Genomic DNA, 72,089 nt, shown 5'->3' with positions numbered 1-72,089 from the left:
CATGCTCATGAATTGGCAGGATTAATATAATAACGACCATCTTGCTAAAAACAATCTACAGAATCAATGCAATCCTCATCATAATTACAATTCATTTCTTCATAGAGTTAGAAAGAGCTATTTGCAAATTCATTTGGTAAAGCAAAATAGCCAAGACAGGAAAATCTATTCTGAACAATGAAATAATTTCTGGGGGAATCACCATTTCTGACCTCAAGCTGTATTGCAGAGCAATCATAATTAAAAAAAACTGTATGGTATTGGTACAGACACAGGCAGGTAGACCAGTGGAATAGATTTGAAGACCCAGAAGTGAGCCCACACAACAATGAACACTTGATCTTTGCAAAGAAGCTAAAACTATCCAATGGAAAAATGACAGCCTTTTTCACAAATGGTCCTGGTTCAACTGGTGGTCAGCATATAGAAGAGTACAAATTGACCCATTTTGATTGCCTTTTTCAAAGTTCACATCCAAATGGATCAAAGACCTCCACATAAAACCAGATACTCTGAAACTAATAGAAGAAAAGTGAGGAAGAGCTTCAAAAATATGGGCACTGGGAAAAATTACTTGGACAGATACCAGTGACTTATGCTCTAAGATCAAGAGAAAGAAATGGGAACACATAAAATTGCAAAGCTTCAATAAGACATACGACACTGTCAATAGGACAAAATAGCAACCAACTGATTTGGAAAAGGTCTTTATCAATCCTACATCTGATAGAGGGCTAATGACTAATATATACAAAGAATTCAAGAAGTTAGACTCTTGAGAATCAAACAAAACCTGGGGTATAGAGCTAGACAAAGAATTCTCAACTGAGGAATACCAAATGGCTGAGAACCACCTAAAGAAATTTTCAACATCTTTAGTCGTCAGGGAAATCCAAATCAAAACAACTCTGAGATACTACCTCAACCAAGTCAGAATGGCTAAGATCAAAAACTCAGGTGTCAGTACATCTTGGTGAGGATGTGGAGAAAGAGGAACACCCCTCCATTGTTGGCAGGATTGCAAGCTGGTACAACCACTCTGCAAATCAGTCTCGAGGTTCCTCAGAAAATTGGGTATAGTACTACCAGAAGACCCAGGATACTACTCCTGGAAATACATCTAAACGATGCTCCTACATATAACAAGGCCACATGCTCCATTATGTTCATAGCAACCTCATACCCAGATGTCCTTCAATGGAGAAACGGATACAAAATTTGTGGTACTACTCAACTATTAAAACAAAGACTACATGGAATTCTTAAGTAAACAGATGGAACTATAAAATATCACCCTGAGTGAGGCAACCCAGTCACAAAAGAACACACATTGTATGCACTCACTAATACTGGATATTTGCCCAAAACTTGGAATACTTATGAAAAATTCACAAATCACATGAAGCTCAAGAAGAAGGAAATCAAAATGTGGCTGTTTCATTCCTTCTTAGAATGGAGAACAAAATACTCACAGGAGGAAATACAGGTACAAGAGTAGAGCAGGAGCTGAATAAAAACTCATCTAGAGACTGTCCTTCCTGGGGATTCATCCCATATGCAAACACCAAGTGCTGTCACCATTGCAGATGCCAAGAAGTGGTTACTGACAGGAGCCAGAATTGGGTGTTTCCCAGAATTGAGAGCCCTATTCATACAGTCAAGGATGGTTTCAGCTAACCATTGGACTGAACAAGGGGACTTCAATAGAGGAGTTACAGAAAAGACTGAAGGAGCTGAAGGGATTTGCAAAACCCATAGGAAAAAAAATAGTATCAAGCCATCAGATCCCCACCAGAGTTCCAGGGACTAAAAACCCCCAACCAATGAGTTCACATGGAAGGACCCATGCCTCCAGCCACATATGTAGCAGAGGATGGCATTGTTCAACTTGACCCTGTGAAGGCTTGTTTCCCCAATATAGAGGAATGCCAGTGTGTTGGGGTGGCAGTGGGTGGATGGGAGGGGGAGCATCCTCATAGAAGCAGGGGAGGGGGACTGGGTATGGGAACGGGGATAACATTTGAAATGTAAATACATAAAGTATCCAAGAAAATTAAAATTAAAAAAGGATAAAATGGCAGCTTATAGATTGGTAAAAGATCTTCACTAACCCTACATTCGACAGAGGGCTAATATCCATAATATATAAAGAACTCAAGAAGTCAGATTCCAAAAGAACCAATAACCCAATTAAAAAATGGGGCACAGAGCTAACCAGAAAATTTTTAACAGAGAAATCTCAAATAGCTGAGAAGCATGTAAATAAATGTCCAACATACTTAGTCATCAGGAAAATGGAAATCCAAACACTAAACTTAACCCTAACTCTAACCCTGAAATTTCACCTTATACTAATCAGAATGGCTAAGATAAAAAATAAAATCAAGTAACAGCTCATGCTGGTAAGGAAGCTGAGAAAGGAAAACACTCCTCAATTTAAAAAATGTTGACAAGCACCTAAGCTTCCATATCATTCAAATTTACTAAGTCAATAGCAATTTTTTTCTTTACCCATGCCTGTGATTATCCCCTTCACAGGTTTTCTATAAGGTCCCAATAAGAGCTGTGAATGTCCACCTGTGGAGCTGTCATTAAGGCAACTAAGAATTGTGATTTTAAGTTTTATTTTTTTAGTTTTACATGTCTGAGCTTTGGCTTGCATGTACCACAGATATATCTGTGAACCACATATGTGCTTAGTACCTGTGGAGGTCAGAAGATGGTATTGGATCCTATGGAACTGGAGCTATGGATGTCTGTATGCCACCGTTTTGTTGCTGGGAAAGGATACTGGACCTTTTGCAAGAACAAGTGTACTTTGCCACTGGGCCGTCTCTTATCAATTCCACATTTTCCTTATGTCCCTCTGGCATTTGAGAACTTTGAAAAAGAGGAGGCAGAAACATTGTAGGAACCAATCACAATCGCAGACACCAAGGAGACAGGATTTCAGGACGGAACAGGCCTGATGGCCATATTAATCTATAGAGACTCACATGACATCATTCACAGGTCTAAGCCAAATGGGTCCTCTAGACTCCTAGAACTAAGAGGGGAAGTGGACACAAGACCCTGTCCTTCATCTACGAACTATTTTCAATTGATAATTGCTCAAAAGGAAATTAATCTTCTCCAATGGAGTCTTATTGGAATTACAATAAGACTCATTCAAGCAGGTGACATGTCCAGCAGTAGATGGATAAAACAAATAAATCAAACGATGTCTTTGGAGGATTTCTAATCTCATAAAGCTATGTGTAGGCTTTTTGCTTTTGTTTTCTAGTTAGAGAGAAGGAAATGCTGTGGATTTTTGTGAGTGGGTTTATGAGGAGGATCTGGGAAGACTTATGGAAGGAAAACAGAAATCAGAACACATAAAATCTATAATTAAACTAAAATTGTCTTTTAAAAACTACAAATTTCTTCTCAAATAATTCTAACACATTTTTGTTTGCCACTTTCATTAGGAATCTGGCAGTCCAAAATTAAGTAGGATTTTGAGTGACAATTTTCCTGAACAATAGCATATTCCAGTGTTACAAAAGCTAGATCACAAGGAAGAAACACTTTGTGCATTGTCTTAGAATTATTTCTTCAAGTAGTGTAGCCAACATATGGAACATGTTAATAGGGTCTTAACATCCAATTCTAGAAGACATCTAGCAATAATGGCAATAGATTTTTATTGTTCTCGAGACTCTAGGGCAGTGCTTGTCAACCTGTGGATTGAGATCCTTGTGGGTTGTATATCCTATATATCAGATACGTACATTAAAATTCAAAATAGTACATAACAATTCTGAAGTAGAAACAAAAATAATTTTATAGACAAGGGTGATGACAACAAGAGGGTCATATTAAAGGGTCATAGCATTAGGAAATTTGACAGTCACTGTGATGGAGAGTAAATATTTTATTTTGCAAGGTCTAGTTAAACAAAATAAATTACTCAGTGATAACAGAGGCAGATCTTTATAACTATGGAAATGCATGAATTATGGTATAGTATTCACCCCAAATCTAGAAAAATTGATGCTTAAACTCTCAGTGTTTTGAGAGTATGCATGTTTTATATTACTTTGTATTGAAACAATATCATTTAGGAAGGACAGGAAACAATAGAATAGTAAAGAAGAAAAGAGTTTTGGAAGGTAGAATATTGATTGACTATCCAATGGGAAGAAAAAGTAGGTAGACAGTGTTTGCTTAATTTCTTCTCTTCAATTTCTATCTGGATACCATCTGCAGAAAAATTACACCTACAAAATGCATGAGTAATGTGATCATATATCAATTAATTCAATAAATCACCCCAAGAAATCAAATCTTTTCAATCTGTTCAGGTTTTGGAGTATGCAAACTCTGATAAAGCACCTGTCTATTCTATCTCAGTAAGGTCCTGTGGACAGTCAATATTTGTAAGAAGTACCTGGTTTCTCAATGGAAATGATCAAATAGAATACTGTTAGCTAGAGTTTAGATTGTAGCAGGTTTATTGAAAACAAATCAAGATCAATTTAACATTAACCAGAAATCATTAAGTGTTAATTATTATTATCATTATTTTTAGCAAACTCCAATTCCATGAAAGAAAATTAACATTTTTGTAGTGCACATCATATATCCAACAGACTTTCTATATGCTTAGTAATAACAAATCAATACTAGAGCTCACAACCTTCCTGTGGCCATCACATGTATACAATCCACTAAGTTTTGCTCATTTTAATGAGATGTTTTTCATGATTGTTTATGGAATGACCATGAGTATTTTTCAAGCCTAGGTAGAACCTTGGAAACAGGTGGTGCGTGCACTGTCTGATCTTCAGATGCATTTGATACTATGATGTTAAGAACAAAAGAGTTAAGGAAAGAACTTTATGGTTTGCTGTCGGACTGAAGAACATACACAGCAGGGTAAACTCACTCATTCTTCACATTTTTCTGCCTATTTCCTGGAAAAAAAGGTAATTCATGGATGTGAAATAAAATTTCTTATATACTTGCAGTAGTGCGAATTAAATATTCAATATCATAGCCCTGCCAGGAAGGATCATGCTGTTTGAAAATCCTATCTCCCCCAGCCCGCAGCAGCTCTCTGCTCCCACACCCCGTGGGAAAGAGACCTCATCGCCTGGTCAGGTTGGCACTCCTAAGGCTGCAGAGCGGAAGAGACCACCAACACTGCCCACCCCTGCCCACATCCCTGGCCCAAGAGGAAACTGTATAAGGCCTCTGGGCTCCCGTGGGGGAGGGCCCAGGAGCTGCAGGACCCCTGCCTGAGACACCGCCGGAACCTGAAGGAAACAGACCGGATAAACAGTTCTCTGCACCCAAATCCCGTGGGAGGGAGAGCTAAACCCTCAGAGAGGCAGACACGCCTGGGAAACCAGAAGAGACTGCACTCTGCATACACATCTCGGACGCCACAGGAAAACACCAAAGGCCATCTGGAACCCTGGTGCACTGAAGCTCCCGGAAGGGGCGGCGCATATCTTCCTGGTTGCTGCCGCTGCAGAGAGCCCGTGGGCGGCACCCCACGACCGAACTTGAGCCTCGGGACCACAGGTAAGACCAACTTTTCTGCTGCAAGAAAGCTGCCTGGTGAACTCAAGACACAGGCCCACAGGAACAGCTGAAGACCTGTAGAGAGGAAAACCTACACGCCCGAAAGCAGAACACTCTGTCCCCATAACTGACTGAAAGAGAGGAAAACAGGTCTACAGCACTCCTGACACACAGGATTATAGGACAGTCTAGCCACTGTCAGAAATAGCAGAACAAAGTAACACTAGATATAATCTGATGGTGAGAGGCAAGCGCAGGAACCCAAGCAACAGAAACCAAGACTACATGGCATCATCGGAGCCCAATTCTCCCACCAAAACAAACATGGAATATCCAAACACACCAGAAAAGCAAGATCTAGTTTCAAAATCATATTTGATCATGATGCTGGAGGACTTCAAGAAAGACGTGAAGAACTCCCTTAGGGAAACACAGGAAAACATTAATAAACAAGTAGAAGCCTACAGAGAGGAATTGCAAAAATCCCTGAAAGAATCACAAAAATCCCTGAAAGAATTCCAGGAAAACACAGTCAAACAGTTGAAGGAATTAAAAATGGAAATAGAAGCAATCAAGAAAGAACACATGGAAACAACCCTGGATATAGAAAACCAAAAGAAGAGACAAGGAGCTGTAGATACAAGCCTCACCAACAGAATACAAGAGATGGAAGAGAGAATCTCAGGAGCAGAAGATTCCATAGAAATCATTGACTCAACTGTCAAAGATAATGTAAAGCGGAAAAAGCTACTGGTCCAAAACATACAGGAAATCCAGGACTCAATGAGAAGATCAAACCTAAGGATAATAGGTATAGAAGAGAGTGAAGACTCCCAGCTCAAAGGACCAGTAAATATCTTCCACAAAATCATAGACGAAAACTTCCCTAACCTAAAAAAAGAGATACCCATAGGCATACAAGAAGTCTACAGAACTCCAAATAGATTGGATCAGAAAAGAAACCCCACCCGTCACATAATAGTCAAAACACCAAACGCACAAAATAAAGAAAGAATATTAAAAGCAGTAAGGGAAATGGGTCAAGTAACATATAAAGGCAGACCTATCAGAAGCACACCAGAATTCTCTCCAGAAACTATGAAGGCCAGAAGATCCTGGACAGATGTCATACAGACCCTAAGAGAACACAAATGCCAGCCCAGGTTACTGTATCCTGCAAAACTCTCAATTAACATAGATGGAGAAAACAAGATATTTCATGACAAAACCAAATTTACACAATATCTTTCTACAAATCCAGCACTACAAAGGATAATAAATGGTAAAGCCCAACATAAGGAGGCAAGCTATACCCTAGAAGAAGCAAGAAACTAATCGTCTTGGCAACAAAACAAAGACAATGAAAGCACACAAACATAACCTCACATCCAAAGATGAATATAACGGGAAGCAATAATCACTATTCCTTAATATCTCTCAACATCAATGGCCTCAACTCCCCAATAAAAAGACATAGATTAACAAACTGGATATGCAACGAGGACTCTGCATTCTGCTGCCTACAGGAAACACACCTCAGAGAAAAAGACAGACATTACCTCAGAGTGAAAGGCTGGAAAACAATTTTCCAAGCAAATGGTCAGAAGAAGCAAGCTGGAGTAGCCATTCTAATATCAAATAAAATCAATTTTCAACTAAAAGTCATCAAAAAATATAAGGAAGGACAGTTCATATTCATCAAAAGAAAAATCCACGAAGATGAACTCTCAATCCTAAATATCTATGCCCCAAATACAAGGGCACCTACATATGAAAAAGAAACCTTACTAAAGCTCAAAACACACATTGCACCTCACACAATAATAGTGGGAGATTTCAACACCCCACTCTCATCAATGGACAGATCATGGAAACAGAAATTAAACAGTGATGTCGACAGACTAAGAGAAGTCATGAGCCAAATGGACTTAACGGATATTTATAGAACATTCTATCCCAAAGCAAAAGGATATACCTTCTTCTCAGCTCCTCATGGTACTTTCTCCAAAATTGTCCATATAATTGGTCAAAAAACGGGCCTCAACAGGTACAGAAAGATAGAAATAATCCCATGCGTGCTATTGGACCACCACGGCCTAAAACTGGTCTTCAATAACAATCAAGGAAAAATGCCCACATATACGTGGAAATTGAACAATGCTCTACTCAATGATAACCTGGTCAAGGAAGAAATAAAGAAAGAAATTAAAAACTTTTTAGAATTTAATGAAAATGAAGATACAACATACCCAAACTTATGGGACACAATGAAAGCTGTGCTAAGAGGAAAACTCATAGCGCTGAGTGCCTGCAGAAAGAAACAGGAAAGAGCATATGTCAGCAGCTTGACAGCACACATAAAAGCTCTAGAACAAAAAGAAGCAAGTACACCCAGGAGGTGTAGAAGGCAGGAAATAATCAAACTAAGAGCAGAAATCAACCAAGTAGAAACAAAAAGGACCATAGAAAGAATCAACAGAACCAAAAGTTGGTTTTTTGAGAAAATTAACAAGATAGATAAACCCTTAGCCAGACTAAAGAGAGGACACAGAGAGTGCATCCAAATTAACAAAATCAGAAATGAAAAGGGAGACATAACAACAGATTCAGAGGAAATTCAAAAAATCATCAGATCTTACTATAAAAACCTATATTCAACAAAACTTGAAAATCTTCAGGAAATGGACAATTTCCTAGACAGATACCAGGTACTGAAGTTAAATCAGGAACAGATAAACCAGTTAAACAACCCCATAACTCCTAAGGAAATAGAAGCAGTCATTAAAGGTCTCCCAACCAAAAAGAGCCCAGGTCCAGACAGGTTTAGTGCAGAATTCTATCAAACCTTCATAGAAGACCTCATACCAATATTATCCAAACTATTCCACAAAATTGAAACAGATGGATCACTACCGAATACCTTCTACGAAGCCACAATTACTCTTATACCTAAACCACACAAAGACACAACAAAGAAAGAGAACTTCAGACCAATTTCCCTTATGAATATCGATGCAAAAATACTCAACAAAATTCTGGCAAACCGAATCCAAGAGCACATCAAAACAATCATCCACCATGACCAAGTAGGCTTCATCCCAGGCATGCAGGGATGGTTTAATATACGGAAAACCATCAACGTGATCCATTATATAAACAAACTGAAAGAACAAAACCACATGATCATTTCATTAGACGCTGAGAAAGCATTTGACAAAATTCAACACACCTTCATGATAAAAGTCCTGGAAAGAATAGGAATTCAAGGCCCATACCTGAACATAGTAAAAGCCATATACAGCAAACCAGTTGCTAACATTAAACTAAATGGAGAGAAACTTGAAGCAATCTCACTAAAATCAGGGACTAGACAAGGCTGCCCACTCTCTCCCTACTTATTCAATATAGTTCTTGAAGTTCTAGCCAGAGCAATCAGACAACAAAAGGAGGTCAAGGGGATACAGATAGGAAAAGAAGAAGTCAAAATATCACTATTTGCAGATGATATGATAGTATATTTAAGTGATTCCAAAAGTTCCACCAGAGAACTACTAAAGCTGATAAACAACTTCAGCAAAGTGGCTGGGTATAAAATTAACTCAAATATATCAGTTGCCTTCCTCTATACAAAAGAGAAACAAGCCGAGAAAAAAATTAGGGAAACGACACCCTTCATAATAGACCCAAATAATATAAAGTACCTCGGTGTGACTTTAACAAAGCAAGTAAAAGATCTGTACAATAAGAACTTCAAGACACTGAAGAAGGAAATTGAAGAAGACCTCAGAAGATGGAAAGATCTCCCATGCTCATGGATTGGCAGGATTAATATAGTAAAAATGGCCATTTTACCAAAAGCGATCTACAGATTCAATGCAATCCCCATCAAAATACCAATCCAATTCTTCAAAGAGTTAGACAGAACAATTTGCAATTTCATCTGCAATAACAAAAAACCCAGGATAGCTAAAGCTATCCTCAACACTAAAAGGACTTCAGGGGGAATCACTATCCCTGAACTCAAGCAGTATTACAGAGCAATAGTGATAAAAACTGCATGGTATTGGTACAGAGACAGACAGATAGACCAATGGAATAGAATTGAAGACTCAGAAATGAACCCACACACCTATGGTCACTTGATGTTTGACAAAGGAGCCAAAACCATCAAATGGAAAAAAGATAGCATTTTCAGCAAATGGTGCTGGTTCAACTGGAGGTCAACATGTAGAAGAATGCAGATCAATCCATGCTTATCACCCTGTACAAAGCTTAAGTCCAAGTGTATCAAGGACCTCCACATCAAACCAGACACACTCACACTAATAGAAGAAAAAGTGGGGAAGCATCTCGAACACTTGGTCACTGGAGAAAATTACCTGAACAAAACACCAATGGCTTATGCTTTAAGATCAAGAATCGACAAATGGGATCTCATAAAACTGCAAAGCTTCTGTAAGGCAATGGACACTGTGGTTAGGACAAAACGGCAACCAACAGATTGGGAAAAGATCTTTACCAATCCTACAACAGATAGAGGCCTTATATCCAAAATATACAAAGAACTCAAGAAGTTAGACCGCAGGGAAACAAATAACCCTATTAAAAAATGGGGCTCAGAGCTAAACAAAGAATTCACAGCTGAGGAATGCCGAATGGCTGAGAAACACCTAAAGAAATGTTCAACGTCTTTAGTCATAAGTGAAATGCAAATCAAAACAACCCTGAGATTTCACCTCACACCAGTGAGAATGGCTAAGATCAAAAACTCAGGTGACAGCAGATGCTGGCGAGGATGTGGAGAAAGAGGAACACTCCTCCATTTTTGGTGGGATTGCAAACTGATACAACCATTCTGGAAATCAGTCTGGAGGTTCCTCAGAAAACTGGACATTGAACTGCCTGAGGATCCAGCTATACCTCTCTTGGGCATATACCCAAAAGATGCCCCAACATATAAAAAAGACACGTGCTCCACTATGTTCATTGCAGCCTTATTTATAATAGCCAGAAGCTGGAAAGAACCCAGATGTCCTTCATCAGAGGAATGGATACAGAAAATGTGGTACATCTACACAATGGAATATTACTCAGCTATCAAAAACAACGACTTTATGAAATTCGTAGGCAAATGGTTGTAACTGGAAAACATCATCCTGAGTGAGCTAACCCAATCACAGAAAGACATACATGGTATGCACTCATTGATAAGTGGCTATTAGCCCAAATGCTTGAATTACCCTAGATGCCTAGAACAAATGAAACTCAAGACGGATGATCAAAATGTGAATGCTTCACTCCTTCTTTAAAAGGGGAACAAGAATACCCTTGGCAGGGAAGAGAGAGGCAAAGATTAAAACAGAGACTAAAGGAACACCCATTCAGAACCTGCCCCACATGTGGCCCATACATATACAGCCACCCAATTAGACAAGATGGATGAAGCAAAGAAGTGCAGACAGACAGGAGCCGGATGTAGATCTCTCCCGAGAGACACAGCCAGAATACAGCAAATACAGAGGCGAATACCAGCAGCAAACCACTGAACTGAGAATAGAACCCCCGTTGAAGGAATCAGAGAAAGAACTGAAAGAGCTTGAAGGGGCTTGAGACCCCATATGTACAACAATGCCAAGCAACCAGAGCTTCCAGGGACTAAGCCACTAACTAAAGACTATACATGGACTGACCCTGGACTCTGACCTCATAGGTAGCAATGAATATCCTAGTAAGAGCACCAGTGGAAGGGGAAGCCCTGGGTCCTGCTAAGACTGAACCCCCAGTGAACTAGACTGGTGGGGGGAGGGCGGCAATGGGGGGAGGGTTGGGAGGGGAACACCCATAAGGAAGGGGACGGGGGAGGGGGATGTTTGCCTGGAAACCGGGAAAGGGAATAACACTCGAAATGTATATAAGAAATACTCAAGTTAATAAAAAAAAAAGAAGAAAAAAGAAAATCCTATCTCCAAAGATCTTAACTGAGAACCACACCCACCAGTAATCTCAGTAGGAAATAGGTGCTCCTTGTAGTAACGCAGAAAGTATGTTTCATATGTACAAATTATATTCATACCAAATTCAGTTGTGCCTTGATATTTTAAACCTAAACAAAGCTATGGGAATGCTCATAATGGCTAAGGAGTAGGAAAAATACATCATTCAGAGATTTTAAAGATAGAAGAATGTAAGAATTTTATCACTAAACACATAAATATGAATGATGTGCCATGGAATGAGATGAGAGTACACTAGCTTCTTTATTGCTCTTTGGTCTTCCAATTTCTCAATAATTCAGTTAAATCCTTATGGATATAACTTTCTAAATCTGAAGTACAAAAGAAAAATATGTATTTCCTGTCTCAAGTTCAATTTTAGACTGTTAATCTCTTAATGATTCCATGACTGATATACATGACAAACCCATGATTTCCAATCAAGCTCTTACATTTCCAAGTATGTAATATTATTTAACTTTTACAAGTTCTACAGAATGAGCCTAAGAAAATAGATTAGTGTGTAAATGCCTTCTTTGCCAGCACAAGGATCAAACTTGATCCCAGAACCCACATAAAATAAAGGTATAGTGACTTCTTTTTATTATTTAAATATTAGGAAGGTTGGCACTCAAAGATACTTGATGAGTCTTAGTTATAATAAGAGGTGACTCAAGAGAAAAAATGCAGGGAAAGTTAGAAGCTACATATTGAGGTTTAAACACTATAGTTCTCTGACTTTGAAAAATGTGGGTCAAATAATCCAAATAGTATAAATAACCTGGGTCCTTTCTACATTCATGTTCATTCCTGAGTTGTTGAAAATAAATTACTATATATTCTCATCTGGATGGTCGTTTTTGTAGTTATCAGATGAAAACACTTGTTAATTTATTGTTTTTAGTCTTGTCCAAAGTCTGAGAAAAAAGGGATCCACATAAAGTTGACAATAACTTCAGGTCAAAATGCTAAGATGTTCTTCACAACAGTTCCTAAGCACACATCTATGTCCTTTGCTTCTTAAAAGGTTTGGAATTATATAAACTTTCAAATCTCCATTTAATTTTTCTTTTTGTGCATTTCTTGGCTTGATCGAATTCTTGTTAAAAGTTAAATTCATTAACTCCTTTAAAAATTTTGTACCTGTAAGTGCAGATGACTAAACTTATTAGAACCAAAGCACAAGATTTCTAGTGTCAGTAGATCCGGTCTAACAAGAAGATATAAGTCTGTGGATTCATAATGTATACAAACATCCACCTATCTTCACTTCTTCACATCTAATGGCAGGAAGTAGAAGTTCTCTTCTAGGGTGCTATACCATAAATGTAGTGTGCTTTCTACAGTTTGGAACCAGTTAGGATACATACAATATTTACCTTTATATTTACTATAAAATTAACTTCAACCTCTGTCTTCATATTGATATCTTGGAGCAATCCTACATATCTGAAGACTCCATAAACTACATGTCTGTAAATACTTCCTCTAATATTCAAATATTGAGTTTCCTTTACCTATCTTCCAGCTTTTAAATTCAAAACACATAAAACAGCTGTCATCTCTTCTTAAAATATTTCTTCCATATTCTTCTTCTATTTATTTGTGTCTTATTGTTTTTTAGAATTCAGTAGATAAGGACAAATAACAAATGGTTACCGTGCTAATTTTAATAAGACTACCCACCACAGACAGAGATATGAAGTATTCTCTCTCTGGCTGTTAGGACTGCTTGGTAAGGACTATATGTGACATGGTCAGAAATGGTGTGTGTCCTTGGAAGTTCACTTTAAGATTTCACAATTCCAGGCTGGTTTTCATTTTCTGTCTCATCTTTGCAGAGAAAGATGTATATTTTCATGTCTGCATGCCTGTTGCTGGATCACAACCATGAAAGTCATAGACTTTCTTCTATAACTTGCCTCAATCATGATTTTATTTCACAGAAATAAAACAGTAACTAAGATATTGATATCACACAGGTTATAAAGTGAGTAACTAGGAGCCAAGTTAAATTTCTCTGAAAATCAGATGCTTCTCTTGTATGTCCTCTAATGTGGTCCAAACACATGCAATGTCTGTACATGTGGATCTTGTATCCCACCCACAATGTGTCTGTAGTAGACAAGAAGCACAGTCTGTAACCCAGCGCCTCTAACCTTCAGGAAGGGAACAGTTAGCTTGACTCATAAGCACACTGAAATGATGTAGACTGTGTCTAATCAATGTTTATATATTGAAAGGTGGCCCCAGGCAGGAATGAAAAAATACTTTTCTCCCTACCACAGTTTAGTAGGAAGGTAAAGACAGAGAAAAAAAACTCACATTTTTTTTTCAACTTCACAGACAGGATTATCTGAGCTCTGATTCTGAGCTTAGGAAAAAGGGAAGGCATGGTAAATATGCTTGTAAAAGAAAAACTTGGTATGTGTTAAGTCTGATCATAGTGACTGAGCTGTACAGCTAACCTAATGGAAACAACCACCTCTGGGTTCACTAAGATACCTGCTTAAAGAAGGTGGAAATTGGCACTTGAGCAGAAGGTCCCCTGTGCTCCAGACACCACCTGGACCTGAAGGGACATGGTCAACAGCTCTCTGCACCCAAATCCCATGGGAGGGAGAGCTAAACCTTCAGAGGGGCAGACATGCCTGGAAAGCCAAAAGAGACTACACTCTGCCCACATTTCTGACTCCAGAAGAAAACAATTAATGCCATCTGGGACCCTGGTGCATAGGGACTCAGGAAAAGGCGAGGCAGGCCCTCCTGGTTGCTGCCCTCACAGAGAGCTCAAAAGCAGCCCCCGGGAGCAACTTCAGCCACGGGACCACAGGTAAGACCAACTTACCTTACCAGGTCTGCTCCAAGCGACCTGTCTGGTGGACTCAGGACACAGGCCCACAGGAACAGCTGAAGACAAGTAGATAGGAAAGACTACATGCCCGAAAGCAGAACACTCTGTTCCCATGACAGGCTGAAAAAAAACAGGAAAACAGGTCTACAGCACTCCTGACACACAAGCCTATAGGACGGTCTAGTCACTGTCAGAAATAGCCGAACAAGGTAACACCAGAGACAACCTGATGGCGAGAGGCAAGCACAGGAAACCAAGCAACAGAAACCAAGACTACATGGCATCATCGGAGCCCAATTCTCCCACCAAAGCAAATGCTGAATATCCAAACACACCAGGAAAGCAGAATCTAGATTTAAAATCACATTTGATCATGATGATGAACTTCAAGAAAGACATAAAGAACACCCTTAGAGAAATGGAGGAAAACATAAACAAACAAGTAGAAGCCTATAGAGAGGAATCACAAAAATCCCTGAAAGAATTCCAGGAAAACACAGTCAAACAGGTGAAGGAATTAAAAATGGAAATAGAAGCAAAAAAGAAAGCACAAAGGGAAACAACCCTGGATATAGAAAACTAAAGGAAGAGACAAGGAGCCATAGATACAAGCATCACCAACAGAATACAAGAGATAGAAGAGAGAATCTCAGGAGAAGAAGATTCCATAGAAATCATCCACACAACTGTCAAAGATAATGTAAAATGGAAAAAACTACTAGTCCAAAACGTACAGGAAATCCAGGACTCATTGAGTAGATCAAACCTAAGGAAAATAGGTATAGAAGAGAGTGAAGACTCCCAGCTCAAAGGACAAGTAAATATCTTCAACAAAATCATAGAAGAAAACTTCTCTAACTTAAAGAAAGAGATGTCTATAAACATACAAGAAGCCTACAGAACTGCAAGTATCTTGGACCAGAAAAGAAATTCCTCCCGTCACATAATAGTCAAAACAACAAATGCACAAAACAAAGAAAGAATATTATAAGCAGTAAGGGATATAGGTCAAGTAACATATAAAGGCAGACCTATCAGACTCATTCCAGACATCTCACCAGAGACTATGAAAGCCAGAAGATCCTGGACAGATGTCGTACAGACCCTAAGAGAACACAAATGCCAGCCCATGTTACTGTATCCAGCAAATCTCTCAATTAACATAGATGGAGAAACCAAGATATTCCATGACAAAACTAAATTTATACAATTTGTTTCTTCAAATCCAGCCCTACAAAGGATAATAAATGGCAAAGCCCAATATAAGGAGGCAAGCTACACCCTCGAAAAAGCAAGAAACTAATCATCTTGGCAACAAAACAAAGAGAAGAAAAGCACACAAACATAATCTCACATCCAAATACGAATATAACAGGAAGCAACAATCACTATTCCTTAATATCTCTTAACATCAATGGACTCAACTCCCCAATTAGAAGACCTAGATTAACAAACTGGATACAAAATGAGGACTTTCGATTCTGTTGCCTACAGGAAACATACCTCAGAGATAGACACTACCTCAGAGTGAAAGGCTTGAAAACAACTTTCCAAGCAAATGGTCTGTAGAAGCAAGCTGGAGTAGCCATTATAATTTCGAATAAAATCAATTTTCAAGTAAAAGTCTTCAAAAAAGAGAAGGAAGGACACTTCATATTTATCAAAGGAAAAGTCCACCAAGGATTAATATAGTAAAAATGGCCATTTTACCAAAAGCGATTTAGAGATTCAATGCAATCCCGTTCAAAATTCTCAATCCTAAATATCTGTGCTCCAAATAAAAGGGCACCTACATACATAAAAGAAACATTACTAAAGCTCAAAGCACACTTTGGACCTCACATGATAATAGTAGGAGATTTCAATACCCCATTCTCATCAATGGACAGAACATGGAAACAGAAATTAAACAGAGACATAGACAGAGTAAGAGAAGTCATAACCAAATGGACATCACAGATATTTATAGAATATTCTATCCTAAAACGAAAGGATATAACTTCTTCTCACCACCTCATGGTACTTTCTCCAAAATCAACCGTATATTTGGTCATAAATCAGGCATCAATAGATATAGAAAGATAGAAATAATCCCATGCATCCTATCAGATCACCACTGGCTAAAGTTGGTCTTCAACAACAATAAGGGAAGAACGCCGACATATACATTGAAATAGAACAATGCTCTACTCAATGATAACCTGGTCAAAGAAGAAATAAAGAAAGAAATTAAAGACTTCTTAGAATTTAATGAAAATGAAGGTACAGCATACTCAAACTTATGGGACAGAATGAGAGCCGTGCTAAGAGGAAAACTCATAGCTCTGAGTGCCTACAGAAAGAAACAGGAGAGAGCATATATCAGCAGCTTTACAGCACACCTAAAAGCTCTAGAAGAAAAAGAAGCAAACACCCAGGAGGAGTGAAGGCAGGAAATAAACTCAGAGCTGAAATTAACCAAGTACAAACAAAAAGGACTATCCAATCAACAGAACCAATATCTGGTTCTTTGAGAAAATAAACAAGATAGAAAAATGCTTAGCCAGAACAATCAGATGACACAGAGTGTGTCCAAATTCACAAAATCAGAAATGAAAAGGGAGGCATAACAACAGAGCCAGAGGAAGTTCAAAAAAATCACCAAATACTACTATGAAAGCCTATATTCAACATAACTTGAAAATCTGCAGGAAATGGACAAAAACCTTGACAGACACCAGGTACTGAAGTTAAATCAGAAACAAGTAAACCATTTAAACAACCTCATAACTCCTAAAGAAATAGAAGCAGTCATTAAAAGTCTCCCAACCAAAAAGAGCCCAGGTCCAGAGGGGTTCAGTGCAGAATTCTATCAGACCATCATAGAAGAACTCATTCCAATACTATCCAAATTATTCCATGAAATTAAAACAGATAGAGCACTACCAAATTCCTTCTATGAAGCCACAACTACTCTTATACCTAAACCACACAAATACCCAACAAAGAAAGAGAACTTCAGACCAATTTCCCTTATGAATATCGACCCAAAGATACTCAATAAAATTCTTGCAAACCGAATCCAAGAGCACATAAAGACAATCATCCACCATGATCAAGTAGGCTTCATTCCAGGGATGCAGGGATGGTTTAATATATGGAAAAGCATCAATGAAATCCACTATAAAAACAAACTGAAAGATAGAAACGACATGATCATTTCATTAGATGCTGAGAAAACATTTGACAAATTTCAACACCCCTTCATTATAAAAGTCCTGGAAAGAACAGTAATTGAAGGCCCATACCTAAATATAGTAAAAGCCATATACAGCAAACCAGTAGCTAATATTAAACTAAATGGAGAGAAACTTGAAGTATTCCTACTAAAATCAGGGACTAGACAAGGCTGTGCACTCCCTCTCTATTATTCAATATAATTCTCGAAGTCATAGCCAGAGCAATCAGACAACGAAAGGAGATCAAAGGGATAAATATTGGAAAAGAAGAAGTCAAAATATCACTATTTGCAGATGATATGATTGTATACTTAAGTGATTCCAAAAGTTCCAACAGACACCTACTAAAACTGATAAACACCTTCTGCAAAGTGGCTGGTATAACATTAATTCAAATAAATCAGTAGCCTTCCTCTACACAAAAGAAAAACAAGCCGAGAAAGTAATTAGGGAAATGACACCCTTCATAATAGTCCCAAATAATATAAAATAGCTCAGTGTGACTTTAACGAAGCAAGTGAAAAATCTGTATGATAAGAACTTCAAGGCTCTAAAGAAAGAAATTTAAGAAGATCTCAGAAGATGGAAAGATCTCCCATCCTCATGGATTACAGGATTAATATAGTAAAAATGGCCATTTTACCAAAAGTGATCTACAGATTCAATGCAATCCCGAACAAAATTCTAACCCAATTCTTCATAGAGTTCGACAAAACAATTTGCAAATTCACCTGGAATAACAAAACAAACAAACAAACAAACAAACAAACAAAAAACAGGATAGCTAAAAACTATCCTCAACAATAAAAGGACTTCTGTGGGAATCAGTATCCCTGAACTCAAGCAGGATTACAGAGCAATAGTGATAAAAGCTGTATGGTATTTGTACAGAGACAGACAGATAGACCAGAGGAATAGAATCGAAGACCCAGAAATGAACCCACACACCTATGGTCACTTGATTTTTGACAAAGGAACCAAAACCATTCAATGGAAAAAGATAGCATTTTCAGCAAATGGTGCTAGTTCAACTGGAGGTCACCACATAGAAGACTGCAGATCAATCCATGCTTATCACCCTGTACAAAGCTTAAGTCCAAGTGGATCAAGGACCTCCACATCAAACCAGATACACTCAAACTAATAGAAGAAAAAGTGGGGAAGCATCTCGAACACATGGTCACTGGAGAAAATTACCTGAACAAAACACCAATGGCTTATGCTCTAAGATCAAGAATCGACAAATGGGTTCTCATAAAGCTACAAAGTTTCTGTAAGGCAAAGGACACTGTTGTTAGGACAAAGTGGCAACCAACCGATTGGGAAAAAATCTTTACCAATCCTACAACTGATAGAGGGCTTATATCCAAAATATACAAAGAACTCACAAAATTAGGCTGCAGGGAGACAAATAACCCTACTAAAAATGGGGTTCAGAGCTTAACAAAGAATTCACAGCTGAGGAATGCCAAATGGCTGATAAGCACCTAAAGAAATGTTCAACATCTGTAGTCACAAGGGAAATGCAAATGAAATAACTCTGAGATTCCACCTCACACCAGTCAGAATGGCTAAGATCAAAACCTCTGGCAATAGCAGATGGTGGCAAGGATGTGGAGAAATAGGAACACTCCTCCATTTTTGGTGGGATTGCAGACTGGTACAGCCATTCTGGAAATTAGTCTGGAGGTTCTTCAGAATATTGAACATTGCACTATCTGAGAACCCTCTCTTGGGCATATACTCAAAAAGATGTTCCAACATATAAACAGAGACACATGCTCCACTATGTTCTTAGCAGGCTTATTTATAAAAGCCAGAAGCTGGAAAGAACCTAGATGCCCTTCAACAGAGGAATGGATACAGAAAATGTGGTACATCTACACAATGGAATATTACTCAGCTATCAAAAACAATGACTTTATGAAATTCATAGGCAAATGGATGGAAATAGAAAATATCTTCCTGAGTGAGGCCACCCAATCACAGAAAAACACAAATGGTATGCACTCATTGATAAGTGGATATTAGCTCAAATGCTTGAATTACCCTAGATGCACAGGACACATGAAACTCAAGAATGATGACAAAATGGGAATGCTTCAGTCCTTCTTTAAAGGGGGAACAAGAATACTTGTGGAGGGAATAGAAAGTCAAAGTTTAGAACAGAGGTTGAAGGAACACCCATTCAGAGCCTGTCTCGCATGTGGCGCATACATGTACAGCCACCAAACTAGAGGAGATGAATGTAGCAAAGGAGTGCAGGCTGACAGGAACCGGATGTAGATCTCTCCTGAGAGACACAGCCAGAATATGTCAAATACATAGGCGAATGCCAGCAGCAAAACACTGAACTGAGAAAGGGACCCCCGTTGAAGGAATCAGAGAAAGGACTGAAAGAGCTTGAAGGGGCTTGAGACCCCATATGAACAACAATGCCAACCAACCAGAGCTTCCAGTGACTAAGCCACTACCCCAAGAGTATACATGGACTGACCCTGCACTCCATGTGCATAGGTAGCAATGAATAGCTTAGTAAGAGCACCAGTGGTAGGGGAAGCCCTTCGTCCTGCCAAGACTGAACCCCAAGTGAACGTGATTATTGGTGGGAGGTTGTTAATGGGGGGAGGATAGGGAGGAGATCACCCATATAGAAGGGGAAGGGAAGGGATTATGGGTATGTTGGCCAGGAAACCGGGAAAAGGAATTACAGTTGAAATGTAAATAAGACATACCCAATTTCATAAAGATGGAAGAAACAGAACTCACATTATACTCCCTAAACACTTAAAGCTATACTTCTCTTAAAAATAAAGTCAAAACAAAAAAAAATGAAATCAGGGTAACTTTCACAGCCCTACACTCTCTTCAGCACCAGGAAAAATTCCCTGTATTCAAACCTTAGAAGCAGTTTGATTATGAATTTTCCTCATTTCTAGACTAAACCCAAATTATTCATAGGCAGGTTGATCTATGAGCTCAAACTTGAATTTCTGTGATTCCCAGTCTAATTAGAAAATGAATTGTTTAAAAAAGTTTTTTTTTCTTTACCTTCTGACTAAACTGTGGTAGGGAGAATAGTATTATTTCATTCCTGCCTGGGGTTACCCCTCAATATGTAAACTTTGATTGGACATGGTCTACATCATCTCAGTGTGCTTATGAGTCAATCAAACTGGCCCCTTCCTGAGGGTAAGAGGCAATGGGTCAGAGACTGTGCTTCTTGTCTACTTCAGACACATTGTGGGTGGGATACAAGATCCACATGCATCTTTAATGTTTCAATATTCTTCCACTTAGAGATAGATAAGGAAACCTTTTTATCGCAATTTCCATCTCAAGTTTAGATTCTCACTGTTACACATCTTTTAAAGACATTCAAATGTTTAAGTTAAAAAATTAATGATGACAATCTGGCCACCAAAGTTTGGGGCATACAGTTTATGTTAAGAATATATCTTCTTCAAATCAGAACGTCACTAAAGGAAGATGCTTATAGTAGGAGAAGCATTACACACACACATACATACATACATACATACATACATACATACATACATACATACATTCAGGAATACTAAAATGGTGAATGTGAGTTGGAAAAAGAAGACTGTCAAAGAGTGATTGCTAGAAGGCAAATGGTACAGGATTTGCTTTGGGATCTATACAGCTCTCAGTATGGATACTTATCTCTATATCCCAAACTGTGCTATGAGCTTTTATTCTTGGAAATAATTATGCTAAAAAATGAATGCTTCAGACATATTCTTAGTACTGCATTTGTAGAGCTTTGCTTGTTGGTGGATACTAAGACAGTCTTCTATAATTGTGACAAATGGGACCTTGGTGAGTTTAAAATTTCTCAATCTTTTCCAGGATTCTTCACATACAGTCTTAGTCAGTAACTAAGTAAACAGATCTAGAACATGTCAAAATTCCATAAAGAAGCTACAACAACACTGAATTTGGGTGAATGTGATGTGGTGTTATCTCTTTTGGCTCCTTATTGGATATGCAGCAACTCTACTGTTTCTACCTAGTCAGACTGGCAGCTCATATAACATAGAGGTATGAAAAAACACAGCTCAGGCAGAATGATGTTAGACTATACAAAAATAAATAAATCAGACAACTAAATATATCTATCCTGAGCTAGGAAACTTGTGCTCCATGGAGGAAACATTTGGTACACTCTTGAGCCCTCTTTTGGTACTGTATTAGAACCTAAGAACATTTTTAATATCCTCACGGATGCTGAATTCTAATGACATTTTGCACTGCCTTGCATCTAGAATCTAGCCATAACTTGTGAAATTGTCATTGTATAACTCCAACTTCTCCATATCTGACTGTTTTGGAAACATATCTGAAGTACAATTAATTAAAGAATATGTAAAAATGTACCTAGCAGACACAGAAAATGCTATATTTCATGACACAGATTATTGTGCAAACTTACTATATCTACAATCAGTTTCTCCCCTGTGATTAGCTATAAGGGGCAGGGCATAAAAGATTTCACAACCAATGCATGGTATTGGTACTCTTCTTGATTGCATACATACCATTAATAAATGGCAATATTTACTGCTTAAGAAACTATATGCCCTGGTTTCATGTCATGAAAAAATATTTAGTCTTAGAGTGATCTAGAACTCATACCATGCTCAATTACATTCATAATGCCAAAAGGCTGTTTGAGGAAGATTGTCACTATAGCAACTAGTGATCCATATGATACAGTTATCAGCAAGCCGGGAAAGTATGTCAAGTTGTTAAACAGTGGAATAATAATTATAGTCACCATGAAACAGCACACAGATGTGATTTAAGGTCAACCAGACAATAGTAAATCTGTGATTTACATTCTAAGAGAATGTAAAAAATATGGGCCTGAAAAAAACAAAGACTCAAACAATACTACTAATACTATAATCAGAGTTTTGATAAATAGACATGACACACCTGTCAGTGTGCCTTGTAAACATTTGTTTTTCATTCTATAGATTAAACTTTCATCGACTTTATGGCAACACTTTAAAATGTTGACGGTTACTGGTGAAAGATTAATACTTAAAATGGCAGAAGTAATTGAGTATGACTTTGACACTGTGGTCTGATGTTGGAAAAGAATGATATGTATTTATAATATCTGAAAATTTAGGGAACATTGCAGAAGACGTGACAGAAAGACCATAAGATAATGAACTAAGGAGATAGTGTTAAGTAATAAGTATGCATCTCCTGCTAGACAAGACTATGAGTCATCTCAGGACAGATAATTTACAAAATAATTTAAATGATGAAAATACTGTGGTCTAAAGCAAAATAGCACTTGGAGACATAGGGTGTGGTAATGCTAAAGTGGGTATAAATATGCATTGAGAAATAAGGAATGACACCCTTACCTAGACATTGATTGCTTCCCTCTGCCTTTCAGTTCTGCTCACCTTTGGGATCTCTCTGTATATGCAGGATATAAAAGATTAGTTAAGGCACAACTCAGGTGAATCAACTTTCCAGAGTTGCTAAGGACACTGAGATTGACTTCTCAGAGATGCAGCCAGTTTTTAGTCAACTATGTTCGTGTGAGTAGCCTTTCATTCATGTTCCTCTAAGTAAGATTTATCAATGCATTTTCTTATGAGGATGGGTTTGGGTAGTACACATGTTTACTGCTGTCATTTGTGTCATTATCTGTTGTGAATTAACATTTGTTCATACCTTACATACAGACACCAAGCATGAGAGAACAGAAATCTTTTTAGAACGTAATTACACAATAGTCTTTGAAGACAATGGATTTCATTGAGATTTTTGCCTCTGATGGAGAAACATAAAAATGTCCAGAGATATTTTATATGGTCTTAATTTATAATAGGGTAGAAGGGGTAATTTTATAGATATTTAATTGAAAAATGCTCTTGAACACCTTTTACAACAAAGTATTATCCAACACAAATGGCTAGATTACTAAATTTAAAAATCATACTTTATTTAGAACACAAGATTCAATGATCCAATTGTCTGAACTCCAGAAGGCAAAAGCTAAGATCTTTTGGATTATGGGTTTCTTATATATATTTGGTCACTTCAGGGAAACCAAAAAACATATCCAGTTATAAAACCTAATGTAAGTAATAATAGAAGACTTGTATCTTTAAGCAATTCCCTGAAGTCAAGTGTCAGAGCAACAAGATAAGCAGGCTTATGTTAACAAATACCTTATCTTTGTATAGATCATATGTTCATAAAAATTGATTGATGACAGCCAGAAATGTATTTTGTTAAATTTAGATGGAGTTCTCTTCTGTTTTACTTTATCTTATACTGTAACCCCACCTGAAATACATGCTATATAAAATTATCTTTTTTACTTTTGAGATTATATTAAACATTCCTTCCTTCTTCTTATTTTCTTTAATTCCTTTTTAACCTCCTCATTGCTCTTTTTGAAATATGTGCCCCACTTTTTTCAAGCATACATATACATGTAAATACATATATATTCCTAAGTATAACCTGCTTAGTCTACATATTGTTACTTGTATTTAAGGTGTGAGGGCTTAGTATTGGATTACTGATCAATGTGGTTAGCTTCCTTGGGTAGACTATTTCTTTTCTTCTCATATTCTTCAGTTTTCTGTGGTTGTTTGTATAGAGATGACTTAAATTCTTATTTGTATCATGCTTTAGGAAAATTAATTGATATAATGAACTGATCTATTATATTCATTCTATAGCTAAAATATTGTTTACTCAAATTGGATACTATGTATATTGTTGGAGTATTTCAAGATTTAAACTATTGGTAGTTAGCTATTTTTTCAGGCGAACATATTAGCACTAAACTAGTTATATGTTAGATAGATGTTTGCTACATTTGTGAGAGGTTGTATAAAAATTCAGTCCCCGTAAAATATACTTTTTGTGTTAGAAATTTTTAGGAGTATCACACATGTTCAAAAGAATAGGAGAAATAGATCACAACAATTGTTTTCAAATACTAAATTTTGAGCTCTGAAAACATACAAACAAATAAGATTATGCAGACTTCGTTGGCTATATTTAGGAATATATATGTGTATACATATGTACATATGCATATAATTATAATTAATCAAAAAAGGCTGTGAAAAAAACTTTACAAGAGCATGGTGGGGAATAATGTCTCAGAATAACAAGAGAGGAAAAATAAGATAATTTTACAATTCAAAAATAAAAGAATTATATTTTTAAAAATAATACTGGATGAAGGTAGCATGCATGATCTGGCCTCTTTTGCTTTTGAGGCCACTGTTTTCTGCAGTAACATTTAGGTAAACCTTAATTTGGACATTCATGCTAATTTTTCTCATGTATTAGTGCTCAAATGAACAGGAATATTTCTGAAACTTCATGAGCACTATGGGTCAACAATCTAAATATTACTTACTGTATTAAAGAAGTGCACATTTTAACATGGACTGCATTAGAATATGCTTAATTCTCTCAATTTAATAGACATTTGAATGACTATATTCTACTTATAACATAATATATATTTTTGAAAGAGATATTAAATGGTACTTACATATTTCAATCTTCTTGCGACTGTACCTATTGATATGCTGGAGTTCTATCTTTGACTTTCCCTGAGCCAACAAATTGACGAAATTGTCACTGATCATTTTCAAATATTTTAAATGGAAGTGTTTTATAGACCAGGAAAACAGATAATGTGAAGTTTACTGGGGTTTCTGTAGTGATGTGGTCAACAATAATCAACGCCAGTGTTGTTCCCGAGAGTTAAAGAGAATGATTCTGGCTGGCAAGACTTGGGTTTATGAAATTCTCTGCCACATAAATGCATAGTGAAAGGCCACATTGTCCACTAAGTGACAAGGTGAAGTGACAAATATGTGGTGTGAGAGTACTGACTCTCTCAGTAGTCATGACAGAAGAGTAGAGATATCATTTGCACATTTCAACCTTACATAGCCAATAGAGTTCATTAAAATTTAAAAGATTCAGTGTACTCACAGATCAAACTTAGTGTAAAAACATCAAATGGTTTGGTAAAATGGCCACAGCACAAGAGAGTTATGGTGAACTGGCAACTTCAGGCTGTGATATCATATTTATGACCAGATTCTCATCTTCATTGCCAGTAATCCAGCAACCATGTGTTTACACTCATTAGGGACAAAAATGGAGAAAATGTATCTGTGCTCTTTGAATCATTGTTATCCAAAATTCTAGCATTAGATATTTAGTTTTAAAAAGTGCGAGTTGCTGGACAATACATTAAAAGGACCACTATGTAACAAATTATTGTAATATGTGAAGGATTAAATATTGTGGATGACTATTAATGTAAGTTCCAAATGTTTATAAAGTTAAACCACACTTCAAGAACAAGGCAAAGATGTGGGAAATCAACCAACACTCAAAATATGTATGGGGAAAATTCAAATACCCCTGCATTTTTATAGTGGTCAAATATTACTCCCCAATTCAGACATACAGAAGCAAATCATGCAGCCCAAGAATTCCAGAACAGCGCTTGCTAGATAGGTTAAACATTGCAACTTCATTAGAATAAATCATCTGGGTGTGATTTTTCTCTTTATCACAGGGGTGCTTCAGCTGCTACTTGTGTCAAATGTTCTCCTATGGGAGAATGTATATCCCATGCCCATGTGTCCTGACATGGAAGGATACAATGAAATGTTCATTGAAGATCTCTTTGACCATGCTATTGTCACGGCTCATTACACCTCAAACCTCACCATGCAAATGTCTGAGGAGTTTGTAAGTACTTCATTTCCATATGCTTTCTTCTTTTTTTTCAAAAATTTATTTAATCATTTTTTACAGTACAGATTACATCCCTCTCCCACTCCACCCTCTTACTATACCAAATCCCATACCTCTCATCCCCATCTGCACGAGGATGTTCCCACCCAAGCCCCAACCTCTACTCCATTAGACCTTGCCACTCCCTGGGTCTCCAGTCTCTTGAGAGTTAGGTTGATTTTCTCTGAGTCTAGACCTGGCAGGCCTCTGCGGTATATGTGTTGGGGGCCTCATATCAGCTGTTGTATGCTGTCTGGTTGATGACCCAGTGTCTGAGAGATCTCGGAGGTCCAGGTTCCTTGAGACTGCTGGTTCTCCTACAGGGTCACCTTGCTCCTCAGCTTCTTCCAGATTTTCCTTAATTCAGCCACAGGGATCAGTATCTTCTGTCCACTGTTTGCCTGTAAATATGTGCACCTTGCTCTTTCAGCTGGGTCTTTTGGAGGGCAGTCACAATAGGCCCGTTTGTGAGCACACAATAGCTTCAGTAATAGTGTCAGACCTTGGGGCCTCCCCTTGAGCTGTATCCCACTTTGGGCCTGTCACTGTACTTCCTTTTTCTCAGACTCTTCTCCATTTTTGTCCCTGCAGGCTTTCAGACATGAACAAATATGGGTCATAGATTTTGACTGTGGGATGGCAACCCCATCCCTCACTGATGCCATGTCCCCTGTTGAAGGTGGGCTTTACAACTTTCCTCTCCCCACTGTAGGGCATTTAATTTAAGGTCCCACCCTTGGAGTCCTGACAGTATCTGACTTCCCAGGTTTCTGGGATATTGTGAAGGATTTCCCCCACATCCTACCTCTCAAGGTTGCCTGTTTCCATTCTTTCTGCTGCTCTTCTTTGCTTTCAGTTCTGTTCCCCTCACCCAATATCTGACCATGTTGCCCTCTTCCCCTCTCTGTTCTCTTTTACACCCAGGTCCTTCCCTAACATCCTTCTCCTGTGATGGCTTTCTTATCCATTCTGAGTGCGAATGAGGCATCCTCACTTGGACTCTTCAGCTTGCTAACCTTTTTGAGTTCTATGGATAGTATACTGCGTGTTCTGTACTTTTTTGGCTAATATGTACTTATTAGTGAGTACATATCATGCATATACTTTTGTGTCTGAATTACCTCACTCAGAATTATATTTTCTAGTTCTATTCATTTTCTTGCAAAACTCGGGGTGTCCTCATTCTTAATAGCTGAGTAGTGTTTCATTGTGTAGATGAATCACATTTTCTGTATCTGTTCTTCTGTTGTGGTACATCTGGATTTTTTCCAGTTTCTGGCTATCAAAAACAAGTCTGCTAGGAACATAGTGGAACACTTGTCCCAATGGCATGGTGGAGCATCTTTTGGATATATGCCCAAAAGTGGTATAGCTGGATCTTCAGGTAGATCAATTTCTAGTGTTCTGAGGAATCGCCAGATTGATTTACAGAATGGTTGTACAAGTTTGCAATTCTATCCACAATGCAGTGTTTCTTTCTTTCTCTACATCTTCACTAACATGTGCAGTCACCTGAGGTTTTGATTTTAGCCATTAGGATTGGTTAAAGGTGGAAATCTCGGGGTTGTTTTGATTTGCATTTCTGTGATCATTAAGGACTTTGAACATTCTTTAAGTACTTCTCAGCCATTTCAGATTCATCTGTTGTGAATTCCGTTTAGTCCTATATCCCATTTTTTTTAATTGGATCGTTTGGGGTTTTTTTTGGTAAGCTCTTTGAGTTCTTTATATATTTTGATATTAACCCTCTGTGAGATATGCTATTAGTGAAGTTTTTTTTCCCCAATCTGTAGCTTGCAAATTTGCGAGCCCTTCAAAAATTCTACAGATTAAAACAGAAGATATAATGGAGTTTTTTCAGAAAATATACCTTCATATGGTTTCTGAAAGCCATCACATATTAAGAAATGATATATTAAGAATAGGGAGACTACAGGGATTTTAGAGTTCTGGTAGGGTGGGTGGATTGGGTCATCTTCGTGGAGATAGGGGATGGGGAGGAGGTATGGGAGGTGGAACAATTGGAGGGTGGACTGAGAGGGGAATAAAAATATGGAGTTTAAAAATAAATAAATAGTTAAATAAATAATAAAAAGGAAAATAAAGAATCATAAATTTGATAAAATCTCAAAGGTTTGTAAACATTACAGTGACTTTAAATAATTACTTAAATACATCTTTTATTTGCTATATTTTGGTAAAAAGTGACTGTGAACAATAATTTATGACTTTAAGTCTTAAGAGTGAGGTCAGAGAAGAAGTCTGATGTCCTGGTCTTGAATGTAGGGTCTGATTTCCAGGATTATCTTTCACTTAGGAGATATGGAATATAAAGGATGTGCATTAGAGTGTGGAGGGAATAGAAACGAACAAATATGACACTGTGTGTGGAAGAAACAACACAAAGCTATTTAGTTAGCCCCAGTTGTTCAGGCTGGCTGACTATAGATTTCCATTGATAAATTTCTTTTTTTTTTTATTAACTTGAGTATTTCTTATATACATTTCAAGTGTTATTCCCTTTCCCGGTGTCCGGGCAAACATCCTCCTCCCCCCTCCCCTTCCTTATGGGTGTTCCCCTCCCAACCCTCCCCCCATTGCCACCCTCCCGCCACCAGTCTAGTTCACTGGGGGTTCAGTCTTAGCAGGACCCAGGGCTTACCCTTCCACTGGTGCTCTTACTAGGATATGCATTGCTAACTATGAGGTCAGAGTCCAGGTTCAGTCCATGTATAGTCTTTGGGTAGGGGCTTAGTCCCTGGAAGCTCTGGTTGCTTGGCATTGTTGTACATATGGAGTCTCGAGCCCCTTCAAGCTCTTCCAGTTCTTTCTCTGATTCCTTCAACGGGGGTCCTATTCTCAGTTCAGTGGTTTGCTGCTGGCATTCGCCTCTGTATTTGCTGTATTCTGGCTGTGTCTCTTAGGAGCGATCTACATCCGGCTCCTGTCTGCCTGAACTTCTTTGCTTCATCCATCTTGTCTAATTGGGTGGCTGTATATGTATGGGCCACATGTGGGGCAGACTCTGAATGGGTGTTCCTTCAGTCTCTGTTTTAATCTTTGCCTCTCTCTTCCCTGCCAAGGGTATTCTTGTTCCCCTTTTAAAGAAGGAGTGAAGCATTCACATTTTGATCATCCGTCTTGAGTTTCATTTGCTCTAGGCATCTAGGGTAATTCAAGCATTTGGGCTAATAGCCACTTATCAATGAGTGCATACCATGTATGTCATTCTGTGATTGGGTTAGCTCACTCAGGATGATGTTTTCCAGTTCCAACCATTTGCCTACGAATTTCATAAAGTCGTTGTTTTTGATAGCTGAGTAATATTCCATTGTGTAGATGTACCACATTTTCTGTATCCATTCTTCTGTTGAAGGGCATCTGGGTTCTTTCCATTTTCTGGCTATTATATATAAGGCTGCGATGAACATAGTGGAGCACGTGTCTTTTTTATATGTTGGGGCATCTTTTGGGTATATGCCCAAGAGAGGTATAGCTGGATCCTCAGGCAGTTCAATGTCCAATTTTCTGAGGAACCTCCAGACTGATTTCCAGAATGGTTTTACCAGTTTGCAATCCCACCAACAATGGAGGAGTGTTCCTCTTTCTCCACATCCTCGCCAGCATCTGCTGTCACCTGAGTTTTTGATCTTAGCCATTCTCACTGGTGTGAGGTGAAATCTCAGGGTTGTTTTGATTTGCATTTCCCTTATGACTAAAGATGTTGAACATTTCTTTAGGTGTTTCTCAGCCATTCGGCATTCCTCAGCTGTGAATTCTTTGTTTAGCTCTGAACCCCATTTTTTAATAGGGTTATTTGATTCCCTGCGGTCTAACTTCTTGAGTTCTTTGTATATTTTGGATATAAGGCCTCTATCTGTTGTAGGATTGGTAAAGATCTTTTCCCAATCTGTTGGTTGCCGTTTTGTCCTAACCACCATGTTCTTTGCCTTACAGAAGCTTTGTAGTTTTATGAGATCCCATTTGTGGATTCTTGATCTTAGAGCGTAAGCCATTGGTGTTCTGTTTAGGAAATTTTTTCCAGTGCCCATGTGTTCCAGATGCTTCCCTAGTTTTTCTTCTATTAGTTTGAGTGTGTCTGGTTTGATGTGGAGGTCCTTGATCCACTTGGACTTAAGCTTTGTACAGGGTGATAAGCATGGATCGATCTGCATTCATCTAATGTTGACCTCTAGTTGAACCAGCACCATTTGCTGAAAATGCTATCTTTTTTCCATTGGATGGTTTTGGCTCCTTTGTCAAAAATCAAGTGACCATAGGTGTGTGGGTTCATTTCTGGGTCTTCAATTCTATTCCATTGGTCTATCTGTCTGTCTCTGTACCACTACCATGCAGTTTTTATCACTATTGCTCTGTAATACTGCTTGAGTTCAGGGATAGTGATTCCCCCTGAAGTCCTTTTATTGTTGAGGATAGCTTTAGCTATCCTGGGTTTTTTGTTATTCCAGATGAATTTGCAAATTGTTCTGTCTAACTCTTTGAAGAATTGGATTGGTATTTTGATGAGGATTGCATTGAATCTGTAGATTGCTTATGGTAAAATGGCCATTTTTACTATATTAATCCTGCCAATCCATGAGCATGGGAGATCTTTCCATCTTCTGAGGTCTTCTTCAATTTCCTTCTTCAGTGTCTTGTAGTTCTTATTGTACAGATCTTTTACTTGCTTGGTTAAAGTCACACCGAGGTACTTTATATTATTTGGGTCTATTATGAAGGGTGTCGTTTCCCTAATTTCTTTCTCGGCTTGTTTCTCTTTTGTGTAGAGGAAGGCTACTGATTTATTTGAGTTAATTTTATACCCAGCCACTTTGCTGAAGTTGTTTATCAGCTTTAGTAGTTCTCTGGTGGAACTTTTGGGATCACTTAGATACACTATCATATCATCTGCAAACAGTGATATTTTGACTTCTTCTTTTCCGATCTGTATCCCCTTTACCTCCTTTTGTTGTCTGATTTCTCTGGCTAGAACTTCAAGAACTATATTGAATAAGTAGGGAGAGAGTGGGCAGCCTTGTCTAGTCCCTGATTTTAGTGGGATTGCTTCAAGTTTCTCTCCATTGTGTTTAATGTTAGCAACTGGTTTGCTGTATATGGCTTTTACTATGTTCACGTATGGGCCTTGAATTCCTGTTCTCTCCAGGACTTTTATCATGAAGGGGTGTTGAATTTTGTCAAATGCTTTCTCAACGTCTAATGAAATGATCATGTGATATTGTTCTTTCACTTTGTTTATATAATGGATCACGTTGATGGTTTTCCGTATATTAAATCATCCCTGCATGCCTGGGATGAAGCCTACTTGGTCATGGTGGATGATTGTTTTGATGTGCTCTTGGATTCGGTTTGCCAGAATTTTGTTGAGTATTTTTGCATCGATATTCATAAGGGAAATTGGTCTGAAGTTCTCTTTCTTTGTTGTGTCTTTGTGTGGTTTAGGTATAAGAGTAATTGTGGCTTCGTAGAAGGTATTCGGTAGTGATCCATCTGTTTCAATTTTGTGGAATAGTTTGGATAATATTGGTATGAGGTCTTCTATGAAGGTTTGGTAGAATTCTGCACTAAACCCGTCTGGACCTGGGCTCTTTTTGGTTGGGAGACCTTTAATGACTGCTTCTATTTCCTTAGGAGTTATGGGGTTGTTTAACTGGTTTATCTGTTCCTGATTTAACTTCGGTACCTGGTATCTGTCTAGGAAATTATCCATTTCCTGAAGATTTTCAAGTTTTGTTGAATATAGGTTTTTATAGTAAGATCTGATGATTTTTTGAATTTCCTCTGAATCTGTTCTTATGTCTCCCTTTTCATTGCTGATTTTGTTAATTTGGACGCACTCTCTGTGTCCTCTCGTTAGTCTGGCTAAGGGTTTATCTATCTTGTTGATTTTCTCAAAGAACCAACTTTTGGTTCTGTTGATTCTTTCTATGGTCCTTTTTGTTTCTACTTCGTTGATTTCCGCTCTGAGTTTGATTATTTTCTGCCTTCTACTCCTCCTGGGTGTATGTGCTTCTTTTTGTTCTAGAGCTTTTAGGTGTGCTGTCAAGCTGCTGACATATGCTCTTTCCTGTTTCTTTCTGCAGGCACTCAGCGCTATGAGTTTTCCTCTTAGCACAGCTTTCATTGTGTCCCATAAGTTTGGGTAAGTTGTACCTTCATTTTCATTAAATTTTAAAAAGTTTTTAATTTCTTTCTTTATTTCTTCCTTGACCAGGTTATCATTAAGTAGAGCATTGTTCAATTTCCAAGTGTATGTGGGCATTCTTCCTTGATTGTTATTGAAGACCAGTTTTAGGCCGTGGTGGTCCGATAGCACGCATGGGATTATTTCTATCTTTCTGTACCTGTTGAGGCCCGTTTTTTGACCAAATATATGGTCAATTTTGGAGAAAGTACCATGAGGAGCTGAGAAGAAGGTATATCCTTTTGCTTTAGGATAGAATGTTCTATAAATATCCGTTAAGTCCATTTGGCTCATGACTTCTCTTAGTCTGTCTACATCTCTGTTCAATTTCTGTTTCCATGATCTGTCCATTGATGAGAGTGGGGTGTTGAAATCTCCCACTATTATTGTGTGAGGTGCAATGTGTGTTTTGAGCTTTAGTAAGGTTTCTTTTATGTATGTAGGTGCCCTTGTATTTGGTTCATAGATATTTAGGATTGAGAGTTCATCTTGGTGGATTTTTCCTTTGATGAATATGAAGTGCCCTTCCTCATCTTTTTTGATGACTTTTAATTGAAAATTGATTTTATTTGATATTAGAATGGCTACTCCAGCTTTCTTCATCTGACCATTTCCTGAAAAATTGTTTTCCAGCCTTTCACTCTGAAGTAATGTCTGTCTTTGTCCCTGAGGTGTGTTTCCTGTAGGCAGCAGAATGCAGGGTCCTAGTTGCATATCCAGTTTGTTAATCTATGTCTTTTTATTGGGGAGTTGAGGCCATTGATGTTGAGAGATTTTAAGGAATAGTGATTATTGCTTCCTGTTATATTCATATTTGGATGTGAGGTTATGTTTGTGTGCTTTCATTCTCTTTGTTTTGTTGCCAAGACGATTAGTTTCTTGCTTCTTCTAGGGTATAGCTTGCCTCCTTATGTTGGGCTTTACCATTTATTATCCTTTGTAGTGCTGGATTTGTAGAAAGATATTGTGTAAATTTGGTTTTGTCATGGAATATCTTGGTTTCTCCATCTATGTTAATTGAGAGTTTTGCAGGATACAGTAACCTGGGCTGGCATTTGTGTTCTCTTAGGGTCTGTATGACATCTGTCCAGGATCTTCTGGCCTTCATAGTTTCTGGCGAGAAGTCTGGTGTGATTCTGATAGGTCTGCCTTTATATGTTACTTGACCTTTTTCCCTTACTGCTTTTAATATTCTTTCTTTATTTTGTGCGTTTGGTGTTTTGACTATTATGTGACGGGAGGTGTTTCTTTTCTGGTCCAATCTATTTGGAGTTCTGTAGGCTTCTTGTATGCCTATGGGTATCTCTTTTTTTAGATTAGGGAAGTTTTCTTCTATGATTTTGTTGAAGATATTTACTGGTCCTTTGAGCTGGGAGTCTTCACTCTCTTCTATACCTATTATCCTTAGATTTGATCTTCTCATTGAGTCCTGGATTTCCTGTATGTTTTGGACCAGTAGCTTTTTCCGCTTTACATTATCTTTGACAGTTGAGTCAATGATTTCTACGGAATCTTCTGCTCCTGAGATTCTCTCTTCCATCTCTTGTATTCCTTTGGTGAAGCTTGTATCTACAGCTCCTTGTCTCTTCTTTTGGTTTTCTATATCCAGGGTTGTTTCCATGTGTTCTTTCTTGATTGCTTCTATTTCCATTTTTAATTCCTTCAACTGTTTGATTGTGTTTTCCTGGAATTCTTTCAGGGATTTTTGCGATTCCTCTCTGTAGGCTTCTACTTGTTTATTAATGTTTTCCTGTGTTTCCCTAAGGGAGTTCTTCACATCTTTCTTGAAGTCCTCCAGCATCATGATCAAATATGATTTTGAAACTAGATCTTGCTTTTCTGGTGTGTTTGGATATTCCATGTTTGTTTTGGTGGGAGAATTGGGCTCCGATGATGCCAAGTAGTCTTGGTTTCTGTTGCTTGGGTTCCTGCGCTTGCCTCTCGCCATCAGATTATCTCTAGTGTTACTTTGTTCTGCTATTTCTGACAGTGGCTAGACTGTCCTATAAGCCTGTGTGTCAGGAGTGCTGTAGACCTGTTTTCCTGTTTTCTTTCAGCCAGTTATGGGAACAGAGTGTTCTGCTTTCGGGCGTGTAGTTTTTCCTCTCTACAGGTCTTCACCTGTTCCTGTGGGCCTGTGTCTTGAGTTCACCGGGCAGCTTTCTTGCAGCAGAAAAGTTGGTCTTACCTGTGGTCCCGAGGCTCAAGTTCGCTCGTGGGGTGCTGCCCACGGGCTCTCTGCGGCGGCAGCAACCAGGAATACCTGTGCCGCCTCTTCCAGGAGCTTCAGTGCACCAGGGTTCCAGATGCTCTTTGGTGTTTTCCTCTGGCGTCCGAGATGTATGTACAGAGATCAGTCTCTTCTGGTTTCCCAGGCTTGTCTGCCTCTCTGAAAGTTTAGCTCTCCCTCCCATGGGATTTGGGTGCAGAGAACTGTTTATCCGGTCTGTTTCCTTCAGGGTCCTGCGGTGTCTCTGGCAGGGGTCCTGCTGCTCCTGGGCCCTCCCCCACGGGAGCCCAGAGGCCTTATACAGTTTCCTCTTGGGCCAGGGATGTGGGCAGGGGTGAGCAGTGTTGGTGGTCTCTTCCGCTCTGCAGCCTCAGGAGTGCCCACCTGACTAGGCGGTTGGGTCTCTCTCTCACAGGGTCTGGGAGCAGAGAGCTGCTGCGGGCCGGGATCCGAGGGTGTGGGCGATAAATTTCTAATGATAGATAGATGGTTTAGAATTGAAATGTGTTCCCTTCCGAGTGGAGACCCAGGGTCTGATCAGAGTACGCTCAATGTGGGGAAAACAGAGATGACATCAAGACAAAATCGGGAGTCTTGAGAATATTTCTAGAGACTTGTAAGGAATACAAATGTCCATTGTTTTCACTCACTGGTCCTTCTTTCAGCTTACATTCATTCACAATGTTTCACCTTCACAGTATCCCTGCTATAAAGAGTGAGTCACACAGATATGGTTCCTTCAAATGAGGTCACAAGAGTTGAATTGTCTGGAATACCCTGTCTGTTCTATTATAGAAATTTGGTTCTGTATAGCTCCAGTGAGGAATAAAATTTGTCCACTGTGAAAATGCAGGTAATGATTACATTGCCTTACACATATTGTGAGAGAAGGGGGACTTCCTGTGTCTTTGGCACTTGCAAATTCAAGGATTGTTAATAATAAGTAATACAAACCTTCAGAGGATTATATATAGATATTAAATAATACTTTTAATAATTTGCTTATTATCCGTTAAGTGTTTTAATTTAGTTAAAATATAATTATTTCATTCCAACTTTTCCTTTACTTCCTCTATCCTCCCAATGCTTGTTCTACTTCATTATCCTCAATCCCAAACTAATGGCTTTTAAAGTTATAATAATGGTTATGTTATATATATTTAAATATACATGAATATATAAATTTAAATATCAATAAAAATAAAACAAGTACATGTGAATATGTATTAATAGATAATGGACCCCCCATACACACACACACACACACAAACACACACACACACACACACATATACATCCTATTGAGTATATTTAATCTAGCTTTGCTGTCCTATAATTAAGTATAGGATTCAGTGTTTCATCCCCAAGGAGGCCTACTTCTTCTATCAGTAGTCAGAAGTTTGTTGTCCAGGGGTGGGGACACCAGAGATTCCAATACTTTAGTTTTAGCATGTCTGTTGTTCTAGTTATTGTTCAGGTGTAAGTAAGACAGCCATTTCGGTATGGTATCATGTGCATAACTACCCTGTTATTTCTAGGAGACATAATCTCACTGCAGACTCCCCATTTCTCTGGCTCTTAAAATCAATCTGTATCATCTTTGTGTTGTTCTCTGAATTTTATAATTAATTTTGATCTCACCAACACAATTACCATATAAGTTTATTATGAATGTGCTATTGTCATATTAAAAACTCAGTGGTAATTGCAAGTTATAATTTCACCAAATATATTTAAAACAAATATATCAACTTAGATCCACAGTAAAATTACATAGATATGAATACATTATTCTGTATCATTTAGTTCAAGTTATAATTAAGACACTGAAAACCCTTAGTGATTTGGACTGATAGTTTTATAAAAGGAATTGCATTCTTTTTTTTTTTTTATTAACTTGAGTATTTCTTATATACATTTCGAGTGTTATTCCCTTTCCCGGTTTCCGGGCAAACATCCCCCTCCCCTTCCTTATGGGTGTTCCCCTCCCAACCCTCCCCCCATTGCCGCCCTCCCCCATAGACTAGTTCACTGGGGGTTCAGTCTTAGCAGGACCCAGGGCTTCCCCTTCCACTGGTGCTCTTACTAGGATATGCATTGCTACCTATGGGGTCAGAGTCCAGGGTCAGTCCATGTATAGTCTTTAGGTAGTGGCTTAGTCCCTGGAAGCTCTGGTTGCTTGGCATTGTTGTACTTTTGGGGTCTCGAGCCCCTTCAAGCTCTTCCAGTTCTTTCTCTGATTCCTTCAATAGGGGACCTATTCTCAGTTCAGTGGTTTGCTGCTGGCATTCGCCTCTGTATTTGCTGTATTCTGGCTGTGTCTCTCAGGAGCGATCTACATCCGGCTCCTGTCGGTCTGCACTTCTTTGCTTCATCCATCTTGTCTAATTGGGTGGCTGTATATGTATGGGCCACATGTGGGGCAGGCTCTGAATGGGTGTTCCTTCAGTCTCTGTTTTAATCTTTGCCTCTCCCTTCCCTGCCAAGGGTATTCTTTTTCCTCATTTAAAGAAGGAGTGAAGCATTCACATTTTGATCATCCGTCTTGAGTTTCGTTTGTTCTAGGGATCTAGGGTAAAAAATGGGGTTTAGAGCTAAACAAAGAATTCACAGCTGAGGAATGCCGAATGGCTGAGAAACACCTAAAGAAATGTTCAACATCTTTAGTCATAAGGGAAATGCAAATCAAAACAACCCTGAGATTTCACCTCACACCAGTGAGAATGGCTAAGATCAAAAACTCAGGTGACAGCACATGCTGGCGAGGATGTGGAGAAAGAGGAACACTCCTCCATTGTTGGTGGGATTGCAGACTGGTAAAACCATTCTGGAAATCAGTCTGGAGGTTCCTCAGAAAATTGGACATTGAACTGCCTGAGGATCCAGCTATACCTCTCTTGGGCATATACCCAAAAGATGCCTCAACATATAAAAGAGACACGTGCTCCACTATGTTCATCGCAGCCTTATTTATAATAGCCAGAAAATGGAAAGAACCCAGATGCCCTTCAACAGAGGAATGGATACAGAAAATGTGGTACATCTACACAATGGAATATTACTCAGCTATCAAAAACAACGAGTTTATGAAATTCGTAGGCAAATGGTTGGAACTGGAAAACATCATCCTGAGTGAGCTAACCCAATCACAGAAAGACATACATGGTATGCACTCATTGATAAGTGGCTATTAGCCCAAATGCTTGAATTACCCTAGGAATTGCATTCTTAAAGGAAAGAAACTATAAGCAGATTTTGCTTGCTTAATTATTCAATTTTTATGTAATGCTAATTTTTATAAACTATACATCTATATAATACATTTATGTAATGATCATAGCTGTGCTTATTTAATTTTGTAATGTCAATAAGTTAAAATGTTTTATTATTTCCAGGGTATGCATTTTGCCCATAGCCTTGGGTACAAATCGAGGAACTCCAGCACCTGTCACACCATTTCACTTACTACTCCTGGAAGCAATGAACAAATCCAACAGACACATGTAAGTCTTCATTCTTAGTTGTCATTAAAACAAATGAATCAACAAATAGGGTCTACTGTATGGTAGGTTATTGCAGGTGCATTATAGGAGTGGTCATTACATATCCAACAACAATATGCAGAAGAATTAACAGTCAAAAACAATAACATGATATTGTCAATATACTATAAGTTAAAATTAGTGCTAGATTGTACTAACTGTAATTTAAGTTGAACATTCATGGGTGAATATGCATTCATCCACACATATGGAAAAGATGCAAATACAGTTTCATTTATTATAACAAAAAGGCTTTTCCACTCACAGCATATTTCTTAAATGACCAGAATGCTATTTCTTTTTTGAGATAAACTACTATTCTACTTCTGTTTGGTTTTTCATTACATGTGCACTACTCCCTGACTGGTCTGGCTTCTTCTCTGATATAATTGAAAATCAGCGAAACAAGAGGCTCTGCTCATACTCTATTCCGTGACTCAGATTAACCTTTACTTTGATGGGGCTACATATCTTAGCAGCTCGAATGTGTAATTGTTATGATCTGTCTACTGTGACTTGCTGTCAGAACAAATCTCTGTATAATTAAAACTAAACTTAATATGTGTACATATATCAGATATATAATTTGTTTTCTATTATTTAATTAGTAGTACCTATCACCGAGACAGAAACTATTCCCATTAATAAAAATGTGATTATAATGAAGGAAGAAGAGGAGGAAAGAGGAAACATTTTCTTAAAGTTAGACACTTCAAAAAGCACTCTATTGGCGTTGATGCACTTAATTCTCACAGAAGTCCTCTAACAAATGTATCATTAGAAAAATTATGAAGAAAACCTTCAAAGTACTACACAGAGTTTATTATATCACTTGCATGGAGGGCAGAAATGTGAATCTGTGCTTCATTCACCTCAGGATATCATTCTTAATCATCATGCCACAGTGAACCCAGCAACCATTCTGCCATCACAATTTAGTCTTGTTCCATCTTTGATGATATATATATATTCTCCTCTCCTCTCTATGGTTCCATTTAATTACCACTAGAGTTGCTAAGAGACAACACAGCAAGTATTTTAAATTGGAGAGGGACATTATATAAGATCTTGGTAATGAGCATATACTCACTGTGAGGAAGGACATTTGTGTTTCTAGAGTCCAAGGTGTTTTTACCTCAATGTTGTTAAAGGGACTGCTGAACTACTGTTCTTTCAGTGGATATGCCCATAAATGTGCTTCTCTAACAAAGGCCAGGGAAAGAAAGAAATGTTAAGCATTAACTCTATGGACGTGTTGGTTTCTTTATTGTATTTTAATATCATAGAATATATAAAATGACATGGGAATATGAGTGACTAATTTGATTTTTTGGTATGAAAGTGATTTGGCTCATTTGACACTGATAATACTAGAATATGGTTATTTGAATCTGATCCTTTGGACACCTACCAAGGGTCATCAAAGCTTTGATTTCTTATGAACAAGATAAATAACCAAATAGAAATGATCACTTGAGGACAGTATGGTAGAATATAGATGGAAAACAAAATATGATCAATTTAGTCTCAGAAAAAAATATGATCTAGTTGGTTTATGTTAGCAAACTGTAGTTCTGTGGATTAAAATGTCATTTTTATAATGTGATATACCGAAACATTTTCCATCCACTCAATAAAACAACTAGATATTGTAATTAGCCATGATTATGCAAAAAGCACATGTATTTACTATGGCTGATTTCACTTATTTTAAATTGATATTTGACAATCATTGATTAGTCAGATGTCCTTCTGAAGATGATGATAAGCATTTTACGAGCCTGGTACCACCCTCTGGAACATCTTGTACATGCAGTGGCTACTCTTGAAGGAATCTGTGAGACCATGCTGTTCAAAGTCAAAGAGGTGGAGGAAAAAAACCAAGAAATTTTAGAAAAAATCAAGGCAATCCTTGTTAGGGTGAGTGATTCTTCTAAGTTTCTTTGATTCCTTTTTTTATGGAAGGGGAGGGGTTGTGGGACAGGGAGATATAAATTTAAAATAATCCAATAAAAAAATATAACAGAAGGCAAAGAATCAAAATAAAAAAAGAAAGAAAAGAGATATTTTGTTTCAATGAAAAAAATGAATACACAGATACTTAATTCATAACAGTTAAATTTATGTTTCCAAAATGTTCACAGCTGTGAATATAAAGATTTGTTGGCAACTCCAACATCCTTTTAGGTTTCCAGTGAGAACTTCATACACTAGAAAAATCTAATCAATTAATTAATTAATTTACTTATTCAGTAAACATCCTGATTGTTTCCCAAAGTGCGGAGTCAGGAATATGTAAATCCCTGGTAAAGGAAGAGAACCTATTCCCAAAAAATAATTTAAAAACAGGAGAGGCACAAGGGGTCTGAAAAACTATCCCAGTTGATCTCTCCCATCAAATTAATGTGCATGCACACGTCCACATATGAGTACTCATGTACATACAATACACACACAAAGACACACAGACATGCACACATGCACACAGACACACACACACACACACACACACACACACAAAGATGGTATAAACACTGACTACTTGACTACTATTAATAATACAAGTTCTTCTGGTGCTTAGGTTTATCCTGGAGCTGAAGAAAATGTCTACCCTGTTTGGATGGGACTGGCAGATGTGAGGTCTGCCAATGAACTAACTCGTCACTTTACTCTTAGTAATCTACTTCACTGCCTGGACAGTAATACTGACAAAGTTGCCACTTACCTTGAGGCCCTAAAGTGCCGTATCATTCATAATAATGACTGCTAGCACATCCATCTACCTACTACTGGTAATCCAGTATCATTAATGCTTTCTTTCTTTAGTTTTTATCTTTTCCATGCACATATGTGTATAGTGAATTGTTCCTTAAAAAATAAAAACAGGTTCTTTAGAAATGAGATCTCTGTAGGACTCCTAAGAGTGAAAGTATGTATGTATGTGTATGTGTGTGAGTGCAGGGTGGTAGTTTTTACTCTTGCCTGCTCTTGGGACCTTTTCCCTCATGCTGGGTTGCTTCATCCATTCTTGGTATAAGAGTTTACGTGCAGAATTATTGCATCTTGCTAAGCTTTTAATATACCTGTGAGGTCTATACTTTTCTAAAGAAAAACAGAGAAGTGGATCTGGGGAAATAGGGAGGTGTTGGGGGAGGGGGAGTTTGAGGAATGGAGAAGGTGGAAGCTGTGGTCAGGATGTATTGAATGAGAGAAGAATAAAAAAGTCATATCTAGAATAAAAAGCATGTCATATATCCTTTGTAGATTTAATATATTATTGATCTATGGTATTATGATATTCCTGTGAAAACTTTCCAAATTTAGTTGTTTGTTTTGATAATAAGACACTTGTTACCTTAGAACAAAAGATCGAGATGGGTGTATTTACATGCAAAGCAAAAGATCATGGTTAATTAGTATATCCGTTTTATGAAGAAGATAGAAATTTGGAGATAGGCTTTGAGAGAAAATGCTTTTCTACAAGCAAATTTTCAGTATCATGATAAGAAAGGCAAAAACTGCACAAGTGCACTCTTCCTAAGTAACATAACTTTTAAATATTCCAGAACCCTATTAGGATACATATATGAACTGTCTCCATATTTCTCTAACAACTTTCTTCAACCAACCTCCTCCTTAGTACCATATTAGACAGATTCCACATGTTCAGGTCACTATGATGCTGAAAATTCCTCTCATGCTCAAGTTATGTCAGATGCTTGCTCTCCTCCAGTTTTAAGGTCACACAGCAGGGAAGGGAAATCTCACCTGTTCTTACTGATGTTTCTGCCCTTCTCCTCTTTCTGCATATCAACACCTGCAGCTTTCTCAGAATTTTAACATAAGGGCAAATGAAAAATAGTGACACAGAATTTTTATAAGTAAACTGTATTACTTACTGTGGCTGAAGTTTTCTTTTGTTTGGAATCAGATACTTCTGTCTGGAGACACCACAAGGACAAAAAGTAAAGAAAATTTTGTGAGTTTCAGTGAACCTGTGAAAAAAGTTTTCATGAATATGCAAATTACCTTATTAAAGTTAATATATCAGATGATGTTACAGAGACAGAAAATGTTTCAACGGCAACAATAAGATAATTTAACTTATCTATATTTATGTACCTGTTATGACTTTTTGATGCAGTTATGAAGGTCTGATTACACTTCAATAAAAATAGGAAAGGTATTAATCTAGAATGCTTTTATATTATATGCAATACAGATAGGATGATGAGGATTTAGAAAATAATCACAAAACTCTTTAACCAAATGTGTGATAACTCATATTTGTATGCATTAATGGTATAATGGGCAAATATAGTAAGAATTAGTTTTCCATTGTAGAGGATGATTTATAGAATTTGGAGAGTTTTAGTTTATTCTATAAAGAAGTTGAAATCATCACAATTTGAAAAAAGAAAACAATGTCATAGGAACTGAAAATGAAAGCATTAGCCTAATTTGAAGATTTGTAGGTTTGGGGGTGGGGACTAATAGGAAATAAAAGGGTAAGGCTTGATAATCTATTTACAAATTCAGTGACATGCATGGGATAAATCAACAAGTATTCTGTGAAGAAAACAATGAATCCAAGGTAACATATACATGAGTGAATCAGCAGGTTAGGACCCCACAAAAAATTGTAAAAGGAGAGGTATCAAACACATGGAGGAAACTGGAACTAGATGAAAAAAAAACAGATATAAAAAAAATCCATGAAAAATATTTATTTTAGATGAACTAAAATTTTTTTCAATACTTACATGATTTTTTTATTCCTATAGTCATTGACTTAGCACCTGAAATCATCAGAATAATCTTATTCAGTCAAATGGCAGAAGTAAGTAAAATCAAGATATTTTATTAAAATATTCATGTGCCATAAGAAACAATATTATACTGGTCAGAGACAGCACATTCTGTCCCCTTTATCACTCACATAAACACACATTTTCAGTGATTCAGCCAACCTATCAAGAAACAGAACATCAGTTTGACTTTATTCTCTCAAATTCTGTCCACTATCTCATCCTGCTTGTCATCATTTGGATCTGGAATATTCCCCCCCAAAGAAGTGCTATTTAGTCCATTTCCTAAGGTGGCCCACTTGGAATCCATTGACTTATGAACATGGTCTAGAGTTATATGACAGGGTTGCAAGTGGGAAATTGCCTAAGTCAGAATGGCCAGTGGTCATGTTTGTGGATGTATGTTCTTGACTTATTGTTTATGGAGGAATGGATATTAACATACTGTTCCACTCCTGGGCAGGTAGGCACAGGTTCTGTGAGAAAGGCAGTATTTCTCAATGGTTATGGCTCTAGTCTCTGCCCAGAGATTACTACCATTTGTGCTTGCCCTGACCTAGCACAGTGATGAGCTGTTACCTGGAAGCATATTCAACTCAACTGTTTCAAGATGATTCTTGGAATCTAATACTAAGAGCCATCATCTTTTTAAATTATCCTAAGTAAAATAGGAGTAATACAGTTTAAAGGAGCAAAAGAGGAAATCTTTCAATACTATCTTACAATAAATAATTCCATTTTCCACAATGGCTTTAAGTTGCTATTTGTCAATATCATTTTTATACATGCCAAGAAAGGGAAGAAAAACTATCATAACCTTCTAAAATTACCCCAAATTATTTTACTGATAATCACTAATATTCACTAAATCACCAAGCTTCTAAGTCACTCTGCATGAGCTCTTATTGACCACTGAACCAATACATCCTACAGTTTTATACAATATTTTAATATCTATACTAATATATAACCATTTTTGAATATATATTGTATACTTCTTATCTTTCGGTTCCTGACCCTTCTCCACTTGATTGTCTTTTAAATTTGTCCTATAATTTCTAGTTTCTGTCACAGAGCATATTATTTCTTTAATTGCTCTTACACACACACACACACACACACACACACACACACACACACACACCACAACCTTCTTAGTCTATATAATGTCACTTGTACTTAACAAGTACTCAATTCATGCTTATGAGCAAAGACAAAGATTACTGACTTTATAAACCTTAGACTATGAGAAGGAAGACACAAATTTGAACACAATAACTTTGTGGTGTTTTCTCCATTTAATTAGATGTTGGCTATCAAATTGCTCTAAGTTGCCTTTGTTACATCTAGGTATGTCCCTTTTATGCCTAATCTCTCCAAAACTTTTATCATGAAGGGGTGTTGGACTTTGTCAAAGTCTTTTTTCAGCATCTAATGAAATAACCCTATGGGGTTTTTGTTTTGATTTGTTTATATGATGGATTATATGGAAATATATTCATATGTTGAACCATCACTGCATCTCTCCGATGAAACCTATTTCATCATGATGGATGACCCCTTTTGATGCGTTCTTGGATTTTCTCTTTGAGTATTTTATTTAGCATCTATGTTTGGGAGGGAAATTGATCTGTAATTCTCTGTTTTGTTCAATCTTTGTGTGGTTTGTGTCCCTGATTAAGTATGGTCTGCTAAAATGAATTTGGTAATGTTCCTCTGTTTCTATTTTGTTAAATAATTCTGAGGAGTATTAATGTCAGCACTTCTTTGAAAGTTTGACAGAATTCTATGCTAAATCTAGTAGGCCCTGGGCTTTATTTTGTTGGGAGACTTATAACGATTGCTTCTATTTCCTTGGAGGTTATAGGTCTATTTAAATTATGTGTGTGATTTTGACTTAACTTTGCTAAGTTGTATCTATTAAGAAAGATATAAATTTCTTTAACATTTTCTAATTTTGTAGAGTACAGGTTTTCAAAACACTTCCTAATGATTCTTTGGATTTCCTTGCTGTCTGTTGCTATGCACTCTATTTCAAAATTTATTAATTGGGATATATTTTCTTTGTCTTTAGTCCAGATAAGAGTTTGTCTGTCTAGTTGATTTTTCTCCAAGAACCAACACCTGCTTAACTGATACCTTGTATATAATATATATTATATATAATATATAATTTCATTGATTTCACTGAAAGTTTGATCATTTTCTGTTGCCCCATATGAGTTTGGGTATGGCGTGCACTCTTCTTCACTGAACTCTAATAAATCTTTCTTTTGCCCATTAAGTGGACAGCAGTTGAGTATCCATGAGTCTGAAGATTTTCTGTTTTTTGTTTGTTTTGTTTTTTTATTTTTGTTTTGTGTGTGTGTGCGTGTGTGTGTGTTTGGTTTGCTTTTTTTGTTGTTGTTATTTGCTTTTTTGTTTTTTTAATTTTGTTTTTGTTGAAATCCAACTTTACTCTATGGTCTGACAGGCTACAGAGGGGTTATTTCAATTTTATTGTATGTATTGACACTTACTTTGTGCCTAAGTATATGGTCAATTTTGCAGAAAACTATTGAGTGAGGTAAAGGAAACCCAGAGACAACCTGACATGTACTCTCTTAAATATGGATATTAGCATATAAGTGAAGGATAATCATGCTACAGTATACAGATGCAGAGAACTTATGGAATGAGGAGGGCTAGGGTAAGGGTAGGGCCATGTGGATCTCTCTGGGAAGGAGAAATAGAATATATTTGAGAGATGGACTGGGGTTGGTGGGGATGGAAACAGGAAGGATCTGAGGTCTTTAGGAAGGAAAGAAGGAGAGAGAAATGGAAAAGACAACTGGAATTGGAGAACATGTGGAGAATGTAGAATTCTAGTGTAGTGGAACCTTCCTGGAATCCACAGGAATGATTTTAGTTAGCAAGGGATTGACCCTAGCTAACAAAGTCTCCTAGTAAAAGGGAGATACAGTGCCTAAACTGGTTATCTTGTTTAACCGGGAAACTCTCCCTGAAGTGGGACTGGTAGTACTCGTGGGACTGTTCATAAACCCTGTCACAAAACCTTTGACCTATAAACTGTCCTCCTGTAAGATGTACTGGGGTCACGGTGTCGTAAAGCTCATGGGAATGGCCAACCAGTTGTCCAAGTTTAGGCCCACAACACTACAGTGAACCCAAGCCTGACCCTGCCTGGAACCAGAGGCAGGACAACCCAAAAACCCAGGATAGTACCCCCCCCAAAAAAAAGTCAAAGATCTGTCATCTAGCAACTAATGCTTGAAGATACAGAGAACTACAGCAAACACTAGGTGAAATCAATAGAACCCGGAAGCCAGAGAGGAAAGGAAAGATTTTTGCAAGAGGCTCACAAAAGCAACTAAGCAGGGATTAGAGGGGCTTACAGAGACCACAGGAAGAAATATGGACTCAGGAGCAGGAGCTGTCCCTGAATTTGTTGCTTGCTTGTGACTTTCCTTCCTGCAACTGGGCTACCTTGTCTGGCCTGAGTGAGAGAGGATGTGTCTATCCCTGCAGTGACTGGCATGTAGGGGATAGGGGGTAGAGTTGAGGAGGATGGAGGAATAGGGTTGGATGGATGGTTGAGAAGGAATGATACTCAGGAAGGATCTACCCACTTCTCAGAGAAGAAGAGGGGGAAATAGGGAAAGGACCTAGGAGGGGACCACTGGGGGAAGTGACTAACATTGGGATGCAAAGTGAATAAATAAATAAATTACTTAATAAAGAAGCAAAATAAATATGGAAACTGTATGGGTTTGTGCTAGGTTCTCTGTATTTAAGTTAGGATTGTGTAGCTTGATGTTCCTGTAGGACTTCCAACAGTGGGAGTTAAGGGATGTGTCTTAGTCAGGGTTTCTATTCCTGCACAAGCATCACGACCAAGAAGCAAGTTGGGTAAGAAAAGGTTTATTCAGCTTACACTTCCACACTGCTGTTCATCACCAAAGGAAGTCAGGACTGGAACTCAAGCAGGTCAGGAAACTGGAGCTGATGCAGAAGCCATGGAAGGTTGTTACTTACTGGCTTGCTTCCCCTGGCTTGCACAGCTTGCTCTCTTGTAGAACCCAAGACCACTAGCACAGGGATGGCACCACCCACAATGGGCTGGGTCCTTCTCCCTTGAACACTAATTGGGAAAATGCCTTACAGCTAGGTCTCATGAAGGAATCTCCTCAACTGAGGCTCCATTTCTGTAATAACTCCAGCTTGTTTCAAGTTAACATACAAAACTAGCCAGTACACAAATGGTTCACCTGATTAGCACAATTGATGTTACTTTTGTTTTCAAGTGGAGTTCATGGTCATGGTGAGAAAGTGAAAAGAAAAGTATTTCAAACCTCTCAGATTAAATGATCAATATTTCATCAATAATCACCAGTAACCTACAGAATCTTCAAATTTAACAAGTCAGGCTCTTAGCTGCCTAGTAACAGGGTATTTCCTTGTACACTTGCTCAGGCACTTCACTTACACAGATTTTAGTACCAAACTGATGAGTAAAAACAATAAACGGGCTGAACTTGTTAGACGTATATTCTTACTGGAAAAGAAACAGAACACAAACAGGACATATGGACACTGAAGCAGATGAGCAGGTGACCTGTGCTCTGAAGAAAAGAATCAACAGATTCGCCTGCTAGAGACTCAGGGAAAGCAGGTGTTGGGAAAGGTGGTTCAGGTAATGTCCAGTCAGAACTCAAGCAAAAGGTGAGCCTCATTTTCTGTGCTAACTCAGACTACAGGGTGTTCCTTTGGATTGCCAATCCAACTTTTATCCTGTCTATCAGGATTTACAGCCCTCCTAAATGATTACCATCATTGTGTCACAGTAGAAGTGGAACGTTAGATGTGTGCTTCATTTCACATTGATCTGAAAAAGAATTTTCTAATTACTCAAACTCTTTTCCTTTGAATGGATACCTGTTATGAATAATTGTTCAGTAAATGCTTAAAAATTCACTACATCCTGAATACAGTGATCTAAGCATATTTCTAGGATTTGAAAAAACATATCTAGTTTTATTCATGAAGTCCTACCAAATATTCACAGTCATAGAACTTGCATCGAAACACAATATTTCTCTACTACTTTCTTAAATTTATGGGGATTTTGAGTAAGAAACATATTTATTGAGAATAGAAATGGCTATTTTAAAGGGCTTCCTCTTAAAGGGGAGAGAAGTGAGATCAAAAGAGGAAAATGGAAGGCAAAGAAATAGGAAGGCTATTCCTTTGAAATCCAAAATGATCTCAAATATATTTTCGTTTTTATTATTACTATCTTTATTGGATATTTTTTATTTACATTTCAAATGTTATTCTGTTTTCTGATTTCTCTTCCATAATTCCCCTATCTAATCCCTCTCTCACTTCTTCTAAAAGGGTGATCCCCCCTCCCAAACCACTCCCCCTTCCCACCTCCCTGTCCTGACATTCCCCTACGCTGGGGTGTTCAGCCTTGGCAGGACCAAGGGCTTCTCCTCCCATTGGTGTCCCAAAAGACTATCCAATATATTTTCATACAAGGTAGGTATGGGTCATCCCTGAAACTCTAGATTTCCAGAGTTTTAAGGAGAAATACCATGATACATTTGAGATAAGACTAGTTATGTTTTGAGTTCCAGACTATCTTAATATCAAAAGGTTCCATTAAACAAACAAACTTAAAAACACAAACCAAAAGAAAAACATAAAAATATTCACATGATTTACACTAGATATGAAAATAAGATTAATTTTATAGTGCAATAAGTCTTTCAAAGAAAAAGTCTCAGGCACCTGAATGTACATTGGTCACCTATTAATAAAGATTCAAGGAACATGTTGATTTTCTGGTTGATATTTAGAGTGAAGTTAATCGTATCACATAAACAAGAATCGCTTCAGTGAAAGTTTTGGTCTGGTAATCTGTGCTGTTTAATGGAGCTTTCTTTCCAAGGTTCCATTTGAAGTAAGGAGGCCTACTTGCAAAAGTGAGAGTGTTTTCAAGTGTGAATATCAGGTGGTGAAAGGAAAAAGTATAAAATTGCCCCATAGACAAAAGTTGAAGCCAAAGCAGGCCCTGGAACTGACTGTTCCAGAAACTAGCTGATCACAGAAAGAGTAATTGCACCAGGTGGTTAAGCCACTTTGTTCCAGAAACTAGTTTACAATAATAGCCCCTGACCATAATAGCAGCTGACCATAATAGCAGGAACTGGTTAACCATAAAGTTAGATTAAAATCTTAAAGAACAATCATGAGAAACAGTAGGTTCTTTCTTGTGATTCGGTATGGTTTTTCCTTTAAATACCCCTTCTTCCAACCATTCGGTGTCGCACTCCTCTACCCCTGTATGGGATACGAGTCTTGACCCCAGTGCACTGGTTTCTGTCATCCCTTTCAATAAACCTCTTGTTGATTGCATCAAGATCAGTCTCTTGTGAGTTCTTGGGAGGTGGTGTCATCCTGAGACTTGAGTGAAGGTCTCCCCACTCCAGGGGTCTTACATTGGGATGTAGCAAAACTTTATTTGTATGTAAAGATGATTTGTGATTATTGTTCCCAACCATGAATCCTAAGGTCTTCTGAACAGTCTCCTATCAGACCACTGCATATTTCAGGAATAGACACCATGACAATTCCATTTAGAACCCAGGTCTCTGGCCTTACACAGTGTTAGTCACTGGGACTACTGGCATTATCTCTTCAGGCTTCGAAGGAAATTAGGTATATGAATCTGTAAGGGAATTGTTTTGGGCATCATTCATTAGTCAGTAGTATAGAAGAAAAACTAGTAAGCAAAGTGACACATGAATATTTATAATGATATATACAGCACTTTAGAATTATCTTAACAGAACCCTTTGTATAATGTAGGTATATTGATTTCTGGGGTCATAAATATCACAGGACAAGTAATAAAATTTGTTCAAATATAAATGTAAGCAGGTAAGTTTTCTAACCTTCTTTGGACCTGAATTACACAATTTGTAAGAGTACTGGATCCCAACTGCCTTTCCAACTCCAGATAGTTGAGATAAATCATCTCATATCATGTGATATGGCAATGCCACCAAAAATGAATTACTATGTCTCTCACAGCCCAGATAACAAAGAGTGAATCAAAATATAAAGAAAGGAATCCAATGGGCTAAATACAAAACTAAGCATGTGAATACTTGCTGCACACAAAATATCTAAACTTTCATATCACCAAAATATCTGTTCAACAGTAGTTTCAAATGTGTCTGAATACAGATGTGCCAAAGTCAATGCTGTGATCCAGCCAGAATACTGGAAGAAAGTAGAGGCAAAGGACTGTATGCTGCCTCTCAGGACAACAACAACAACAACAACAACAACAACAACAACAACAACAACAAAATCAAGATAAAGTTTAGAACAGAGACTGAAGGACACCCATTCAGAACCTGCCCAATGTGTGGCCCATACATATACAGTCACCAAACTAGATAAGATGGATGAAGCAAAGAAGTGCAGACTGACAGGAACCGGATGTAGATCTCTCCTGAGAGATACAGCCAGAATATGACAAACACATAGGTGAATGACAGCAGCAAACCACTGAACTGAGAACGGGACCCCTGTGGAAGGAATCAGAGAAAGAACTGAAAGAGCTTGAAGGCGCTTGAGCCCCCATATGAACAACAGTGCCAACCAACTAGAGCTTACGGGGACTAAGTCACTACCTAAAGACTATACATGGACTGACCCTGGACTCTGACCTCATAGGTAGCAATGAATAGCCTAGTAAGGGCCCCAATGGAAGGGGAAGCCCTTGGTCCTCCCAAGATTGAACCCCCAGTGAGTGTGATTGTTGGGGGTAGGGCAGTCGTGGGGGGAGGATAGGGGGTACACCCATGTAGAAGGGGAGGGGAAGGGGTTATGGGGATGTTGGCCAGGAAACCAGGAAAGGGAATAACAATTGAAATGTAAATAAGAAATACCCAGCTTAATAAAGATGGAGAGAAAAGAATTTACTAGACAGCATAGGATCTCTGGAAACTAGACTTACAGCTCCTTGTAAAATGTCATATGATAATTGGGAATTTAACCTGCACTTTCTGTAAAAGTAATAAAAGCTTTAAACCAAAAATTAAAAAAAAAGCGAGAAGAAGCATCTCTAGGAGTCAAAGATGAACCAGTGATTCCGACTGCACACTCTACTTTGCAGGAAGGAGTTTTCAGGAGTGTGAACTTACAAGGCACACACTTATAGAGAGATGCAAATGTCCAATATGCGAGAGAGCATTTAATGAGACCTGGAAACCCTATTAAAATATTTGGAGAATATATAAATGTAGAATCCCCTAATTTGTTGCAAAACCTTACAGACAAAACATTTTAGACTATACAAACTACAGCAGATGGAGAACTTACCTTAGTAAGATAAATGGAGATGAAGTGGTTGGATTTGACTAAATGTGGACAATGATTTTCTGTGGTTACAGACAACACTAAGAAATCATTCACCTTGTTACATGCGTGCAATGTGTCCAACAAATTGCTGTCTAATTATTTTTCTTTAGGCCTAGTTTGCACAGAGAGAATCTTTACGGTAGTCAGATGTTATAAGACAAAATGAGATGGCCAGTTAAATTGTTGAGAATAAATGACTGCTGCTGTGACACAGTATCCTAATATTTATTAAAATTAATGTACATATCTTACCTTCTTCTGAAGCAGAAAACATGAAAAATGTTACAGAAAAAATGCAAGAATCTGAGGAGATGGGGGGATGTGGTGAAGAACAATTTACATCTGCTCTGGAAGGGTTATCAATCCTCATAATGGAGTCGAGAAGTCTCTGGCTTTATAGATGTAGAAGTAAGTTCATACTTTGAAGTCATACAGTATAAATGGCAGAAGCATTTAGACACAGCAGGTCTACAATAGTGGTGACATTGGTAACATTCCCTGAAGCAAGACAGTAATTGAAACCTATTCCAATAAAGTAATTGGGTTTTATAACTTACTTCCTTCCCGTTCTAGTAGTGTGTGGCCTGGGGGCAATCTGCCAGAGTATATAGATGGTAAACAGCAAACTGAGATGAAGACTCCAGTGCAGCAGCATTCCTGCATGGCCCACAGACGTGGACATTTTTCAAGATGCTGTCTTTGTGACAACCTTGCTTCTGTACGTAAGATCTCACTAATGCTCTTAAATGTAAATATTATACATTTATTGTTTCTCCAATGTTATTTGTTGAGATTCTTTCTTAGAGTTCTATCTTGTGTACCTGGTGTTAATAGATATATTACATTGAGAAGGCTAAGGAAAAAATCATAATCTAGAAAGGACCTGCTCAGGAGCAAAGTAGACCATTTTAGGTCAGTTTTTTTTTTTTTTAATTAACTTGAGTATTTCTTATATACATTTCAAGTGTTATTCCCTTTCCCGGTTTCCGGGCAAACATCCCCCTCCCCCCTCCCCTTCCTTATGGGTGTTCCCCTCCCAACCCTCCCCCCATTGCCGCCCTCCCCCCATAGTCTAGTTCACTGGGGGTTCAGTCTTAGCAGGACCCAGGGCTTCCACTTCCACTGGTGCTCTTACTAGGATATTCATTGCTACCTATGGGGACAGAGTCCAGGGTCAGACCATGTATAGTATTTAGGTAGTGGCTTAGTCCCTGGAAGCTCTGGTTGCTTGACATTGTTGTACTTTTGGGGTCTCGAGCCCCTTCAAGCTCTTCCAGTTCTTTCTCTGATTCCTTCAACGGGGGACCTATTCTCAGTTCAGTGGTTTGTTGCTGGCATTCGCCTCTGTATTTGCTGTATTCTGGCTGTGTCTCTCAGGAGCGATCTACATCCGGCTCCTGTCGGTCTGCACTTCTTTGCTTCATCCATCTTGTCTAATTGGGTGGCTGTATATGTATGGGCCACATGTGGGGCAGGCTCTGAATGGGTGTTCCTTCAGTCTCTGTTTTAATCTTTGCCTCTCCCTTCCCTGCCAAGGGTATTCTTTTTCCTCATTTAAAGAAGGAGTGAAGCATTCACATTTTGATCATCCGTCTTGAGTTTCGTTTGTTCTAGGGATCTAGGGTAATTCAAGCATTTGGGCTAAAAGCCACTTATCAATGAGTGCATACCATGTATGTCTTTCTGTGATTGGGTTAGCTCACTCAGGATGATATTTTCCAGTTCCAACCATTTGCCTACGAATTTCATAAACTCGTTGTTTTTGATAGCTGAGTAATATACCATTGTGTAGATGTACCACATTTTCTGTATCCATTCCTCTGTTGAAGGGCATCTGGGTTCTTTCCATTTTCTGGCTATTATAAATAAGGCTGCGATGAACATAGTGGAGCACGTGTCTCTTTTATATGTTGAGGCATCTTTTGGGTATATGCCCAAGAGAGGTATAGCTGGATCCTCAGGCAGTTCAATGTCCAATTTTCTGAGGAACCTCCAGACTGATTTCCAGAATGGTTTTACCAGTCTGCAATCCCACCAACAATGGAGGAGTGTTCCTCTTTCTCCACATCCTCGCCAGCATGTGCTGTCACCTGAGTTTTTGATCTTAGCCATTCTCACTGGTGTGAGGTGAAATCTCAGGGTTGTTTTGATTTGCATTTTTTAGGTCAGTTTTTAAGGATATTATTTCTTTTGCTCCTCAATGTGAGTCAAAATTATTAAGATGAATCATCATCTTACTTAAACTAAAGGAAGCGAAAGGATGGTGAAAGTCTCCTGAGGTGGTTGAAGCTTGTAATTGCAGTTCTGGATTATAAAAAGAGAGTTTGGCTTTGGCGAACTGGACAGCCCAGTCAACTAATGAATTGTGAAAATTTTGTGGAATTCAGATTTCTGAAAATCACATTTATTTAATTTCAAAAGTTATTTAGGAGTAGTATCAAGTAATATAAAATGTGATTTTAACTTACTTGTAAAATATTAAATGCTTCTTTTGTCGTTAGAGTGAAACTGTTGGTATGCCAGAGGTCTGTCTCTCTGACTGTATGTTGGATTAGTAAATTTGGAAGGAATCCAACATTGATAAATTTCAAAAGTTTAAAAATGATTGTTTGATGGAGTAAAAAATAATGTAGAAAAATGAAGGCTACTAGGGCTTCTGTGGTCATGTGATCAAAGGTATAGTTGGTGCTTTAAAAGCAGCAACATCTGCAATACAGTCTCAGCACCATAGATGGGTGATCTGCTACACAGGTACTTAAGAGAACATAGATGTGTAAGGCACATGTAGGTGGGGTAGAGAGTCTATAGTTCTGGCTTTCATCCTCCCAGAATCTATTAGTACGGGTTAACAAAGTCACATAACTTTGTAAGTCACATGTCCTTTTCACCAGGACAGTTTGATAATATTACATAGACTTACTCTCAAGTTATTGTAAAGCTCGAGTTCACAGAAAACTCGATCTGAATCTTTGGCAAAAGAGCAGACCATGGAATTATAGGGAGTTAGCAAATCCAGCATACAGTACAGTCATCCTTTCATGACTCATTCTCATCATGCTTACTATGAAGCAATAGGAAATCATGTGTTTACTTTTGTAAGGCATGAAGAAATAACACATGAATAAATTGTGTTGTCCCGGTCAAAATGCAAACCCTGTGTGCTGAGTTAGAGACAGTGTCTTAGAGAATCAGAGCAATGAAGATCAGCATATCAAAATGTAAGTGGTGAGTGATTTTAAAAGACTAGAAAGAAGGGCACTCTAGCGGCTTGTCCTCCAGGTTCAGGTTCTCTTCACTGTTTCTGGCCAGCAGTTGTGGTTCTGTTTGAAGACCCATAGCCTCAGCTGCATGAAGGAATCCAACTCCAAAGATATCCCATGTCAGAAGAAGATTAAGACAATGTGTCTCTGAATCGAGAAGCACTGAGAAGATTATGTCCATGAATTAGCGAGGGAAGATAAATGGTGAAGAGCTGGTTGAGAATGTCAAAGAAAATGGAAGGTATGTGCAAAGTATTTCATCCTGGAAGGGAACAAAAAGCAGCCTCTTGTTAGATGACAAAGGGGAGGACGGTGGGAAGAATCTGGAGGTTGTAGCAGTGAGAAGAGAAAGAGGAAAAAAGAGGCCTTAGGTCAGAGAATGCAGGGAAAACGATGAAAGATGGCGTGTGATCAAGTTTCCCTGATGCAGTGGGATGGAAACCAAAATCAGGCCCTACTTCACAAGTTAGGACAATAGAAGAGACCAAAGTATCAAATTAAAGTAAACAAAGGTCAAAAGAAATAATCTAGAGAAAACTTAAAGACAGAGATCAGCATTGTTTGATTTTTGCCAGTGAAGTGGTGACAGTGACAAAGGAAGTGAATGCTGCATCTAATGCCTCCTGCAAGATAGGACAGAAGAAACAGGGGTAGAATGTCACTTCAGCTGCCATCACTCTCTACCTGGTTGGATATGAAGAAGTCAAGTGGTGGGAGCAGCCACATGGAGGGGCAAAAGAGACAAAACAAATGACAACACAGCAAAAACAACATGAAAACCAATGAGAAGTAAAAAATGAACAGAGAGAGATTCAAGGAGGAAGAACAGATTGCTGAAGAAATGGCCATCCATATACAAGGGCCAGAGGCTACACTGCACAAATAGATTCTCAATCATATGACCATGGGCAATTAGGATCTCACCCTGGGCAAAATGAAACTTTGGCATTCTGGTTGGAAGCTCCACCCTGGATGATTGGACTTTTTCTGTTTTCTGGGAAATATAAAGTGGCTCTAGTATTCTTTATCGTTTATCGCAGAAAAAGCTTCTTTGTTTTTCTACATTGCTATTTGGTTTATGTACCTTATGTATCTTAATCTCACATGGTATTCATTTTGCGTTTTGAATTTTGTTTCTGTGAATTAATAAACAAGAAAATAGTACACAGGTAAATAAGAACGTCACTAAGAACTGAATTCAAAATGTTAAAAAAAATCAGTGTTATTTTTGATAGCAATCCAAAAATTTGACCAATACCAACTTTTCTATATAACCATATAATTTAATTAATCGAATCTTTCAGTGGTAGATGTTTATTTACCATGACAGCTGTTCAAAGACACTGGGCAGAGTTTATAATATCCTTGATAACCTCAAAGAATAGAATCTCATCCTAGCTCCTGTTTCTGTATAGCAGGGACACTCCTGATGCTGTTGATGTCAAACATCCTTCTGTGGGAGAATGTGGCCTCTGTGCCCAGGCATGCCAGTGGGGCTGGGCGTGGTGAGATGTCTCTACATGGCCTGCTTGATCATGCCATCATTCTAGCTCATAATGTCACTGAGCTCATTGCAGAAATGAACAGTGTATTTGTAAGTACCTCACTTTGGCTTTCTATCTCCAAGCCAGATATTGTAGAGCTCTGTTGTTTATTAGGAAACATGCTATAGCAGATTTAAATGATATATGTCATCCCTAATAGAAAGCATCCTTAATTGACAAGGATAACAATCAAGGAAGAGGCTCTTGAAATAGTAAGTGGGAATATTCTTAGGGAGGCTAGCTGAGAGTGTAGTGGGGAATGACTACAGAATTAATATAGAAACAATTGATGAAAAGATCAGTTTCTTAATTTTTCTGCTCACACTTTTTTTTGCAGTACTTGTTTTTCAAAAATTATACAGCTAGTGAGTGCTAGAGAGGTAGTAAAGTGTTGCAATGCAGGTTTGAAGACTTCAGGATTCCTGTAATCCATAGAAAATAGAGTTGACAACACACTTATAAAAGGTCAGCTCTCCTACAGTGAGATGGAATGTTGTAACAGGCTAATCTCTGGCATTGCCATTCTTGCTAGCTTGATGTATGCTGTGGCAGACAAAAAGAGACAAGGTGTCATGAAAAAGATAGAGAAAAAGGACCAAAAATCTGAACAAAGCTTTTCATCTCCACATTGGTACTACTACTTGATGACATTCTGATTCACTTACAAAAACCTGCCTGTGTGCACATGTGCCTGCATGTGCACAAGCACACACAGATCAAATAAAAATAACTTTAACAAATGAATCAATTTTCTGCTGTGATTGTTATGTATTAATTTACTCATGTTCTAATTAAGATTTTTTTTAACTAGCTGGAGGATGTGCTATATAAACCAGGCAGGTGGTTCCCTGAAAGAGACCTTACTGCCTGCCACCGATCACCATTTACTATTGCAGTGTCTAAAGAAGGAACCCAACAGAGGCTGGTGAGTCTATAGTATATCCTTTAAGCTGAAAATCCAAGCAGTTCACACTGGCTTTGCTCTGCTCTGCTGGAGGTGATTATATGTGATAAAATAGTTTCAATCACACATGCAGAAGGAAGGGGGATTATTCAGAATGGCAAAATGGTGGACACCATGGATCAATGGAATCCAGCTGAGGATTTGTTTTCATTGCCAAAGGAAAGACTATGATGTAACAGCACTAGAGCATTTTATCAAGAGATTAGTTTCCCATGTGACCTTGGTATTGAGTACACACTTGGAGATAAAATCTCTTCTGCTTTCCATCATTCACTCACTAAAACCAATGCTCTTTCATTGTTCTTCACCTGCATATAGTCACACATTGGCTACTCATCAAGAGGCAAGTGGCTATTTTATAGTAGCCTTGAAAGGCAAATAAATGAAGGCCTGTCTTCCTTGAAGATTTCAGCCAGCTTCTTAAAGCAAATGAAAAATCACAAATGAGTGCATCAATTAATAATATGATATTTTACTATAGTGAATGCTTCTATAAAAGAATACTACTGGAAAAGTCACTTAGGCCACTTGCCATTGAAGAGCAGTGCTGACATCTGATTTATGAGAGTCATAGGACCTGACTATCTGCTTAGAGTTTTCTGTGGAGAAACAATCACACACACACACAAACCAAAAAAAAAAAATCAAACACTACTGATTTCACCAAGAGAACAGATGGTAGGACTTCATAGAGTAACAAACATATTGTCAAACATATTATCATTAGAAAAAGTATTTAGTCAAATCACACATATTTAGTATGACTAACTCAAACTATAGACAAAGAACTACACTTTGAGGTTTTCATAACAAAGAATATCTATATTTTTCAAATAAATGTAATAAGTAGATGCTAAGTTTGGTTTCTTTGAAAATATACCACATGGGCTAACTCTGCTATATTTCATCAATCTTGATACAGTTGTTTAATTATTGGTGTTTAGGGTGTATTCCTGGTGAAAGAGATGATTGGTATGTTGGAAACTTGGACATTCTCTCTATATCATATAGCAAATGAAATGAGTCATATGGAGGAACCCCCTGATGAGATTATATCAAGAGCCAAAAACATTGAAGAAAAAATCAAAGAACTTATGGATGTTCTTAAAGGTATACTCAACAAGGTATGCAGCTTTATATCCCATTGCTTTTTTCATTCATCATAGAGGTGACCAATGTAGTAAGGAATGAATGCAGACCTACCTTATTTTACTTATAAAATATATAGTCATCCATTATGCTCGATGGTCTCTTCAGTAAATCATCCCTGGTAATGTAGTCCATCTCAATGCTGCTTTTCTGAGTATTTTACACCTCAGGAATCTCTCTTTATTTTCTTTTGAACAACTCCCTTCCATTGGCAAGAGAAAGAATCCTGACAACATCACCACATCTACTTGTCCAAACAATCCCTGGACTATTTGTACCTGAAGATATTAGGTGCAGTTCTCATTATGTCTGGGGATTCCATTCAATTATGTGGACAATAGACTTGTTGAAAAGTAGAACAGGGAAGGCTCAGTAAAGTATCATCCAGACCAATACTGAGGGCATGTTTAAATTCCCATGTGAGAGACCTGAGACTAGGTCCTACCTTGTCCCTTTCTAAAACTCATCTATATAAGGCAAGTAGTATGCAACTGACTCTCTATTTGCTTTATATTTTAAAATACTCTTAATCTGGTATCTACTGTATTCAGAAAATATATTCAAGGATCTCTCTTAAAGAATTTTCATTGCTAATGCATTCATACTACTTTGGCATTGATACATTAGAATTTATCACTTTGTCTAAGATCTTATAATTCTAATTTTATCCCAAGAGTTCTCTCAAAATTTAAAAGGAAAAGCAGCAAGTAAATAATGATAAATAATAAATGAATATCTTTTGGTGATTAGATTCAACCTGGATCCCCAGAAAATGAGAGATTCCCTATGTGGAATGAACTGGCATACTTGCGGTCACCTGATGAAGAACGTCGCCATTTTGCTTTTACAAACTTATTCCAGTGCTTGCTCCAGGATTCACGGAAATTTGACTCAAAAGTCAGACTACTGAAGTGTAGACTTATCTATAATAGAGATTGCTAATCTCACAACCATCCAATTTACTTTAGAATGATTGTGTTTAATCTTTCTAGTTTTAACCAATTTTAAATTTTTAACTTTGGATGAATGTTTTTATGTGAAGAATCCTTCATTAGAAATAAAATGGACTCTTTAAACATATTAATGTCTAAAATCCAAGTTTGTCAATATCTCATTTTTTCCTTGTAATACAAATAAACAAATATATCACTAACATAGAGATTCAGGTATCAAAACATCACTATACCAGAGGTCTGATTGCAAATAAAGCAATTTACAATTTAGGAAGAATCACAGCAAATCACTATGGGTCACTTCATTAAACCACTGACAATTAAACAATATCTCTGTACTACGAAGAATAAGGAAGCTCCAGATACTTTCAGAAAGACATGTAGTTTTTGTGGCACAATTTTCATGTGAAATGATAAACAGTAAAATATTATGGAACATTATTATGCTCAAATGCCATTAAACTTACAAACAGTGCAAAAAGTGTTAGCTGTTAAAATATGTGTGTCTCCTGTATCCTTACTTTTCTTCTGAAATTTATTTTAGGCTGTTCCCATGTATGTTTTACTCTGGATCTAGCAAGGCTTATTTGGTTTAGTTTCAATTTCATCTCTGTCAAATTATTTAATACATTCTGCTTGTCTTCTTGTGACTCAAGTCAATTATCAAAGACAACCGAAATAATCAGTCTCTATAACATTTGTTTTCATTTTTCTACCACTAAATATGCATTCATTTAATATTCTTCAGGTAGGATGGTAGATTAGTAGAAATAGAATAGTATCCCACTAATATTTCCTTATTCAACTGGAGCATGAGACTCAAATTGAATTGGGAATTTTTAAGCTTCAAAATACAGGTCACTCAAACACTACTGAAACTTTTCAGTAATCTCAACCACTTCCTTTCCTTTCCTGTTCATAGAGACTTATAATGGATCAGAAAGTAAAATATGATATATACCGTAACTCACTGTAACAAAGACTGGAAGACTGAATACAAATCAACCTTTGTGTATACTAGCCACAATTAAAAATTTAGCTCAGTTCTCATTAAAGTTTTTTTTTCTGTTTTTTCTAAGCATTCCTCTATGCTCTAGTTTAGAACTTGAATATGTACATATCATGGTTTTTTGAAACATTAGAATTGTGATGAATTAGTAAAGACTCTACAAAGAAGAACACGGGAGTAGAAGGAGGCATTGTTACTCGAAATTTCTTGGAGGTCATAACTAGGATATTTGTTTACTTTTTCCTCTTCTACCATCTCTTACACATGGTCCCAACATAATGAACTCTACTTTCATGGGATCAATGCAAAACATTCAACAATCAAAAATTACTTTAAATTGTAAATTAATTGTGTGATTTCACCTCTGAACATTAATTTTTCAAGTATTGCTCCATGGTTGACCAATAATGTATTATTTGTTTTCTTCCTCAAATCTAACATATATTTTTATCCAAGTTTTACTATCAAGAGATGATCGGCCAACCACTAAAAAAAATAATGCTCTATAGATACTTTAAAATATTATTTCTTTGATGAACAACAGAACCTTTCTAATAAGTTGTAAACATTACATAAGTAACAAAATGTCACCTTCTTAACATGCCAGCATGCATCCAGATGTATCCCATCTATATGAAAAAAATTCTGCTACTATCAAGACCAGTATGCTTAGAAGGACAAGACAAGAAAACTGACTATGAGGGAATAGAGAGGCAAAGATTAAAACAGAGACAGAAGGAACACCCATTCAGAGCCTGCCCCACATGTGGCCCATACATACACAGCCACCCAATTAGACAAGATGGATGAAGCAAAGAAGTGCAGGCAGACAGGAACTGGATGTAGATCTCTCCTGAGAGACACAGCCAGAATACAGCAAATACAGAAGTGAATGCCAGTAGCAAACCACTGAACTGAGAACAGGACCCCCGTTGAAGGAATCAGAGAAAGAACCGGAAGAGCTTGAAGGGGCTCAAGACCCCATATGAACCACAATGCCAAGCAACCAGAGCTTCCAGGGACTAAGCCACTACCTAAAGACTATACATGGACTGACCCTGAACTCTGACCATTGAATATCCTAGTAAAATCACCAGTGTAAGGGGAAGCCCTGGGTCCTGCTAAGACTGAACCCCCAGTGAGCATGATTGTTGGGAGGAGGGCGGCAATGTGGGGAGGATGGGGAGGGGAACACTCATTAAGAAGGGGAGGGGGAGAGGCTAGGGGGATGTTGGCCCGGAAATCGGGAAAGGGAATAACACTCGAAATGTAAATTAGAAATACTCAAGTTAATAAAAAAATAAATAAAAAATAAAAGCAAAAAAAAAAAGAAAGAAATACTTTGGCACATGGATGACTTTTGGGTTCTATGTGCTGGCAATGAGAATCTTCATGGAAGAGATGTTTGTCACTAGTATCTAAGGTCCATCTTCCATTAAAGTCAGATTTACTTATCATTAAAAAAAACTGACCATGAAATACAGGGGAAACATTTCTCCCCAGATGAATATGATATCTTTCATTATATGCGACAGCATGTCTACACACCATAGGAAAAGATGAATGAGTAAAAACTAGGTGGACTTCTGACTTGACATCTGTGTGAAAATTACATTGAGAAGCTTATATATTCCAGTGTGTAAAATGGTTTTCAGAAATTTACTACTCAAAACCACGCATTGTACTTAGTTGAATAAGGAAAAATAGAAATGGGTAGAAAAATAGAATGGACAAAATTAAGTAATAGAAAACTTTTCTGGATTCTTCTCATAAACTTTCATCTAGATAGCACAAATGGTTTAACACCTCTTTTCAAATGTAACTCAATCTCATGCCAAGAATGTAAAAAATTGTATCTTAACCTTGTCAGATTAAGTGAATGATGCTTAATTCACAATAAACAATAACTACTGACTCTCCACGCTTACAGGTAGCTTCGGGGAACAGTTATTGGCTATTTAACTATTATGTGTTTCCTAATATGTGTGTGTAGTTACTCAACCTCTTTGACAATTGTTGGCCCCATACTGATAAATAAACCAGACAAACATACCTGACCACATTGAATGTAATTTATAATTGGGAAAGACACATAACACAAAAACCAACACCAGAATACTGTGAAGAAGATGAGCACACTCTCAGGGAGTGTAATCAGCAAAGCAAAGCACCTTCTATTTCATCAGACTACTGTGTGTTCTCTTGGATCACAAATAAGCTTTTGCTCTGTACTTTAGGATTTATGTCCCTCCTACATGATTTCAAAATGTCTCCCTCTAGTACCAGCTAAGCTTTAGAACTGTAATTCATATTGATCACTTCAAGTTGCTAAACAAGAGTGTTTCAACTATGCAAAGTTTTCAGTTGAATTGAAAAACTGATGATTAGTGGTTAATCAAATTCCTGAAAATGTACTGCACATTGAATGTAATGATGTAAAACTTGTTCCAGAAATGGAAGCTAAGCTTCACTTTATTGATCAAGTCTTACCAGGACTCACCATTAGGTAATTTAAATTGCAACATACATGTTGTTATCATTGCATTATAACATATTATTCACTAAAAATTTGAATAAAGAAGCAGATATGTGGACAATTGAAATAGCTATTCTAAAGCATTTCCCAATGAAGGCAAGAACACTCAATTTTAAAGTTTAGTATTTAGTATGCATACATAGACAAGTAAATATATAAACATTCTATTGTCATCAAACAGAATAATATTTATGCGTAATGAAAATTTGAACATTTATAAATTAAGAAGCAATTGGGATAAAATTACATATATTTATATACGTGCATAAGACATAATAAGATCAATGACTAACCACCATTTCAACATTTATTATCTAATGGTCAATTGTGAAATAATAAATTTTATATTTAAATCTCACATTAGAACCCTCTCTAAAAGAATGTAAAATATGAGACACTCTGATAGCAAACTAATGATATAAACAGTGAAGTAAACTCTTCATAGTTATCATTGCGCATCTCCATTAAGAGAAATAATTAAAAGGAAGAAATGCTATGTACTTAAATATAGAAACAATAACAATCACAGTCAGTCAGGAATAATAAATACTCAGTATCATAGAGCATTTTTCAGCATCCCAGGACTTTACAGAAAAAGAAGAGTTCAAGAGTGTCCATTTAATTGTTCTTGATCAGGACTTTTTTTTTTTTTGAACACACATTTCCTTTATTTGATATAGTCTCTAGAATTATCTTTAGTCAATATTCTTACAATTGTTTGATATCATCTTCTAGGAAACATGAGAAAAGGAACTAAGCATTGATTAATCATGTAACAAAATTAAGCAACAAGCTTTGCTTTTCACTTTTCTTTTCTTTCTCTTTCTTTCTTCCTTTCTTTCTTTCTTTCTTCCTTTCTTTCTCTCTTTCTTTCTTTCTTTCTTGCTTTCTTTCTTTCTTCCTTCCTTCCTTTCTTTCTTTCTTTCTTTCTTTCTTTCTTTCTTTCTCAATCCAAGGACCAAAATAACAATGGAGTACATGAAAATTATATCTGGGAGTAAGCCCAACCACAGAAGTAAAAGATCTGTACATTAAAAAAAGTTATAGCTATCAGTCAATAAGTGATGCAAATGTATACATTCATATATAAGTTAGAGGATCTAAATCTAAATTTTCTTCAAGAAACTTTGTCATCTACCCAGGAGAACAGTAGGGCTTTTTGAGATAGCTAATATAGGTTGTGTTACATGAGAAATAAAGAAAGGAAAAAACCACAAATATCTGTTTTGACAGATGTATGCATTCATTTGTAATAGAAACATTTCTAATTCACGTTTATGTTTCTATGTTAATTTACTTAGTACAATAAATTCTAGATGACTAAGTTAGAACCAGATGGAAATCCATATCATATTATCCCTATTGTACTTTTAATTAACTGATATTTTTGAAAATATAAAAATATCCTAAAATGTATAATTCAATATTATATAATATAAACGTATTGACTTTCCTCACTCATGAATACCTTCCTCTATTTTTGGACTACCCCATGTCTAAATTCTCTCTGCTCTCTCTCTCTCTCTCTCTCTCTCTCTCTCTCTCTCTCTCTCTCTCTGTGTGTGTGTGTGTTCATATGTGTGTGTGTGTGTGTGTGTGTGTGTGTGTGTACAGATATACTTTAAGATAGTAATTTCTGCTTTGTTATAGATGACAGTATTTTGTAGAACTTCTCCTCCAGCATTTACAACCTTTACTCTCCATTTTGTGTAATATTTACTGGGTGTTCAGTGGATGATCCTGATGCCGAAAATAGAGCTGAAAACATAAACATTGTCTTAGTTACTTTTAAATCAATTTGATAAAAGAACATGACCTAAATCAAATTAAGGATAAATGGTTTAATTAAGCTTATGGATTCAAAGTTATAGAGTATACCATGACAGGGAAAACATAGCATATTGTCATGAGCAAGAATCTAACTTATTATATTTTATTTGTACAAGGAATCATGAAGGAAAGAAGCCAAACTTACACCTTAGTGAAATCCAAAGATGCATCTCCTAAAGTTTTCATAGCTTTTCTCCTGAAACAGAATTACCAACAGGGGACTAAAGTTTTAAATCCTGTGGAAGACATTTCAAAACAAACTACCATATTCCATTCCTGGAGTCCATATACTCAAGGCCATCTTATGAGTTTCAATGCATAAAATCCAAATTCAAGTCCTCATAGTCTCTTCAAGTTAAAATACTCTTTTTTTTTATTAACTTGAGTATTTCTTATATACATTTCGAGTGTTATTCCCTTTCCCGGTTTCTGAGCAAACATCCCCCTACCCCCTACCCCCTCCCCTTCCTTATGGGTGTTCCCCTCCCCATCCTCCCCCCATTGCCACCCTCCCCCCAATAAGCATGTTCACTGGGGGTTCAGTCTTCGCAGGACCCAGGGCTTCCCCTTACACTGGTGATTTTACTAGGATATTCAATGGTCAGAGTCCAGGGTCAGTCCATGTATAGTCTTTAGGTAGTGGCTTAGTCCCTGGAAGCTCTGGTTGCTTGGCATTGTTGTACCTATGGGGTCTCGAGCCCCTTCAAGCTCTTCCAGTTCTTTCTCTGATTCCTTCAACGGGGGTCCTATTCTCAGTTCAGTGGTTTGCTGCTGGCATTCGCCTCTGTATTTGCTGTATTCTGGCTGTGTCTCTCCGGAGAGATCTACATCCGGCTCCTGTTGGCCTGCACTTCTTTGCTTCGTCCATCTTGTCTAATTGGATGGCTGTATATATATGGGCCACATGTGGGGCAGGCTCTGAATGGGTGTTCCTTCAGTCTCTGTTTTAATCTTTGCCTCTCTCTTCCCTGCCAAGGGTATTCCTGTTCCCCTTTTAAAGAAGGAGTGAAGCATTCACATTTTGATCATCCATCTTGAGTTTCATTTGTTCTAGGCATCTAGGGTACTTCAAGCATTTGGGCTAATAGCCACTTATCAATGAGTGCATACTATGTGTATTTTTCTGTGATTGGGTTAGCTCACTCAGGATGATATTTTCCAGTTCCAACCATTTGCCTACAAATTAGATAAAGTCATTGTTTTTGATAGCTGAGTAATATTCCATTGTGTAGATGTACCACATTTTCTGTATCCATTCCTCTGTTGAAGGGCATCTGGGTTCTTTCCAGCTTCTGGCTGGTATAAATAAGGCTGCGATGAACATAGTGGAGCACGTGTCTTTTTTATATGTTGGGGCATCTTTTGGGTATATGCCCAAGAGAAGTATAGCTGGATCCTCAGGCAGTTCAATGTCCAATTTTCTGAGGAACCTCCAGACTGATTTCCAGAATGGTTGTACCAGTCTGCAATCCCACCAACAATGGAGGAGTGTTCCTTTCTCCGCATCCTCACCAGCATCTGCTGTCACCTGAGTTTTTGATCTTAGCCATTCTCACTGGTGTGAGGTGAAATATCAGGGTTGTTTTGATTTGCATTTCCCTTATGACTAAAGATGTTGAACATTTCTTTAGGTGTTTCTCAGCCATTCGGCATTCCTCAGCTGTGAATTCTTTGTTTAGCTCTGAACCCCATTTTTTAATAGGGTTATTTGTCTCCCTGCGGTCTAACTTCTTGAGTTCTTTGTATATTTTGGATATAAGGCCTCTATCTGTTGTAGGATTGGTAAAGATCTTTTCCCAACCTGTTGGTTGCCGTTTTGTCCTAACCACAGTGTCCGTTGCCTTACAGAAGCTTTGCAGTTTTATGAGATCCCATTTGTCGATTCTTGATCTTAGAGCATAAGCCATTGGTGTTTTGTTCAGGAAAAAATACTCTTTAATAGTACATAAATGTTCAAAACTCTAAAGTTTCTGAGCTACAAGGCAGCCTCTTAAGAACAATTATCGTTTAAAACAAAATACCAAAACCACAAAACTCAATGACACAATGAAAGAAAACATGTAATCCACTCTAAAAGAGGAGGGGGGTCATGGAGAGAAAGGTTGGATTGAAATAAGACTGATTCACATTAAGGCAAATACTAAATCTTCTGGCTAAATGTCCACTATCCAGAGCTTCAATTCCAAATAATTTACCATACTTCATTGCTGTAACTTTTCTGCTAACCGCATACATTTTATTCTTGAATTCTTTCTACACTGTTTCTGAATCTACCCATACTGCATCTTTCACAGCTCTGTCATAACCAACATTGTGGGTATTACGTATAGGGATGCAATACTATGAATATATCTCATATCGTATATAACCTCATCTCAAGAGTAAATAATGCATCATTATGTCACTTGGAACTAGAGACTGCTATCTTATTATGTCCTCAGTCTGTTTGTTTAAAATACCTTTAAGAAAACAACATAACAACCAATGTTAGTTACCATGAATATCCTATATAATCAACATTTACTATCAAAACGTATGTATATATAATGTATAGCCTTAAATTGTGTAAACTGTCATGTCTCTGATCCAGAATGATGTATGTGCAACGTTCACTGAAAATAAAAATAAAAATTGAAAAGAGGTTAAAAGCAGTGATATATATATATAGAGAGAGAGACATAATTTTTATCATATTATATTATATTTGATGTTTTTTTCTGTGTCAGTTGTAGTCAGTAACTTAATTCCTTGTAAAATTTCATTAAATATTTCATAAACCAAAAATAGTTAAAGTAGTGAAGACAAAATATTGTACTGTGATTGTCTGATTTGGTCCTGTGAAAATGATTACAGTGCCAAAACCAGTTTGATGCCTCAGGGTCTTTCTGCTGAATATTCAACTTCTATTCCTCAAGGAAAAGAATAAATAGCATCATATGGTAAAAGGACGAATACCTGAGATGTTTAGGACGGAAGTTTGTGGTGGGAAAGTGAATGAATTCTAAATATAATAAATACTATACAGCCCAATAAAATATATTATTAAGGAAAATAATTTGAACATCAATAAAAATAAGAAGAAATAACTCTACATAAAGAAAAGAATGTGGGAAAATGATGATTCTATTATTAAGTAAGGATAAATGTCCCTCAAATTCATGTGCTTGAAGGTATATTTGCCTTAAGTTAGACTTTTATGTGAGAAGGTAGAACTTTAAAATCTTTCCTTAAATTTTCAAATCTATTGTCCTTCTTGGGACAAAGTCTTTGAACAACCAATTGATTAAGGGCAGTAACAGCACAGAAAGAAAACAATATTAAAAGAAGAAAAAGAAGGACTGAAGGTAAAAAAGAAGTGGTAAGATTTTTAAAATGTAGATTAAGTGGATAAAATTGGTAAGAAAACAGGACAATTGAAGAGAAGTAGGGAGTAGATTTTTAATAATAGGGGAGGAGAAAAGAGGGGTGAAGGGGAGAAATGAAATATATCAACTGACTATATTGGACTATAATTGTATAGCCAATGATTGTCTTATGAAGTGGGTAGAGGTAAATGAATCTGATATTGTTGAAGGGGGAGATTGATTCTAGGAGAAGAGAGATAATAGGTAGAAAGATACTAATAGGGGGTTGAATTTTCTGGTACCAATGCAAGAAACACATTCTCATTGGCAAAGACGAATAATCACTGGCAATGTGATAATATCTAGGCTTAATAGATATTTCTTGCCACAGTTTCATCTAAGAACAGTATGTTTGCATTGTAAATTGAGTATGTCTTTAAGTCTGAATGTGCAGTGGGCAGTGTGTAGCAAAGCCTTATTTCTGATTGAAGATGAATTGCCAGAAAGACACCAATCCACAAATGGTATTTTTCTGCTGTGTCTCCAGAAAAACCAGTATACATTTTAAATAAGACACTCCTACAAAACCATTTAGAATCATTTCCCTACATTGATCAGAGTTGAGCACTGCTAGAACCTGAATACTTTCTGCAACTCCAGTAGAACATCAACACACTGAATCTCTAAAGATGTGGTTGGTTCAAGAATTGGCTAGTAAGTTTTCATAATATCAGTAATATATACAGATAAATATACAAAAATGACACACAAAAATATATGATACAGACAAAACCCTTAGTTTTTTTTTCAAAAATAATGCTGTCTAAAATTCACTGACCAAAGACATCAATATAACATGGATATATATTATTTATGGTTACAGATACCATAGATTATATATTCAAATACTTATTCAAAACAGAATGTAAGCAGGCAACTTCCCAAAACTTCTGAGCATATATTCCACAAACAAGAAAGCTGGACTTCAACTGCCATTCCAATATCAGCCAGTATAGACACTTTATATCATCTGGTACATAATTTTATACTCAAGACGACTCCTCATGGCCCTCAGTTATAATGGAGTTTCTATGGAAAGAATCAAAAGCACTTATTTGTTGCCACAAGATAAGAAATAAAAAGCCAGGTGATAGCAATGGTGCTTCATTTGTAGTTCTTCAGTGAAGTACCACAGACAGAAAAATTAAAGCCTATTTCCAATACCCTTTATACCTTCCAAAACTTAATGGTAAGACCCTATTAGTGAAGAAACAAACACATAAGACACATAACATGAAGAAAGTAAGGTGTTGCAGACCTGGATAATTTATGACAACTGGATGAATTTACTAGTGCTAAATGGAATTACAAAGAGTACCAGAGAAGAAGAAAAATGTCATCAATCTGATCCAGCCATGAAACATGCAAGCTGTAATAATGACTGGCTAAAAAGCTATGACCACTAGTAAAATAAGGGCCTGAACACCATGGGAGTAAGCAACTATTTTCTCATCAAACTGAAGGCCTACTCTGCAAGAGGAAAGTTGTATTTGGGACAATCACTGGACTATGAACATGTACCTGGACACTTCATTGATCATAGTTGAGAACCTATTTTTACCATTGTCCTAAAAGGACATAGAATTAAAAAGGTTCCTAACTTACCATTTTATTTCTAAATTCACATATCCCTTGGTCAGCATTTGAGAAATTGCTGTTTGCAGAAGATTTTTATTAATAATTCACCATTGACCAAGCTATAGGATAAAATTGACAGCAGAATGCTTAGCCCTAAATTAACATAATACCCTCTTTCTTCGAAGACTCAGGAATCCATGATAAAGTGGGAGTAGAAAGAATGTAAGGTTCACAGGACAGGGATGTCTATAACAAAAGTATCTTCTCTATACAGCAGGGCAGTCGCACATAAATAAAACTGTGACTATCTGAATAAAACTTGTATTAGCCCAAGTCAGACAAAATTCCAACCTCGATGGTATACTTTGGGTGGAAGTTACACCCCATCAAAAGACAATTTGAGGGGTTGGGGATTTAGCTCAGTGGTAGAGCGCTTGCCTAGCAAGCGCAAGGCCCTGGGTTCGGTCCCCAGCTCCGAAAAATAGAAAAAAAAAAACAAAAAAAAAAGACAATTTGACCACTGATAGTTGCTGAGAGAGAGAAAGAGAGAATGAAAGAGGGGCAGTGGGAGAGGGAGAAAGAGAGTAAGAGCAAAACAGAAAGAGAAAGAAATAGAGATTTAGAAACTGAGAGACACAAAAATACCTGGACAGATAGAGACACAGAAGGACAGACAGAAACAGAGATAGAGAGACAGCATTGATTTTCTAGCTCATAACCTGAGAAGATGATTATGCTACAATGGATATCCATACATCAAAAATACTTATCTTGATGAGTTTAACAAGACTTACAAAGGAGGCAAAAGTGGTTAGGTAGAATGTGGAAGAGATACCTTAATTGTTGAGGAGGTAAATGAATATTTTCAAAACATGTTGCACAAAATTCACAAAACAGGTAAATTTGTATGTAAATGCAGGATTAGTAAAGAAGCAGGAGATCATCAGGATAGGGAGGGCAGAAACGAGACTAAAAGGTCAGTGTGATAGGAATACAAAATGTTAAAATAAAACCCATTAGTATCATTTTTAATATATGCTAATAAATTTTAAAGGAGTAGATTTGGGAAATATATTAAATGTCCTTTTTTTTTATTAACTTGAGTATTTCTTATATACATGAGTGTTATTCCCTTTCCCGGTTTCCGGGCAAACATCCCCCTCCCCCCTAACCCCTCCCCTTCTTTATGGGCATTCCCCTCCCCATTCTCCCCCCCTTGCCGCCCACCCCCAACAATCTAGTTCACTGGGGGTTCAGTCTTAGCAGGACCAAGGGATTCCCCTTCCACTGGTGCTCTTACTAGGATATTTATTGCTACCTATGAGGTCAGAGTCCAGGGTCAGTCCATGTTTAGTCTTTAGGTAGTGGCTTAGTCCCTAGAAGCTCTGGTTGTTTGGCATTGTTGTACCTATGGGGTCTCGAGCCCCTTCAAGCTCTTCCAGTTCTTGCTCTGATTCCTTCAACGGGGGTCCTATTTTCAATTCAGTGGTTTGCTGCTGGCATACGCCTCTGTGTTTGCTGTATTCTGGCTGTGTCTCTCGGGAGAGATCTACATCCGGCTCCTGTCGGCCTGCACTTCTTTGCTTCATCCCTCTTGTCTAATTGGATGACTGTATACGCATGGGCCAATGTCCTAAGTATAGTATAAATCATAGCTTCATCATAAAACCAAATTTCTGGCCTGCTGGGAACCTTGGATGAATAAAATACAGAGACTTCAGGATGAGCAAGCTTGAATTTATTCTAAGTGTGGAAAAATAATTTCCTCCTCAAAGAGTACATTGTGTACAGTTCTGTACTAAACATAGGAATACAGCATGAGAGTATTTAATGGAGCATCTGTTGTACAACATTTTTGAAACATTTGCCCAAGGAGGAGAAATATTAGGTAACCATTGGTTTTCCCAGAAATGTGTCTGTGGGGAGGAAGTTGCTCACTCACCTCCAGAACCATTTAGAAAACATTCACTGCACTTAAATAGCTCCTTTCCACAGGGCAGACGAAAAGCCATAAGAATATACTGACTGTGGCATGTGTGACCCACATTTAGCAAAGCATCACCTACAGCAAACAGAACAGCTCATGAAAAAAATTAATTATAAGATATGCAAAGGAAGTATTGACATCCATTCTACTATTCTGGAGCTTTTCCTTTTAGCATTGGTTCTTAAC

At 37.5% G+C, this 72,089-nt stretch overlaps 2 protein-coding genes across 4 annotated transcripts; both read left to right on the top strand.

Moving 5' to 3' along the window:
• The first annotated feature begins 23,033 nt into the window (after positions 1 to 23,033).
• Prl3a1 (prolactin family 3, subfamily A, member 1) lies at positions 23,034 to 41,346 on the top strand. 3 transcript variants are annotated; one of them, NM_153736.3, is made up of 5 exons: positions 23,034 to 23,221; positions 26,251 to 26,426; positions 38,299 to 38,406; positions 40,186 to 40,365; positions 41,027 to 41,343. In NM_153736.3, the coding sequence occupies exons 1-5, from the start codon at positions 23,191 to 23,193 to the stop codon at positions 41,213 to 41,215; spliced, it is 684 nt and encodes a 227-aa protein (NP_714958.1). In that variant the 5' UTR covers positions 23,034 to 23,190; the 3' UTR covers positions 41,216 to 41,343. The 3 variants fall into 3 exon arrangements, with proteins under 3 accessions (NP_714958.1, XP_038951350.1, XP_038951352.1); XM_039095422.2 differs by lacking the exons at positions 23,034 to 23,221; positions 26,251 to 26,426 and adding an exon at positions 26,988 to 27,150 and having other exon boundaries at positions 41,027 to 41,346; XM_039095424.2 differs by lacking the exons at positions 23,034 to 23,221; positions 26,251 to 26,426 and adding an exon at positions 37,274 to 38,068 and having other exon boundaries at positions 41,027 to 41,346.
• Positions 41,347 to 54,854: 13,508 nt separating this feature from the next.
• Positions 54,855 to 59,699, top strand: Prl6a1 (prolactin family 6, subfamily A, member 1). The gene is made up of 5 exons (NM_022176.2): positions 54,855 to 55,190; positions 56,365 to 56,543; positions 57,305 to 57,418; positions 58,402 to 58,581; positions 59,357 to 59,699. The coding sequence occupies exons 1-5, from the start codon at positions 55,151 to 55,153 to the stop codon at positions 59,546 to 59,548; spliced, it is 705 nt and encodes a 234-aa protein (NP_071512.2). The 5' UTR covers positions 54,855 to 55,150; the 3' UTR covers positions 59,549 to 59,699.
• Positions 59,700 to 72,089: the final 12,390 nt, after the last annotated feature.

This window comes from Rattus norvegicus, chromosome 17 (assembly GCF_036323735.1).
Source record: "Rattus norvegicus strain BN/NHsdMcwi chromosome 17, GRCr8, whole genome shotgun sequence".
Lineage (NCBI taxonomy): Eukaryota > Metazoa > Chordata > Mammalia > Rodentia > Muridae > Rattus > Rattus norvegicus.
Note: the sequence above shows the minus strand (reverse complement) of the source record. Positions and strands in the feature narration are given on the sequence as shown.

Excerpts from the sequence above, each read along its gene's own strand:
- Prl3a1 (NM_153736.3), top strand. The coding sequence starts at position 23,191 with ATGCAGCCAGTTTTTAGTCAACTATGTTCGT. Across the intron at positions 26,427-38,298 it reads TGCAAATGTCTGAGGAGTTT|GGTATGCATTTTGCCCATAG; the intron begins GTAAGTACTTCA and ends TATTATTTCCAG. Across the intron at positions 38,407-40,185 it reads AACAAATCCAACAGACACAT|TCAGATGTCCTTCTGAAGAT; the intron begins GTAAGTCTTCAT and ends ATCATTGATTAG.
- Prl6a1 (NM_022176.2), top strand. The coding sequence starts at position 55,151 with ATGGTGAAGAGCTGGTTGAGAATGTCAAAGAAAATGGAAG. Across the intron at positions 56,544-57,304 it reads CAGAAATGAACAGTGTATTT|CTGGAGGATGTGCTATATAA; the intron begins GTAAGTACCTCA and ends TTTTTTAACTAG. Across the intron at positions 57,419-58,401 it reads AAGGAACCCAACAGAGGCTG|GGTGTATTCCTGGTGAAAGA; the intron begins GTGAGTCTATAG and ends ATTGGTGTTTAG.